Here is a 72,089-nt window from a genome sequence, read left to right as displayed (position 1 = left end):
GAGCTGAATACATTCCTGGCGAATGGAAAGTAAATGTTGGTGAAGTCTTTGCTTTTCTTTGGAAAGAGTGGAGAGCTGCCAAGCTTCACAGTGGTGTAGCGGGCGGCACGGTGGTGTAGCGGGCGGCACGGTGGTGTAGAGGGCGGCGCGGTGGTGTAGCGGGCGGCACGGTGGTGTAGCGGGCGGCGCGGTGGTGTAGCGGGCGGCACGGTGGTGTAGAGGGCGGCGCGGTGGTGTAGCGGGCGACACGGTGGTGAAGCGGGCGGCACGGTGGTGTAGCAGGTGGCACGGTGGTGTAGCAGGCGGCACGGTGGTGTAGGGGGCGGCACGGTGGTGTAGAGGGTGGCACGGTGGTGTAGCGAGCGGCACTGTGGTGTAGCGGGCAGCACGGTGGTGTAGCGGGCAGCACGGTGGTGTAGCGGGCGGCACGGTGGTGTAGCGGGCAGCACGGTGGTGTAGCGGGCGGCACGGTGGTGTAGCAGGCGGCACGGTGGAGTAGCGTGCGGGACGGTGGTGTAGAGGGCGGCACGGTGGTGTAGGGGGCGGCACGGTGGTGTAGCGGGCGGTGTAGAGGGCGGCACGGTCGTGTAGCGGGCGGCACGGTTGTATAGGGCGGCGCGGTGGTGTAGCGGGCGGCGCGGTGGTGTAGCGGGCGGCACGGTGGTGTAGAGGGCGGCGCGGTGGTGTAGCGGGCGACACGGTGGTGAAGCGGGCGGCACGGTGGTGTAGCAGGTGGCACGGTGGTGTAGCGGGCGGCACGGTGGTGTAGGGGGCGGCACGGTGGTGTAGAGGGTGGCACGGTGGTGTAGCGAGCGGCACTGTGGTGTAGCGGGCGGCACGGTGGTGTAGCGGGCAGCACGGTGGTGTAGCGGGCGGCACGGTGGTGTAGCGGGCGGCACGGTGGTGTAGCGGGCAGCACGGTGGTGTAGCGGGCGGCACGGTGGTGTAGCGGGCGGCACGGTGGTGTAGCGGGCAGCACGGTGGTGTAGCGGGCGGCACGGTGGTGTAGCGGGCAGCACGGTGGTGTAGCGGGCGGCACGGTGGTGTAGCAGGCGGCACGGTGGAGTAGCGTGCGGGACGGTGGTGTAGAGGGCGGCACGGTGGTGTAGGGGGCGGCACGGTGGTGTAGCGGGCGGTGTAGAGGGCGGCACGGTCGTGTAGCGGGCGGCACGGTTGTATAGGGCGGCGCGGTGGTGTAGCGGGCGGCGCGGTGGTGTAGCGGGCGGCACGGTGGTGTAGAGGGCGGCGCGGTGGTGTAGCGGGCGACACGGTGGTGAAGCGGGCGGCACGGTGGTGTAGCAGGTGGCACGGTGGTGTAGCGGGCGGCACGGTGGTGTAGGGGGCGGCACGGTGGTGTAGAGGGTGGCACGGTGGTGTAGCGAGCGGCACTGTGGTGTAGCGGGCGGCACGGTGGTGTAGCGGGCAGCACGGTGGTGTAGCGGGCGGCACGGTGGTGTAGCGGGCGGCACGGTGGTGTAGCGGGCAGCACGGTGGTGTAGCGGGCGGCACGGTGGTGTAGCGGGCGGCACGGTGGTGTAGCAGGCGGCACGGTGGAGTAGCGTGCGGGACGGTGGTGTAGAGGGCGGCACGGTGGTGTAGCGGGCGGTGTAGAGGGCGGCACGGTGGTGTAGAGGGCGGCGCGGTGGTGTAGCGGGCGGCGCGGTGGTGTAGCGGGCGGCACGGTGGTGTAGAGGGCGGCGCGGTGGTGTAGCGGGCGACACGGTGGTGAAGCGGGCGGCATGGTGGTGTAGCAGGTGGCACGGTGGTGTAGCGGGCGGCACGGTGGTGTAGGGGGCGGCACGGTGGTGTAGAGGGTGGCACGGTGGTGTAGCGAGCGGCACTGTGGTGTAGCGGGCAGCACGGTGGTGTAGCGGGCAGCACGGTGGTGTAGCGGGCGGCACGGTGGTGTAGCGGGCAGCACGGTGGTGTAGCGGGCAGCACGGTGGTGTAGCGGGCGGCACGGTGGTGTAGCAGGCGGCACGGTGGAGTAGCGTGCGGGACGGTGGTGTAGAGGGCGGCACGGTGGTGTAGGGGGCGGCACGGTGGTGTAGCGGGCGGTGTAGAGGGCGGCACGGTCGTGTAGCGGGCGGCACGGTTGTATAGGGCGCGGCACGGTGGTGTAGCGGGCAGCACGGTGGTGTAGCGGGCGGCACAGTGGTGTAGCGGGCGGCACAGTGGTGTAGTGGTTAGCACTCTCACCTAGCAGTAGAAAGCGTCGCTGGTTCAAATCCCAACCACGACACCCCCTGCCTGCAGTGTGCCTGCGTGGGTTTCCTCCGGGTACTCCGGTTTCCTCCCACACTCCAAAACACATGCAGGTGGGTTAATTGGGTCTTGTCTAAATTGTCCCTACTATGTGAGTTGGGGACCTTAGATTGTAAGCTCCTTGAGGGTAGGGACTGATGTGACTGTATAATATATATATGTAAAGTGCTGTGTAAATTGACAGCACTATACAAGTACCTATAATAAATGATTCTTCATTTATGTTGTTTTCCATTGAAAAGGTAAAATCCCCGTCCATTCCGAGCGTCCAAACCCCAACTACGTCTGTCCTGCAGCTCCCCCTCCTGGTCAGATATGGTCAGCGAGGATCTTTCCAGCCTTCTCATTCTTGCTCACAGCTCATTTTTTTCCCCACTTGATTCATCTATTTGCGAAGCGCATTCCCCTGTGTGAGAAAGCACAGCTGGAAGCTTCCATTTCCTGTATTGGATACTTTGTCCAGGGAAGTGACGCTATTGGATCGCACCAGGAATGAAAAGAGTCGTTTGTAGAGGTAATGGGCTCCGTTCAAAAAGCGTTCTATTACCGCATCCGAGTACAGGGGGGGGAGGGGGGGAGATACCGCACCGCGTTTTTTTGAAAATATTTTTTAGCATTCACCAATAAAAACGACTAAAGTCCCGCATGAGGGTTGTTTTATGAAGTCATGCGGGATTTACTGTCAGTGGTGGCCGGTGTCCTCACCGCAGGCTGTAAATAGCTGGTTGTTAAGGAGCTGACAGCACCCCCTGCAGGCAGCCGCCGCCTCCCTAACAACCGAAGAGTCATCCGCTGTCAGCGGGGTTCCCACATTTTTTTTTTTTTACATTCAGCTGTCAGTGGGGAACCTCGCTGACCACTCATTGGTTGTTAAAGCGGACCTTCAGTCATCCTTTCATCTTCCCATCTAATAAATCTTCTGCACTTGTTGTTGTTTTATCTTTGGATAGAAAAACATCTTTTTTTTTTTGTGGCAGTAAATCCCGTATACAGCCCACTTCCTGTTTCTTGTCTGGTCATTGGCCTAGGCTTATGACATCATGCGCATCTCTCTCTCTCTCTCTCTCTCTCTCTCTCACTCTCATGAGAGTTTGCCAGAAAGGGAGGGGGATGAGTCATAAGAGGGCCAGTGAGAGCTGCAGAGCTGGAGGTGTGCCTCTGTGTGTCTGTGTAAATCCAGGAAGTGCATAGTTGCCAACGGTCCCGATTTTCCAGGGACAATCCAGATTTTGGGACCCTTGTCCCGATCGGAGGCTGTCTCGATTCGGGATTTGGGCTTTTTTTTTGTCCAGCTTGCTCCAACAAAATGGCCACTGGCGCCACAGCTAGATTGTTCCCCCTGTGTTCAATGGAGAGGGGAGGGGGCTTGATCTGTGCAGCCAATGAATTGGCTTCTCTCTTCACAATTCTATTAACTATGTACATGGAGGTAACTATGTACAGGTGGGTAAATATGCACAGGGGGGTAACTATGCACGGGGGGTAACTATATACAGGAGGTAACTAGGGGGAGAGGGGTGACTATGTACAGGAGGAGGAGGGTAACTATGTACAGGGGGGTAACTATGGCTCTGCCTGGGACACTGATGTAAGGACTGAGGCCGGGGACACTGGTGCAAGCACTGACTCTGCTGGGGGCAAATGATGTATGGAGGGACCCTCCTGGGGGCACCTGATGCAGGGAGGAACTCTGCTGGGGGCACCTGATCCAAGGACAGACTCTGCTGTGGGCACCTGATGCAAGGACGGACTCTGCTGGGGGCACCTGATGCAAGGACAGACTCTGCTGGGGGCACCTGATGCAAGGACAGGCTCTGCTGGGGGCAACTAATGCAAGGACGGACTCTGCTGGGGACACCTAATGCAAGGATGGACTCTGCTGGGGACACCTGATGAAGGGACAGACTCTGCTAGAAACACCTGATGGAAGGATGGACTCTGCTAGGGACACCTGATGCAAGGACAGACTCTGCTAGGGACACCTGATGCAAGGACGGACTCTGATGGGGGCACCTGATGCAGGGACAGACTCTGCTGGGGACACCTGATGCAAGGACAGACTCTGCTAGGGACACCTGATGCAAGGACGGACTCTGATGAGGGCACCTGATGCAAGGACAAACTCTGCTGGGGACACCTGATGCAAGGACAGACTCTGCTAGGGACACCTGATGCAAGGACGGACTCTGATGGGGGCACCTGATGCAAGGATGGACTCTGCTGGGGACACCTGATGAAGGGACAGACTCTGCTAGAAACACCTGATGGAAGGATGGACTCTGCTAGGGACACCTGATGCAAGGACAGACTCTGCTAGGGACACCTGATGCAAGGACGGACTCTGATGGGGGCACCTGATGCAGGGACAGACTCTGCTGGGGACACCTGATGCAAGGACAGACTCTGCTAGGGACACCTGATGCAAGGACGGACTCTGATGGGGGCACCTGATGCAAGGACGCACTCTGCTAGGGACACCTGATGCAAGGACAGACTCTGCTGACTCTCCTGACACCATAACAACCATGGTGCCGGGATGATTGAAGCGCCAACACCAGGTATTTGGAGTATCTTTATCTGCTGATTGTTAAACTCTGGAATACATATTTCTATTGTGGTGTAGGATCTGGGGCTGCTGTCCCTCCATCCCTCTCCCCCCCTCCCCCCCTTTCCCCCTCCAGCCCTCATTCATCTCAGACTGTAACCACGTCCCCTTTGAGCCACGCCTGTTTAAGCCACACCCGCTATTTCACGTAAACCATGCCCATTTCTCAACGTGCTGCAGTTTTATTTTTCCCTATGTCACGCCCACAAATGCATGCCACGCCCCCTAATTATAATATGACCCCGCCTACAGCCAAAAAAATATATATATTTTCCAATGTTGGCAACTATGGAAGTGAACAGGCAGCAGCTTCAGCCGCCCACAGTTACAATGGCCGCAGCCAGACTCGGCGGAGGGAGATTTCTGCAGCAGATTTGGCAAGTACAGAATCCCAGCATATATACAAAAATTTTGCAAAGCGGTTGGAGGGAAGCTTCGGAATGGCAAAGATGTTTTTATTACATACGATGCCAGCCGACTGCAGTTCCTCTTTTAAGGAGCGGGCGGCCACAGCGTCCTTAACAACTGATGAGCCGCCAGCTATCAGCCGCTTTGAACTTCAGCAAGTCGTCTTCACCACGTCTAGATGTCTAAATGCATTGAGTTGCTGCCGTGTGATTGGCCGATTAGCGGTTTGTGTTACCAAGAAATTGCACATGTGTACCTAATAAAGGTGACCGGTGAGCGTAGAACAAACCCTCTGATGACAGGTCCTCCTCACATTGTCAGCAGAGTTCGGGGCGGTCGGAATGCGTCGCTGTGAGGTGACCTTCGTTTCCTGAATCTGATCTTCTGCTTCCTCCTCATTAGCCGCCCGCCCCCCCGGCTGGAGCGACGCCGTTCCTTCGTTATGTTCCAAAACGAACCCGCGGCTTGGAAAGCGAAGGGCGCTCCGTGGGCATAATTGACCCCCGACGCCAGTCCGCGATCGGTAATAATCTTTTATGGCACCCCTCCCCCCACCCCCTCTCGGCACATCATTACAAAAAAACTGCTTTCATATTCACCCGCCGACGTCCCTTGCGTCCGCCGAGACCGACCGCGTCCTGCAGATCCTTCGCATCGCCTCTCTCTCTCTCTCTCTCTCTAAAAAAAAAAATCAATCTTGTATTATTACATCTCGCCTCATTAAGTGACCCGGGGCTCCGGCGCGCCGCGCTTCCCTCCCGGTGCCGCGGCCCAATTACCCGGCACCAATAACTAATAAATGAGTTTAAGCCGCAGCAGTATTGCTAACGATTCGCTCCGCACTCCGGGTCACGCGGCGGAGCGCGGGGGGGGGGGACCCAGGCGAGAGGCCCGGCCCCTGACGGTATTCCCCCGTTCGTTCAGGAGACGGGTGGAGGGGATTGGACGTAAGCGATGTACTGTATCACTTCATACGTCTCCGGCGCGGCGCGGGAAAGCGTGGCGGCTGAGCAATGGCTGCTGTCAGTTGCGTGGGGAATATTCTCTGTAAGGTCAGTCGTGACGGATCTCCAGCTGCCGAGCCGCAGATAAATGCCTTGGTTGGCGCGGCCGTGGCTGGGAGACGGATTGGCAGGGTCAGTTCGCTCGCCGACCCGCGCGCTCTGAGCTTTCCGGGGAGGGGGGGAGGGGGAGGGGCTGATGCTCTAATGGTGCGCCATTTGTTTTTTTTTCCTTTTGGCTCAGCCATCATGTTCACACCGAGCTCCATCATTCTAAATCACTCCATGATGGCAATGACTCCGAAATAGAAACAAATTCAGCGCCGGTGCCGGGAGATGGAGGAGGCGACGCCGCGACGGATCCGCTCAATGAAAAGTGCAAATGCCAGGCTGGCGGTGACTTGGAATTTGTACCCTTCTGCGTTGGGGTGACGGGCAATAAAATGCACCACGGTAAGTGCTGGGCTGTTTAAATCCACCCCCCCCCCCCTCCTCCAGGTGTAGCGGCTCCTCTCCTGGACTGAAACGGCTTCCTCGGATTTTGCTGCACACTGTGAGCTTCTCGCATTGTGCATTAGAAGCTGAAGCAATTCAGATGCACTCTGCCTCATTTCTTGGCTGGAGGACATCCAGCATCATCTATTCCTTTCCTCTCTGGTGTCTTGACCTAATATAGCCATGTGTCCAAATTGGGTCAATGATGTCCCCAGCTTTCCTACTTCCTTTGTAGGCTTATTAGCCCAGCAATGATCGTTCATTTCCATGTTAAGACCAGCTTGTGTTCAGATTGAACCCCAGCTCATCATTGCACACCAATAGGTGGGCGGCAAAGCACCACAGCCCATTGGACCAACTAAATGGGGACTTAATGAGGAAAAAGTAACTTGGTATTAATTACTAGAGATGAGCTGGAGTTCTGTCCAAACCTGGAAGTTGGCTGTCATTGTCGGGGCAATTAGATATGGAAGGGAGATGCCCCACCCTGCAGATTCATTTACACCAAGTACCAGGGATGCTCATGACATCACTGACCTACTATAGTCACATGGCTATATTGGGTCAATGACATTGGCCATATTAGATGAATGCTGAATTTTTGACCTCCAATATAGCCATTGACCAACATGGCCATATGATCATATTGGGTCAATGATATCACAACCATCCCCACCCCATGTGGCGATATTAGGTCAATGATGTCACAAGCATCCCCACTCCTTGGTGTACATAAGCTACAGGCCGGTACATTTTCTGCCTGCAGCTCATTGGCCCAGCAATGACAGATAACTTTCAGGACTGACCCCCAAGATCATCACAGTGACATTGACCCAACAGGGTCACATGTCCATATTTGATCAATGCTAAATTTTAGGCCATGGACCTAATATGTCCATTGACCTAATATGGCCATTGACCTAACATGGCCATGTGACTATATAAGGCCAATGATGTCACAAGCATCCCCGCTCCTTTGTGTAAATAAGCTACAGGATGGTACATTTCCTGCCTGCAAGTCATTGGCCCAGTAATGACAGCCAACTTCCAGGTCGGAACCCAAGCCTGACCCCCAAGATCATCACAGTGACAATGACCCAACATGGTCACATGTCCATATTTGATCAATGCTGAATTTTAGACCATTGACCCAATATGGCCATTGACCCAATATGGCCATTGACCTAATATGGCCATTGACCTAATATGTCCATTGACCTAATATGTCAATTGACCCAATATGTCCATTGACCCAATATGTCCATTGACCTAATATGTCCATTAACCTAATATGGCCATTGACCTAATATGGCCATTGACCCAATATGGCCATTGACCTAATATGTCCATTGACCCAATATGTCCATTGACCCAATATGTCCATTGACCTAATATGGCCATTGACCCAATATAGCAGTTGACCTAATATGGCCATTGACCTAATATGGCCATTGACCATACAAGGTCAATGACGTCACAAGCATCCCCACCCCTTTGTGTACATAAGCCACAGTGTGGTAAATGTCTTGCCTGCAACTCATTGGCCCAGCAATGACAGCTAACTTTCAGGTCTGAACCCAACCCAAGCCCGACTCCAAGCCCATCACAGTGAGATTGACCCAACATGGCCACATGTCCATATTTGATCAATGCTGAATTATAGACCATTGACCTAACATGGCCATTGACCTAACATGGCCTTGTGACCATATTAGGTCAATGACATCACAAGCATCCCCGCCCCTTTGTGTACATAAGCTACAGGGTGGGGAATTTCCTGCCTGCAACTCATTGGCCCAGCAATAACAGCTAACATCCAGGTCTGAACCCAACCCAAACCTGACTCCAATCTCATCACAGTGACATTGGCCCAACATGGTCACATCTCCATATTTGATCAATGCTGAATTTTAGACCATTGTCCCAATATGTCCATTGACCTAACATGGCCATGTGACCATATTAGGCCAATGATGTCACAAGCATCCCCCACCCTGTTGTGTACATAGGGCTACAGGGTGGGGCATTTCCTGCCTGCAGCTCATTGACCCAGCAATGACAACTAACGTCTAGGTCTGAACCCGACCCAAGCCTGACCCCTATGCTCATCACAGTGACATTGACCCAACATGGTCACATACTAGTTCAATGCTGAATTATATGAGTTTGCATGTTCTCCCTGTCATGTGTGGGCCTCCTCCGGGTACTCCGGCTTCCTCCCACACTCCAAAGACAAGCTGGTAGGTAAATTGGCCCTTGCTTATATCTTAGATTATAAGCTTCTTGAGGGCAGGGACTGATGTGAATGTACAACATACTGTGTACGTACAGCACTGCATAAATTGTCAGCACCATATAAGTACCATAAATAACAATAATATACCAATAACCCAATATGGCCTTTGACCTAACATGGCCATGTGCCTAAATTAGGTCAATGATGTCACAATAATCGCTGCCCCTTTGTGTGCATAAGCTACAGGTTGGTAAATTTCCTGTCTGCAGCTCATTGGCCCAGCAATGAGAGCTAACTTTGAACCCAACCCAAGCCCGACCCCAAGCTCATCACAGTGACATTGACTCAGTAGGGCCATGTGGCCATATTAGGTCAAGGCTGAATTATAGACCATTGACCCAATATGACCATTGACCTAAAATGGCCATGTGACCATATTAGGTCAATGCTGAATTATAGACCATTGACCCAATATGGCCATTGACCTAAAATAGCCATGTGACCATATATGGTCAATGCTGAATTATAGACCATTGATCCAATATGGCCATTGACCTAAAATAGCCATGTGACCATATATGGTCAATGCTGAATTATAGACCATTGATCCAATATGGCCATTGACCTAAAATAGCCATGTGACCATATTAGGTCAATGATGTCACAATAATCCCCGCCCCTTTGTGTGCATAAGCTACAGGTTGGTAAATTTCCTGTCTGCAGCTCATTGGCCCAGCAATGAGAGCTAACTTTGAACCCAACCCAAGCCCTAACCCCAAGCTCATCACAGTGACATTGACTCAGTAAGGCCATGTGGCCATATTAGGTCAAGGCTGAATTATAGACCATTGACCCAATATGGCCATTGACCTAAAATGGCCATGTGACCATATTAGGTCAATGCTGAATTATAGACCATTGACCCAATATGACCATTGACCTAAAATGGCCATGTGACCATATTAGGTCAATGCTGAATTATAGACCATTGACCCAATATGGCCATTGACCTAAAATGGCCATGTGACCATATATTGTCAATGCTGAATTATAGACCATTGACCCAATATGGCCATTGACCTAAAATAGCCATGTGACCATATTAGGTCAATGATGTCACAATAATCCCCGCCCCTTTGTGTGCATAAGCTACAGGTTGGTAAATTTCCTGTCTGCAGCTCATTGGCCCAGCAATGAGAGCTAACTTTGAACCCAACCCAAGCCCGACCCCAAGCTCATCACAGTGACATTGACTCAGTAAGGCCATGTGGCCATATTAGGTCAAGGCTGAATTATAGACCATTGACCCAATATGACCATTGACCTAAAATGGCCATGTGACCATATTAGGTCAATGCTGAATTATAGACCATTGACCCAATATGACCATTGACCTAAAATGGCCATGTGACCATATTAGGTCAATGCTGAATTATAGACCATTGACCCAATATGGCCATTGACCTAAAATAGCCATGTGACCATATATGGTCAATGCTGAATTATAGACCATTGATCCAATATGGCCATTGACCTAAAATAGCCATGTGACCATATATGGTCAATGATGTCACAATAATCCCCGCCCCTTTGTGTGCATAAGCTACAGGTTGGTAAATTTCCTGTCTGCAGCTCATTGGCCCAGCAATGAGAGCTAACTTTGAACCCAACCCAAGCCCGACCCCAAGCTCATCACAGTGACATTGACTCAGTAAGGCCATGTGGCCATATTAGGTCAAGGCTGAATTATAGACCATTGACCCAATATGGCCATTGACCTAAAATGGCCATGTGACCATATTAGGTCAATGCTGAATTATAGACCATTGACCCAATATGACCATTGACCTAAAATGGCCATGTGACCATATTAGGTCAATGCTGAATTATAGACCATTGACCCAATATGGCCATTGACCTAAAATGGCCATGTGACCATATATGGTCAATGATGTCACAATAATCCCCGCCCCTTTGTGTGCATAAGCTACAGGTTGGGGAATTTCCTGAGTGCAGCTCATTGGCTCAGCAATGAGAGCTAACTTTCAGGTTTAAACCCAACCCAAGCCCGACCTCAAAGAGCTCATTGCTATGAACTACCATCAGACTTGCTTGTTTCCTGAAGGCCAGCAGATGACGGAATGATATTTCCCCACCACAAATGATCAGAAAAGATGGAGCGGACACAGGTAAATACGGGTTTCAATCTACATCCGTGTTCCTGAATTTTGCACCCCCCTCTGCAATCCGTCCTCGGAAGCGTCTCACTGAAATGCCTGCACTCTCAGGCTGGAATACGCAACCATCTGAGATGATCCGGACGGCGTTGTGTCTCTCCCACATCTGCATTCTGAAGGTTACGCGGGAAAGACTCCAAGTAACAATGCGGATAATATATGAGGGCGTTAAGCATCTACGGCGACAGCCAAAGCCGTGCGTCTGGCAGCTCGGCACTACATTTCATTAAAGCAGAGGTGAGCGTAAGGTGAGCGGGATGTAATATTTGCAGAATGAGAAGACAAACAGAAGAGAAGCGGCTTATCATAACACTGCGCCGTCCTGCCGCCGCCGATCGCTTTGTCCTAACACTTGTCCTCTGTCGGTCCATTTACAATACACAACGGAGGATTGAATAGGAACAATACCAAGTGGTTACACTCCTTCTGCGAATGCCAACATCCCCGTATCTTCAAGCCTGCAATTCCACGTTTAGGTGGCACTTTCCGGCCATTCTACATCTGCGCACATAGAAATCCAACAAATGGGTTTTATTAGAAGCATGTTGGACCACACCTTCTTCTGACATTGGTTGTTTACAAGTCAAAAAATCTGTATTCTTTGCTAGAAAATTACTTAGAACCCCCAAATATTTTATATATAGATATATATATATATATATATTTTAGCAGAGACCCTAGAGAATAAAATGGCGGTCGTTGCAATTTAAGTAATCTTGTGGCGAATCACCATGGGGACCACTTTTATCTGACAGTCCGGCACCTGAGGGAAATTAGCGGGGTTATGACATCTAGCTGTAGCCATAGCCCCGGTATTTAACGTCAAAGTTATGACAGATTTTCCCAGTTAGGAGGTCGGCAAGTGGTTAAAAATTACAGTTAGATACACGCATTGGACATTGTAAAATATTCACTTATTCAAATGTGAGCTTTTAAATATGACTAGAGCCGAAGATTATTATTTTTTGGGGGGAGGGGTGGCAGAGGGGTTGGATGGATTGGGAAGAGTTAGAATTCCTGTCAGGTTTTACTGCTATCTGGGGCTCCATTGGAGAGATTTTCCTTCCTTTCCTGTCCTGGGCACAACATTTTTACCACACAGGATGTGAGTGAAAAACTGCAACAGGAAAGTGGGCATAGATAATAAAAACTTGCAGGGGTTCTAGCATCCCCCGACTTAAAAAAAAGAGCATTTAGAGAGCACTAAAGTGAGGCTGGGAAGACGTTTTCATGTCTCGGGTCATACACCACGGCAAGACTGTGCTCAGTAACAGGACACAAAGTTATACGACATCAGCAAAGATTTCACAGCAGACTGGGGGTTCAAGATGTGCTCTTCAAGCTCTTTTGAAGAAGCATAAAGAAACGGGCAACACTGAGGAGCATAGACGCAGTGATTGGGTAACGTTAAAGTGCATAGATGCGGTGATCAAATAACGTTGAGGAGCGTAGATGCAGTGGTCGAGGAACATTGAGGAGCGTAGATCCAGTGGTCAGTCAAGGAAACTGAATTCAGCAGATGAAAAACACATCATGCTTGCTTCCCTTCCACATCAAAAGATGTGTAGCAGTGCCATCAGCATAGAACTGGCAGAAACCAATGGGACCCAGGTACCCCATCTACTGTCCAGAGAAGTCTGGAGGAAACCGGTAGGACCCAGGTACACCCATCTACTGTCTGGAAAAGTCTGGAGGAAACCAGTAGGACCCAGGTACACCCATCTACTGTTCGGAGAAGTCTGGAGGAAACCGGTAGGACCCAGGTACACCCATCTACTGTTCGGAGAAGTCTGGAGGAAACCAGTAGGACCCAGGTAGACCTATCTACTGTTCGGAGAAGTCTGGAGGAAATCAGTGGGACCCAGGTACCACATCTACTTTCTAGGGAAGTCTAGCAGAAACCAGTGGGACTTAGGTACACCCATCTACGGTCCGGAAAAGTTTGGTAGAACCAGTGGGAAATCACATAGATGCAGTGATCGAAGAGCGTAGATGCAGTGATCGGATAACACTCAGGAGCGTAGATGCAGTGGTCGAAGAACATTGAGGATCGTAGATGCAGTGGTTGGTCAAGGAACTGAATTCAGCAGATGAAAGACACATCATGCTTGCTTTCCTTCCATATCAGAAGAAGATGTGTAGCAGTGCCATCAGCATAGAATTGGCGGAAACCAATGGGACCCAGGTACAACATCTACTGTTCGGAGAAGTCTGGAGGAAACCAGTGGGACCCAGGTACAACCATCTACTGTCCAGAGAAGATTGGAGGAAACCAATGAGACCCAGGTACCCCATCTACTGTCTAGAGAAGTTTGGAGGAAACCGGTAGCACCCAGGTACACCATCTACTGTCTGGAGAAGTCTGGAGGAAACCAGTGGGACCCAGATACACCTGTCTACTGTCCGGAGAAATCTGAAGGAAATCAGTGGGACCCAGGTACAACCATCTACTGTCCAAAGAAGTTTGGAGGAAACCAATGGGACCCAGGTACATCCATCTACTTTCTAGAGAAGTCTGGCAAAAACCAGTGGGACACAGGTACCCCCATTCACTGTCTGGAGAAGTGTGAAGAAAACCAGTGGGACCCAGGAACACCCATCTACTGTCCAGAGAAGTCTGGCCAGAAGTGGTCTTCATGGAAGAATTGCCGGCAAAAAGCCTCAGACGTGGAAGCAAAGCGAATCAACTCAACTATGCAGGAAAACATAGGAACTGGGGGGTAGAAAAATAGCATTAGGTGCTTTGGACTGATGAGTGGCAGTAGGTTAGTTGGGGGAAGGGCTAGAGATAGCGGTACAATAATGAGTGTTTGTAGCCAACTGTGAAGCATGGTGGAGGTTCCTTGCAAGTCTGGGGCTGCATTTCTGCAAATGAATTTGGAGATTTGGTCAGGATCAATGGTGTCCTCAATGCTGAGAAATCCAGGCGGATACGACTCCATCATGCCATACCATCAGGGAGGCGTGTTGTTGGCCCCAAATTTATTCTGCAGCAGGTCAACCACCCCAAACATACAGCCAATGTCATTAAGAACTATCTTCAGTGTAAAGAAGAAGAAGGAGTCCTGAAAGTGATGGTTTTGCCCCCACAGAGCCCTGATCTCACCTTCATAGAGTCTGGAATGACATGAGGGGACAGACGGATTGGAGGCAGCCAACATCCACAGAAGGTCTGTGCTTAGTCCTCCAAGATGTACCTAGAACAACCTACCTGCCGTGTTCCTTCAACAACTGTGTGCAAGTCTAGAAAAAGGCAAAGAGAGGTCACCCCAAATATTGGTTGGATTTGGATTTCTCTTCTCCTCATTTACTTTCCATTTGGTTAATTGATAAAAATGTATTATTAGCACATTCGATTTCTGAAAGCATTCTTCATTTCCAGCATTAGCATCACACCGGCCTGAGACTTTTTCGCAGTACTGTATATAGTATAACAAGCTATAGGTACGGTATATACAGGTGTAATTACTCCGAGGTACTCCTATGCCGCGTACACGCGATCGGACTTTCCGACAACAAAACCGTGGAATTTTGTTCGAAGGTCGTTGGCTCCAACTTGTCTTCACACGGTCACACAAATGTTGGCCAACAATTACGAACGTAGTGACGTACAAGACGTACGTGATATCCCCATTACGAATGCTAGTTTTACAAGACCGACCGCTTCCGGCTCGTACTTGATTCCCGGCATGCGTGTTTGTACTTTGGACTTTTGTCCGACGGACTTGTGTACGCACGAGCGGAAAGTCCGACAACACACATTTGTTGGTGGAAAATTTGAGAAGATGCTAACTAACATTTGTTGGCGGAAAGTCCCACAGCAAATGTCCGATGGAGCGCACACACACAGCCGCGGGACTTTCCGCCAACAGCCTGGCATCCAACATTTCCCGTCGGAAAATCCGATCGAGTGTACGGGGCTTTATACTCTTATTGAATGTAATCAACTTCATCTGAACTATCAAAACCAGGGGTGCATGGGTGCCGCCTCCCCTATCCACCACCGTTGCCCTCCCTATCCATGCGCCAGGCCCCTTACAGGACGCCAGAGGCTCCAATAGGCCTCAAAATAGGGTGGGCTCAGGGCGCAGAGCATTGTGTCTGGAGCCCACCCAGTTGTGTTGCAACAGCGAATGAATATTCGCTGTTGCAAGACTGATCCTCCTCCTGGCCAATCGGTAAGTGGGTCTGATACCTGTCACCCGATTGGCTGAAAGGACAGGCAATCCTATTGGACACCTAGGAGGAGATGCAAGGCGGAAGTGAGAAGGAGAAGACACATTGCCCGCCGCAGCCTGATGTCCGCTGATGACCCGATCCCCGCCGCTGCCCGATGTGCCCGCCGCTTCCCGATGCCCAATGTGTCCACCGCCTAGATGGGGGTAAGTGCCGGTGGACTGGCAGACAGCGAGGAGGGGGAGTTGAGATGCCGTGGGGGGGTGGGCATTTGCTCCCCCCAAACAAAAAAACACCATTGATCAAAGCTTTTTTTAATTTGTAGGTTGCACCAGGGGCGGACTGACAACTCATGGGGCTCCCGGGCAATAGGAGATTATGGGGCCACACAGTATACACAAACACAGTATATAATCACACAGTATACACAGACATGTTTCTATTGGCTGAGAAGGTACTGGAGAGGTGGGGCAGCTATAATCTCAGGATTTTTAGACCAAAAGGATGTCGGTAAGGGACATTTCAGAGACAGATATAAAAAAAAAACACAGATTTTTACATGCTGTCCCTGGTTTTACTAAGGCTGGCCACCCTGATGGGGCCCCCTAGTGGCACGGGGCCCTCGGGCAGTGCCCGAGTAGCCAAATGGTCAGTCCGCCCCTGGGTTGCACTATTGTCTGCCTTCTCTCCTTATTACAATGTATGAAAAGCAACTGGGAATCCAGATTGATGGGCGTGTCCACCTCTCTAATAAGTCATAAAGTCAACCAATGAGTTATTAGCAGGGTTGCACCGATACCGGTATTGGTGACGATACTAACTATTTACATGAGTAGTGACGCCGGAAACTGATAATTTCAGACTCTGTTCTTTCAGCTGTCAGCGGGATTCCCCCACTGACAGCTGAAATATAAAAAAAAAAAAACAAAGCCAGCAATTATCGGTTGTTAAGGACCAGGGCTGCCGCGTCCTTAAAGCGGGAGTCCGCCGGGAGTCCGCCTTTTTTTTTTTTAAAAGCCAGCAGCTACAAATACTGCAGCTGCTGACTTTTAAAATAGTGACACTTACCCGCCCAGCGCGCCCGCGATGTCGTCACCCGAAGCCGATCTCTCGATCGTCTCTCGGGTGCTGCCACCACCATCTTGGGTATGGGAATCAGGAAGTGGAGCCTTTCGGCTTCATTTGCCGGTTCCCTACTGCGCATGCGCGAGTCGCGCTGCGCAATAAGGATGGACCCCGCTGTCTCTGGGATCTGTGTGTTTCCCAGCAGGCAGCGGGGGACTTTCGGAAAGGGGCGTAGATTCTGCGGAAAGGGGCGTACCTTCTGCAGAATCTACTCCGGAAGTGGGTGCAGATACCTGTACTGTACACGTACCTGCACCCCCTCCCCCCTGAATGGTGCCAATTGTGGGGATTCCAATGAGCAGAAGGTCCATTTTAGGGTGGACCTCCGCTTTAACAACCAATGACTCATTCAGCTGTCAGTCGGGTTCCCCTGATGACAGTTGAAGTGTAAACGAAGTCCCGGCAGCAGAAGCTTGCAATTTTGGGGCTGCAAAACAAAAGCAGCTGGGCAGTATTTATCAACAACATTGCTCAGCCTCTGAAATAAAAAGATGAAATGAAACATTGTTTATTTTTGTATCATTCTGTGTATTCATCTACAGATCAAAGGGATGGACTTCCTTCTGCAGATGAAGTCAGTTTAAAGCAACTTTTTTGTTTTTTTTATTAAATGTTCTTCTGTTTAACCCCTTATTAACCCTTCATGTACGCTAATCAGCCATAATTAACTCCTTATTCTCCTTCCCATTTAATTATTTTCCTGCTGATTTTTTTGTGTTCACTTCCATTAAAAAAAAAAAAAAAATTCATAATTAAAACTTTTTTTTTTGGTTTGTTTGCATTGTATTTTTACACCTTTTAATATATATTTACACGTTTCACATAAAAAAAAAAGCCCGACATTAAAAATTAAATTTTTTTTTTATCGTACTAAAAAAAAAAAACTAATTAAAAAATAATAATAATCTGTACTTGTACTAAAGAAAAAAGTAAAAAAAAAAAAAAAAAATCTGTACTTTTGGTGCTGAGTTATTAGCATTACCTTGTATGTCCAATACACACATTCCCTATGTTTTGTTCTGTACAGTATAGAGATACACCCAGTGATCCTGCCATAAATCCAGTAATCAGAAAATCCAAACAATGTGACCAGTCAAGTTCTTTTCTGTAATGCGAAGAACACCTCCCCTATGTTATAGAGACGAGGGGAAGGGAAGGTGTGCACTTCCTGTCCTAGGGTGACAACGCTGCTTCTGTATAGGAACAATGAGTGAGGGTTGTCACCCTTGGACAGGAAGTAAGTCACTGGCAGGATCACCAGGTGATAATAAAGAAATTAAATCCTGAGAAAACAAGAAAATTTACTCATTGCGTCTAAGCACAGGTGGGCTGCAATATAAAAATTTTTGGGGTTTAGATCAACTTTAATCCCTTGATGCTGACAGATACGCATGTATGCAGCCCAACTGGACGGGGCTTTTTTCAATGGGGCTGCATATGCATAGCTCCCAACTGTCCCGGATTTGGAGGGACTGTCCCTGATTTGGAGCAATGTCCCTCTGTCCCTCATTCCCATCTCAAAATGTTGGGAGGTATGTGCGAATCTTTGTGCTGGAATCGCACCACACAGCAGGTCTCACCCGGAGCCCCAGGTCCCATACTAGCGATCGGGACCCAGAACTCCCCATTCCGGGTCACCCGATCGCTGTGGTAGCCTCTGAGATCGCTGTGGTAGCCTCTGAGATCGCTGTGGTAGCCTCTGAGATCGCTGTGGTAGCCTCTGATTGGCTACCACAGAGGACAGTCACTGTGAAACCCGCCCCTGTGTTTCTCTCTCTCTCTGTGAATGGAGAGGAAAGATACATTGTATCTCTTGGTCTCTCTCCTGGCAGAGAGGGGAAAAAAAAGTTTGTGTAAAAAAAATAAAAATAAAATAAGTAAATAAAAATAATAATAATAAAAAATAAAGAAAAAATATCTATATCAAGGTTTCATCTAGGTCAGCGCCAGGGTTAGTGTTTGGATCAAAGATCAAGGTCAGGGTTAAAGGTCATAGTCAGTTAATTTTCAACAGCTTTTTTTTTATTTATTTTTTTAAGTTTTTTAAATTAGTATCAGCGTCTGTGTGTTTTTGGTTGGATTAAAAAAAAATATTAAAAAATAAAAGCAAAATGTGCACTATTGTTTCTGGGCTGTACTCCGGGTACAAACAACATCTAACATCCACATATGGGGTATAGCTGCCATCGTCAGGAGCAGAAGAATTTATTTTGGGTTGCTCTTTGGTGGTAGGTTATGGTAGTAACAAGAAATATCCTGCTAAATAAACAAAAAAAAAAAAATATATATATATATATTTATATATATATTTATATATATATATATATATTGGGCCAATTTTCCTATGATAATAATAAACAAAAAAAAATCCGGAGATATTCATTACCATTTACCCCCAAATGAAAGCCCAATTTGTACTGAAAAAAAAAAAAAAAGAAGAAAATGCGGTATAATCCACCTGGATGCACAAAGTAGCTGTGATAATATGAACAGTTTTACTAACACATGTCAAAGTTGCAAAATTGTGCTTAGGCATTAACATTTGTTTTACCCTTAGGCGGGAAGGACTTAAAAGGGGTTGTAAAGGTTAATTTTTTTTTTATATAAAAATAACAAAGTGTTTTGCACAGAGCAGCCCCAATCCTCTTCTTCTCGGGTCCCCCGCTGGCACTCCTGGCTCCTCCATTTCATTGGCTTCCCCCACGGAGAGCGGCTTTCCATGGGTGGCACCTGTGAGGGCTCGCTCCCGAGTCCCGCTGCTGCATCCATTGACACGGACGGCGGGACTCAGCCACAGAGAGCGGCTTTCCATGGGGGGCACCTGTGCAGGCTCGCTCCCGAGTCCCGCTGCTGCATCCATTCACACGGACAGCGGGACTCGGCCACGGAGAGCGGATTTCCATGGGGGGCACCTGTGAGGGCTTGCTCCTGAGTCCCGCTGCTGCATCCATTGACACGGACGGCGGGACTCGGCCACGGAGAGCGGCTTTCCATGGGTGGCACCTGTGAGGGCTTGCTCCTGAGTCCCGCTGCTGCATCCATTGACACGGACGGCGGGACTCGACCACGGAGAGCGGCTTTCCATGGGGGGCACCTGTGAGGGCTTGCTCCTGAGTCCCGCTGCTGCATCCATTGACACGGACGGCGGGACTCAGCCACGGAGAGCGGATTTCCATGGGGGGCACCTGTGCAGGCTCGCTCCCGAGTCCCGCTGCTGCATCCATTGACACGGACAGCGGGACTCGGCCACGGAGAGCAGATTTCCATGGGGGGCACCTGTGAGGGCTCGCTCCTGAGTCCCGCTGCTGCATCCATTGACACGGACAGCGGGACTTGGCCACGGAGGAGTGGCTTTCCATGGGGGGCACCTGTGGGGGCTCACTCCTGAGTCCCACTGCTGCATCCATTGACACAGACAGCGGGACTCGGCCACGGAGAGTGGCTTTCTATGGGGGGCACTTGTGAGGGTTCGCTCCTGAGTCCCGCTGCTGCATCCATTGACACGGACAGTGGGACTTGGCCACGGAGAGCGGCTTTCCATGGGGGGCACCTGTGAGGGCTCGTTTCCGAGTCCCGCTGCTGCATCCATTGACACGGACAGCGGGACTCGGCCACGGAGATCGGCTTTCCATGGGGGGAACCTGTGAGGGCTCGCTCCCGAGTCCTGCTGCTGCATCCATTGACACGGACAGCGGGACTCGGCCACGGAGATCGGCTTTCCATGGGGGGAACCTGTGAGGGCTCGCTCCTGAGTCCCGCTGCTGCATCCATTGACACGGACAGTGGGACTCGGCCACGGAGATCGGCTTTCCATGGGGGGCACTTGTGAGGGCTCGCTCCTGAGTCCCGCTGCTGCATCCATTGACACGGACGGCGGGACTCGGCCACGGAGAGCGGCTTTCCATGGGGGGCACCTGTGCGGGCTCGCTCCTGAGTCCCGCTGCTGCATCCATTGACACGGACGGCGGGACTCGGCCCCGCCCCCCGCTTCCATTTCACTGAATTTGATTGACAGCAGCGGGACTACCGCTAATTTATCCAATGAGGACAGAGAGGACAGCTGGGCTCATGTACATCACTGGAACGGATCGGCTCAGGTAAGAAAAAAGGGGGGGGGATAGTCTGGGGAGGGGGGGGGGTAGTCGGGGGGAGGGGCTGTAGCACAGAAGAATTTTTACCTTAATGCATAGAATGCAAACCATGAGACTTTACAATCACTTTAATGTTAATGTTTCAATTTCCTGAAAGTTTTTTTCTTTTCTTTTTTATACATTTTGTCAACCCCCCCCCTCCCCCCCTTTTTTTAGAGACGTCTCGGGGTCTTGTAAAGATTGCCAGTCATTGGCGCTAATAGCCGGCTCGGCTCACCTTTTAATAAAAAGTAATTTATTAGGCCGTTAACGCTCGCCTAATGTCTATTTGTCCAAAGCGTAAAAAAAGATCATTTAAGTCACCTATAAATAACGCTCCTTTTTATGTCTCGCCAGTAACGCCGCGCCGCCAAAAGTACACATTCTACAACCGGAGCAAACGTTATATGTAAATAAAGTTTTATGTACAGCTGCATCCCGCTCGCAGGCCGCATTCATCAGGGGGTTGTTACAGAATATAATTTGTATACCTTTTTTTTTTTTTTTCCCGGCAATTTGTCTAAAGGAATAAATGAAATTCAGCTTTAATAAGTGCGCCATAAAGCACGTAATTAAAGTTTGTGAATCTGAACACGCCGTAAAAGAAGAGAGAAAAAAAAAAAGAAAAGAAGTCGGGGAGATAAGAAGTCCAAAAGAAGTGATCGGCCTCTTATTACTGCAGAACCTTTTGATATATAACCTTCCGCTCAGTCACAGCGCCCTCTACTGACCCTACAGGGTGGTGCATGTCTACATACAGCTTGTTACATCGAAGAATTATAGACTTATAATGGTTGTTCAGTTTATTTCACACACTTTTTTTTTTTTTTTCAAAGTGACGGGTCAAAGGTGAGCCGGGCCAGTAACAGGAAATCTGATAATAACAGGAACAACCGGTGGTGGGGGAGGGGGGGAGGAGGGAGGCTGAAGATCATCCAGCGACTAGTGGATCACGCTGCTGGCTTTAAATAGGCCACCGGGCGCCATAATCTGTCACACATTGCATGCGCGCATCGATCTTCGCAACCGTTCGTGGCCTGCGCACGCGCACGAATGCCTAGATGCCCACAATCTGTGATTCCGTTGGGCATTAGCAGATGTGCCAGTTCTTCTGTTTTTTAATGACAAGAGGTGGGGTGATGATGTCACAATCTCTACCTCATCCAATCAGAGAATGCCTTATTATTGGGAAAAATACAAGACATTCTCTGAACGGTGCGAGTGGCTGCCGTGCTGCATGGGGAACATGGGGGGTCTTTGCATTTTTCTCAATGAATGAATTCTATGATTTGGCGAGGTGAAGATTGTGACCTCACCGCCCCACCTCCCCCCTTTACCCAGACAACACTTTGTATGCCCTGAATGGCGCCGGTGTTGAGTAATCGCCCCCCCTTTGTTTAAAGCACAACTGGGCAGCCACTCACCAACTGGTGCTACATTTATTTGGGGGGGGGGGGGGCGTCAAACGGTGCACCCACAGCCGCCCCCACCCCGCCAGTCATTCGGGTCATCCACACCCCCCATCCTCCAGTCATTCGGGTCATCCACACCCCCCACCCCGCCAGTCATTCGGGTGATCCACACCCCCCATCCTCCGGTCATTCGGGTCATCCACACCCTCCACCCCCTGTCAGTCGGGTCATCCACACACCCCATCCCCCAGGCAGTTGGGTCATCCACACCCCCACCCCCCCGGGCAGTCGGGTCATCCACACCTCCGATCCCCCAGGCAGTCGGGTCATCCACACCCTCCACCCCCGTCAGTCGGGTCCTCCACACCCTCCACCTCCCGTCAGTCGGGTCATCCACACCCCCCGTCAGTCGGGTCCTCCACACCCCCGATCCCCCAGGCAGTCGAGTCATCCACACCCCCCACCCCCCATCAGTCGGGTCATCAGAAAACCCCCCAGTCAGATGGTTAACAGCCCGGCACTTATCCCATCTATAACGCGGGCAGTTCTTCTCACCGGGCGGGGGCTTCCCCCGTGTCTCCTCCGCGGCATCACAGCAGCTTCCGCCGTGCGTCTCCTCCTAAGTCAATTGGAACGCTTCTCCTTTTGGCCAATCACGAAATGGGTCTCAAGACCCGCTTCCTGATTGGCTGGGAGCAGAATCAGATAGACAATATCGAATTTTCATTCGCTATTGTCACACAACTGGGTGGGCTCGGGGCGCAGTGCTCTGCACCCCAAGCCCATCCTTTTTTTTTAAGCCTATTAGAGCCTCAGGTTCCAATCATGTGCTTCAAATAAAAAAAGACATTGAAATCCATGTGTCTGGTGCCCTGGATGTAGATTAGGGGGACGGACACATAGATGGGGGGGGGGGCGTGGTGCCCTTGCGCCCTGCATTACGGACCACCACTGCCTCTCACCATGGGACCCAGAAGATAGTGGGGATCACTGTAGTAGCAGCAACTACTACAGATATTCTCCACTTCCACAGGTGTCAGACAGGTATGGAGTATCCATGTCACTATGCAAAAAGATTCATACCCGGAATGCAGTTTCGATCAAAGATGGCCGCCCTCGTGTTTTCTTCATACGTGACTACTAACAATATACTGTATAGAAACAAAGCCTCCCATTGGTGACATTATATACATCAGTAAGATCTTCATATGTACATAAAAAACAAGCAAAATGAAACTGATTTTTGTGTATCCGCCTCCTAGGTAGGTTGCTAGGACGAGAGATACGTTTAGTCCATTTGGCTCCTCTGTTGTCATTGGAGCAGTTGTTGATCTCACGGGGGCTGCAGGTTGGATTGCTCCCCCGCCTTCTAGAGGCTTCTAAACCATAGGGAGCCAGGAGAGTCAAATCAGCAGCTTGAATATTTATTGTGCGGCAGCCAATCTCTCAAGAGGTGTGCCCAGTAGGTGGCTGGGGAGAATATAAATTAGTCTGGGGTACAGAGGAGCCAGGTTCTTGTCCTGCTGGAGGAGTTCCCCAGCCTCAGGGGCTGTTGCCCCCCTAATGGCAGCTTGCTGGAGTTGCTGCAGTTCATTGAGGTCCCAGCTGCGGAAGAGCTGAGGGGGGGGGGGCATCACTAATGTAACTCTGGAGCTAAGTAAGCAGTGTAACCTAAGGATGTGGTCTGGAGAGCTCACTGAAGAGTGTCTGCTGGAAGCTTGGACCTGAGCAGCTGTCCCGGGACCAAAAGGCTTAACCCGTTCCCCCAAGCTAGGCTTAGTCTTTAACTAAAGAACAAATATCACAGCCTGCCTACGAAAGGATCACTTTGTATTTCTTGGTGAACTAAGTAACGAGGGATGAAACGGCCGCAATGTGTTCTTATTGAGTGAAGCGGCTGAATAATTGAGTCATTGTATCGATTTGTTCAGAATCCGATTATGAAGGAGTTGTATGTGTGTAGAATGTTCGGTTGTGGGCTCCAAGCTTCACCACACTCACCCGTTTCTCCGTCACCTTTTACTGAGCCCTGCCAGATTCTGCCTTTTATGGAAGGGGGATTCTCACTGGTGGCTGTGGAAACACGGACAGTCCATTTTTCTAATAATGGGTCATTCCAACAAGTTAAAAAAAAAGGAATACCATAATAAATAATAAAATAACAAAACCAGCCTTTTCTGCAATATTCACCTTCATTCTAGATTTTTCCCCCCCTCAGTACTTTTTTTCTGACACTAGAGGTCTTCAAACTGATTACCAACATCATTCAACCCGTTTCCTCTGAGCCGAGGTTATCCCGGACCAGCCCCCAACCCGTGACTGGGCAGTGAACGCAAACTCTTGAGTGCTCACCTTAAAGGGGGTGCAGCGGAGGTTTCTGGTCTTTGATTGGAGGATGAACAGGAGATCCAAAGAGAGATACCTCACCAAAACGGAGATAGATGAGTAGGAGACGGAGAGGAGAAGCGGGGGAGGAGCTGATCTAAGTGCGACTGACTACATCAAAGTACCAATTCTATGTCTATAAGAGAATGAATCTATAGGATGAGTGGAATTCTCCCTCCCCCCTCCCTGCTGTTTCGGCGCTGGTTCCTTCCACCCTGGGGACAGAAGCTTTAAGCTTTTAATACATTTTAACACTTTTTTTCAAAAGTGCTTTTTCAGCAATTAGGAGAGGTAAACCCTCTGACAGTCTCCTCCATATTGCAAAGGTTCTACTAGTAAGTTCCCGGGTCTGTATACCCGCTGTGCCCATTATGAGGGGTTCCCACCATCCCTGTGCTGAGTTCCCGGGTCTGTACACCCGCTGTGCCCATTATGAGGGTTCCCACCATCCCTGTGCTGAGTTCCCGGGTCTGTACACCCGCTGTGCCCATTATGAGGGGTTCTCACCATTCCTGTGCTGAGTTCCCGGGTTTGTACACCCGCTGTGCCCATTATGAGGGGTTCCCACCATCCCTGTGCTGAGTTCCCGGGTCTGTACACCCCCTGTGCCCATTATGAGGGGTTCCCACCATCCCTGTGGTGAGTTCCCGGGTCTGTACACCCGCTGTGCCCATTATGAGGGGCTCCCACCATCCCTGTGGTGAGTTCCCGGGTCTATACACCCGCTGTGCCCATTATGAGGGGCTCCCACCATCCCTGTGCTGAGTTCCCGGGTCTGTACACCCGCTGTGCCCATTATGAAGGGTTCCCACCACCCCTGTGCTGAGTTCCTGGGTCTGTACACCCGCTGTGCCCATTATGAGGGGTTCCCACCATCCCTGTGCTGAGTTCCCGGGTCTGTACACCCGCTGTGCCCATTATGAGGGTTCCCACCATCCCTGTGCTGAGTTCCCGGGTCTGTACACCCGCTGTGCCCATTATGAGGGGTTCCCACCATCCCTGTGCTGAGTTCCCGGGTCTGTACACCCGCTGTGCCCATTATGAGGGTTCCCACCATCCCTGTGCTGAGTTTCCGGGTCTGTACACCCGCTGTGCCCATTATAAGGGGTTCCCACCATCCCTGTGCCGAGTTCCCGGGTCTGTACACCCGCTGTGCCCATTATGAGGGGTTTCCACCATCCCTGTGCTGAGTTCCCGGGTCTGTACACCCCCTGTGCCCATTATGAGGGGTTCCCACCATCCCTGTGCTGAGTTCCCGGGTCTGTACACCCGCTGTGCCCATTATGAGGGGTTCCCACCATCCCTGTGCCGAGTTCCCGGGTCTGTACACCCGCTGTGCCCATTATGAGGAGTTCCCACCATTTATAGCAGGCAGATCTCACTGCTGCAATATTATAGAAGCTGAGGCTGGCTCCACCCACTTGAGTTCCCCTTTGGGGGGATGGGCCCTTTAATTCCTTCATTCTTCATTTAAAACATCAAAACGTTCTGAAGAGTCACCGAAAGCGATGAATAAACAAACAATTATTCCTCCGCACAATCCGTCCATCACTAAAACAAACAGCATTGTGTGAGAGACAATCACATTCCCGGCACATGGAGCCCAACAGCCGGAGAACGTCGCTAATCACCGATCGCTCTTCTCTGCTCCTCCCGGAATATTCGCCTTTCATCGCCCTCTTAATTATTTCATTTACAATCAGCGGATTTCCATCATTATTAATTAAAAAATAAAATATCTCGCCCTAATTAGTCCTTGAAATGTTTATTATTTGGCTCTTCCCGGAGAAATCTGGAAATTGGCTGTCAGTTTGAACGATCGCGCTCCACATCGCCGCCCCATTAATATGTTATCACGCCATTTCCACCGCCATCAATATGCCAGGAATTCATCAGCCAGCCAATGGAGAGATCCCGCTAGGGTACAGTCACATGGTGCAGCCAACCAACCGGACATCGGATCTTCTGATCGTCGCCCTCCAATCCCAACCTGACATTTCACTCTGAGAACTCCGCCTCCTAGTAATTTGCATAAAGAGATAACTAACAATATACAACAAAAGTCTCATTGTTCAGAAAAGCTCCGCCTTTTATCCTTAAATAGACTCGCTTGGGCTCCACTCCGTGACTGTGCCTAGGCTGAGATGATGTCATCAGTCTGCTGCAGGCAGGAGGAGGCATTACCTCCGTCTCCCCCTCCCCCAGTGATCACACTGTACATTGTAACTTTGTAGAAGGAGGAGGAGTCATTTCCTCAGTCTCCCCTGCCCCCCAGTGATCAGACTGTACATTATAACTTTGTAGAAAAAATAAAAAAACAGAGGTAAACCAATTGCCTGTGAATAAGAAAAGGAAAAGTGATCCATAACCTTTTCTTATTCACAGGCAATTGGTTTGCCTCTGTTTTTTTTTTTTTTTTTTTCCGTAAAATACACCTGCACTCAGGGTCACTTTAGTCCAGCTTCCACTTTCCTACCATCACTATCAACCCCCCCCCCCCCCGCTCACTTTTCCGTTCTGCCTATTTCTTGGCGATCTCCCTCACTAGTCACTCTCGCTTTCCACACAGGTTTGTCTCGTGGGTATTTACCTGCCTTGGATGGCGCCCTGTGGGATGCCCCCGTTGACCTGTCCACCTCAGCTCCCGGGGGGGGGGGGTGCCTTGGGCATGGCTGGTGGAGCCCGACGGTCGGCAACCATCAAGGGAACCCTAATATGTAAGCATGTACCTTATGTGGGTTTTTTTTTTTTCATTACCCCACCTCTATTTCATGCTTGCAATGAATATTATATTATAATGATACCCTTTTTATTTCAGTTATCGTACACGCTTTCTCCTGATGAGTGGCGGTTTAGTCACGAAACGCGTAGAGCTACTAAAGTCGTGTTTCTACTGTTGTTATATTAAACCACACTGCACAGAATATTGAGGCTACCGGTCATGCAGGCATTACTTTATTTTATGTTTTACGGTTTTACACCAACCTTAATTTGGTGTACTGTGGAAATGTTAGAATGTTCATCGTACATCTGTTGTTATCATGTATTGTCAGCACCTCCTATCAATTGTAACTCTTATAATCATGTGTATGTTATACTTTCTGTGAACTTATCAAAATCATGTATTGTCAATATCTTTTATTAATTGTAACCGACATAATCATGTGTATGTTATACTTTTTATGAACCTATTACATTTCCCAATTGTTCACCAATTTACTTTATTGCAATTCCGCATTTCATTTAAAGTCCCGCCCCCGTTGCTCTTCCCCTTTGACTATTATAGGGATGGAAATAGGTGACTTTACCAGGCCACATTTCACTTAAAGTCCCTTAACCCTCCTCTTATTTACTCCTCGCCTTCCCTGGGGGAGTGATCTTCCTCCGCTCCCCACCCAGTAGTAGCCGGCGGCCCGGAGAGTAAGACTTGACAGGATGTGAGGTGGGCCGCGGGGACGGGCAGAGAGTCGTTAATTGCCTCCATTACTAGTAAAAAAAAAAATATGTCCCCGGATTTAATTAAAAAAATCTGGTCACCTTATATTAAAGCCCGGGGTGGGACAGACTGATTGGCCGTCACAGTGGTCACATGATCTGGAGCTGGTGCCACTTTCTCACAATCATTAGGACGCAGTCTATGACAGCTCGGTAATGCCGGGAGTGAGCAGTCAGCGCACCCTCAACACAAACTTTGGGTGTCCATGGGTACATATGTGTGGCATGTGGGTATTAAAGCCTGGGGGCAGGATGAACTGATTGGCTGTCACAGTGGTCACATGATCTGGAGCTAGTCCTGCTTTCTCCCAATCATTAGGGTGTGGTCTATGACAGCTCGGTCATGCTAGGAACACACAGTCAGCACACTCTCAACACAGAAACCATGGACACATACGTGTGGCATGTGGACAATAAACCCAAGAAACAGAACGGACTGATTGGTTGTCACAGTGGTCACATGATCGGGAGCTGGTCCTGTTGGCTCACGATCATTAGGACGCAGTCTATGAAAGCTCGGTAATGTCGAGAGTGAGCAGTCAGCGCACCCTCAACACAAACTTTGGGTGTCCATGGGTACATATGTGTGGCATGTGGGTTTTAAAGCCCGGGGCAGAGTGGACTGAATGGCTGACACAGTGGTCACATGATCTGTAGCTGGTCCCGCTGACTCCCAATCATTAGGGCGCAGTCTATGACAGCTCGGTCATGCCGGGAGGGCACACTCAGCACACTCTCAGCACAGAAACCATGGGCCCATATGTGTGGCATGTGGACATTAAACCCCAGAGGCAGAATGGATTGATTGGCTGTGTCACAGTGGTCATATGATCTGGTTCTTCTGACTCCCAATCGCAGTCTATGACAGCTCGGTCATGCCGGGAGCGCACAGTCAGCACGCTCTCAGCACAGAAACTTTGGGTGTCCATGGGTACATATGTGTGGCATGTGGGTTTTAAAGCCCCGGGGCAAAGTGGACTGACTGGCTGTCACAGTGGTCACATGATCTGTAGCTGGTCCCGCTGACTCCCAATCATTAGGGCGCAGTCTATGACAGCTCGGTCATGCCGGGAGGGCACACTCAGCACACTCTCAGCACAGAAACCATGGGCACATATGTGTGGCATGTGGACATTAAACCCCAGGGGCAGAATGGATCGATTGGCTGTGTCACAGTGGTCATATGATCTGGAGCTGGTTCCATTGGCTCTGGATCATTAGGACGCAGTCTATGTCAGCTCGGTCATGCCGGGAGCGCACAGTCAGCACGCCCTCAGCACAGAAACTTTGGCCATCCATGGGAACATACAATTGTGGCATGTGGAGATTAAAGACTGAAGGCAGAGTGGACTGATTGGCTGTCACACTGGTCACATGATCTGGTTCTTCTGACCCCCAATCATTAGTGTGCAGTCTATGACAGCTCGGTCATGCCGGGAGCGCACAGTCAGCATGCCCTCAGCACAGAAACGTTGGCTGTCCATGGGCATATATGTGTTGCACGTGGGTATTAAAGCCCGGGGCAGAGTGGACTGATTGGCCATCACAGTGGTCACATGATCTGGAGCTGGTCCCGCTGACTCCCAATCATTAGGGCGCAGTCTATGACAGCTCGGTCATGCCGGGAGCGCACAGTCAGCATGCCCTCAGCACAGAAACGTTGGCTGTCCATGGGCATATATGTGTTGCACGTGGGTATTAAAGCCCAGGGAAGAGCGGACCGATTGGCCGTCACAGTGGTCACATGATCTGGAGCTGGTCCATGGTGTGGCATGGGCAACAAGAGGTGAAAATCAATTTCCTGTTTTCCTTTTTCCCGTCAGAGCGGAGTTTTTTCTGATTCCTCGTCTCCGGTTGTCATCGCTCTCCCGTCTCTCTTTTTCCGCTTACAAAGCGCGGGAGATAAATTGCGGCATTGTCTGTCTGTCGTATTTAAGATCGGATCTGTTTATTACTCTCCGTGTCAAGCTATCAGTTACCATCCCACTAAACGTCCTCCCTGGTGGCGTGACAATTTTGTCACGTGTTTTACATAAGATGCAAAGCGCTACGAGGTGAAAGTCATTGAAATTCCGGAAGGATCCGACGCCGGCGAATAGAAGAAGGAAATTATTAGTGTTAGTCGGCTCTGTGAAAGGGAGCAGCGGGGGTGATGACAGTTAAGGTGTCTTCTTTGTTTCATTCCTCGTCTTCCCCGCTGCGTACAAATATGTTTCGCTCTCACCAAAAGCGTTTTTTTTTCTCTTCTCTACGCAGGTGCAGCCGATCGTAATCTACTTATTAAAATATTAGATAAGAGATGTTCGCACCTGAACCACGCTGACGGGGGGCCCCGCTGAGCGGAACAAAATGGAACTTTGTGTATTAACCAAAAACTCGCCCAATCCTGCGCAAATTCCTCCCTGTCCCTCAAGTGCCCTTTAAGGGGCGGGGCTTATTGGAGGGTGGGTGGATGGTTAGCCATTTATAACCTTTTATAAATATTTAAAGGGGCAATAAAAGGAAAGGTTTGTAGCCGCGATCTCAGCGCTTCCGGATTTCAGAGCAGGACGGAATGTTCTGGTGCCTGACAGGTGAGGATACAGAATTAAGTGTTAGGCTTGGGGGTTAAATTTAGGGTGTGGGGGAGGGTTAAGTGTAAAGATTAAATTAAATCCTCCCCGGCCCCCTTTTCGGTCTTGCACAGGTGTACCGGCTCCTCCCCTTCAGTCTCACACAGGTGTACCGTCCCCTCCCATTCAGTCTTGCACAGGTGTACCGGCTCCTCCCCTTCAGTCTCACACAGGTGTACCGTCCCCTCCCATTCAGTCTAGCAGAGGTGTACCGGCTCCTCCCCTTCAGTCTCACACAGGTGTACCGTCCCCTCCCATTCAGTCTTGCACAGGTGTACCGGCTCCTCCCCTTCAGTCTTGTTCAGGTGTACCGACTCCTCCCCTTCAGTCTAGTACAGGTGTACTGACTCCTCCCCTTCAGTCTTGCACAGGTGTACCGGCTCCTCCCCTTCAGTCTAGTACAGGTGTACTGACTCCTCCCCTTCAGTCTTGCACAGGTGTACCGGCTCCTCCCCTTCAGTCTAGTACAGGTGTACCGACTCCTCCCCTTCAGTCTTGCACAGGTGTACCGGCTCCTCCCCTTCAGTCTAGTACAGCTGTACTGACTCCTCCCCTTCAGTCTTGCACAGGTGTACCGACTCCTCCCCTTCAGTCTTGCACAGGTGTACCGACTCCTCCCCTTCAGTCTTGCACAGGTGTACCGACTCCTCCCCTTCAGTCTTGCACAGGTGTACCGGCTCCTCCCCTTCAGTCTAGTACAGGTGTACCGACTCCTCCCCTTCAGTCTTGCACAGGTGTAATCAGGAACACTAAATAAAGTAAATGTTTTGGCAAGAGACAAAGGGTTTTAGGCAAAGTTACAATATGTCCAATACAAAACATAATAATAATAATAATAACAATAATAATAATAATAAATTATAAGAAAGTGTTGTTATTATTCATATAATTATTCATATAATTTTATTATTATTATTATTATTATTATTATTATTATTATTATTATTATTATTATTATTATTATTATTTTCATTATTATTAGTAGTAGTATTTTTATTATTTTAATTTGTTTAATTAATAAACTATGATTCTTAAAAAAATAATAATAATATGAATATTGATGATGATGATGATGATAACAATAATACATTATAGGGAATAATTATTATTATTGGTATTATTATTAGTAGTAATTTATTTATATTAATCATTTTATAGTCCATATAGTCCAACTTAACAATAATACAAATAATAATTCCTTTTAATGTTCTGTTACTCATGTTATAGTCTGTTATTAAACACAAAACAACATTATTATTATTAGTAGTACATTATAGAATATTATTATTATAAGTATCATCATCAATCATTATAATCCTTTTACAGTCTATCAATAAACACAAACATTGTTACTGTATAATATATATTTCTTCTTCTTCTTCTTCTTCTTCTTATTTTCTTCTTCAAAATGATCAATATAAATGAATAATAATAGTAATAATAATGTATTATCATTAGTAGTTGTATTTATTTTTCAGAATAATTTTATAGTCAGTTAATTAAACAAAACAACCCTTATTATGTAACATTATTATTATTTTCTTCTATTAATAATGTTATAGTCCATTATTCATTAGAAAACAATATAACAACAATATTCATGTTATTTTATTATTATTAATAATAATAATAATAAGAAGAAGAAGAAGAACATAACAATAATAACAAGAACAATAATGCCTTATAATGTAACATTATTATTATTTCCTTCGATTAAGCATTTTATAGTATATTAATAAACACAAAACGTCACACTCATAATGAAATAATAATTGTTTGTCGCGCTCGGACTGACCGCTGTGTTTTTGTGTAATTTATTCATTGCTTTTTGGAACCACAAAATTGTTTTGTTTATTTTTTTCCTGTAAAGACGGCAGAAATGAGCGGCGGCCCGTGGAGCCCGTGGAGCCCGTGGAGCCCATACCGTCCGTCCCGCCGTTCTCCGCCACTAATGAGAGAATCCCCGGTATTTAAGATGCGTTTGGCACTGGTGCGTTTCAGTCCTCGGTCGGCGTCGGTAATGCGCGGCGTTCCACTTGGCGCTCTCGGCGCTCTCTGGTGTTCTGAATATTTTCAGGCTCCGCTGTTCTGTAAACGTGTCGAATGCCGAGCCCGGCACGCCGCCCCGCCATTCATTTCACGCCTCTTTTCTAGCCGATTCCATGGAGGAACGCCAGCGCCCCCTGCCGTCCGCTCTGCAGAATTACCAATGAAGTAGATTGTACGTACGGCGGGGGCTGATTTACTAAAGGAGTAGTGCATATTCACCCAGCATAGAGACTTCCCAGCTTAGTGAATGAGCTGAAGCTTTACTGACTTCACCACATCACATGCAAGAAAATCAAATCCTGCTTGTTTTAGATTTTCCTTGCCAGCCATCGGTACTCAATGGTAAGTTTCACGGAAACGATAACTCCGCTTCCATGGAATAAACATTTGCCACTGACAGGGGTGCTGACAATGATCAGCTTTTATTTATTTAAGTGAAACCTTTATCCAAAAAGAAAAAAAAAAGAAAATAACTGTTACTGTACCTGATAATAAAATGTGAGTTTGGCTACAATTTCTTAGTTCACACTTCAACACATGGAGAAATGGAGGGGGGGGGGGGTTGATTTGTTCTGGGTTTGGGGGGATGTTGCAAGGAGAGAGGATTTGAGCTGAGAGGGGGGATGAGGGGGCAATGATTTGTGCTGGAAGGGGGGTTTCAGCAGGGAGATGGGCTTGACCTGGGAGGGGGTGGGGGGGGGGGATTTATGATTAGGGGTAAGCATGCAGATTAGTGCTTAACTTTTTTTTTTGGGGGGGGGGGGGGTTACTGACATATAGTGCTCATACATCCTGGGGGGGATTTTTGCTGACATATAGTGCTCATACATCTTGGGGGAGGGGGGGGGGAGTTGCTGACATATAGTGCTCATACATCTTGGGGGGGGTTGCTGACAGTGTTCCCATAATTAGAAGTCCCCCCATCAGTGTCCCCATCATTACAGGTCTCTCCATCAGTGTCCCCAACATTAGAGGTCCCCCACCAGTGTCCCCATCATTAGAGGTCCCCCACCAGTGTCCCCATCATTAGAGGTCCCCCCCATCAGGGTCCCCATCATTAGAGGTCCCTCCATCAGTGTCCCCAACATTAGAGGTCCCCCACCAGTGTTCCCATAATTAGAAGTCCCTCCATCAGTGTCCCCATCATTAGAGGTCCCTCCATCAGTGTCCCCAACATTAGAGGTCCCCCACCAGTGTCCCCATCATTAGAGGTCCCCCCCATCAGTGTCCCATCATTAGAGGTCCCTCCATCAGTGTCCCCAATATTAGAGGTCCCCCACCAGTGTCCCCATCATTAGAGGTCCCCCCCATCAGTGTCCCCATCATTAGAGGTCTCTCCATAAGTGTCCCCAACATTAGAGGTCCCCCACCAGTGTCCCCATCATTAGAGGTCCCCCCATCAGTGTCCCCATCATTAGAGGTCCCTCCATCAGTGTCCCCAACATTAGAGGTCCCCCACCAGTGTTCCCATAATTAGAAGTCCCTCCATCAGTGTCCCCATCATTAGAGGTCCCTCCATCAGTGTCCCCAACATTAGAGGTCCCCCACCAGTGTCCCCATCATTAGAGGTCCCCCCATCAGTGTCCCCATCATTAGAGGTCCCTCCATTAGTGTCCCCAACATTAGAGGTCCCCCACCAGTGTTCCCATAATTAGAAGTCCCTCCATCAGTGTCCCCATCATTAGAGGTCCCTCCATCAGTGTCCCCAACATTAGAGGTCCCCCCATCAGTGTCCCCATCATTAGAGGTCCCTCCATCAGTGTCCCCAACATTAGAGGTCCCCCACCAGTGTGCCCATCATTAGAGGTCCCCCCATCAGTGTCCCCATCATTAGAGGTCCCTCCATCAGTGTCCCCAACATTAGAGGTCCCCCACCAGTGTTCCTATAATTAGAAGTCCCTCCATCAGTGTCCCCATCATTAGAGGTCCCTCCATCAGTGTCCCCAACATTAGAGGTCCCCCCATCAGTGTCCCCATCATTAGAGGTCCCTCCATCAGTGTTCCCAACATTAGAGGTCCCCCACCAGTGTGCCCATCATTAGAGGTTCCCCCATCAGTGTCCCCATCATTAGAGGTCCCCCACCAGTGTCCCCAACATTAGAGGTCCCTCCATCAGTGTCCCAGTTATTAGAGGTCCCTCCATCAGTAACCCCCTCATTAGAGGTCCCTCCATCAGTAACCCCCTCATTAGAGGTCCCCCACTAGTGTCCCCATCATTAGGGGTCCCTCCATCGGTGTCCCCCTCATTAGGCTATTAGTAAACGTAACGAATACAAATTATCCGAATGCCGATAAATGAATGAAACTTAATAAATGAATAATAATAAATAACAATAATAATAAAAACTTTTTATTAGTATTTTTATTATTATTTATTATTCATTTGTTGCATTCCATTTGTTTAGATGCGGCATTCGTTATTTCGGATCATTTGTACCTTCGGATCAATTCATATTTGTTAAGTTTACTAACAGACAAATTTAAAAGGAAATTCCAATACCTATAATTTCATAGTTAGTTATGATTAGTTAGTTAGTCATTATTTTAAATGTTCAGATTTTCGTATTAGTGAATTTTTTAATTAACGAATTTCTGGATTTACACATTTTTGACAGATTTTCAAATTTACGAATTTTCAAATTTTTTTAATGTACGAATTTTCAAATTTCTGGATTTTCGAACGTATGAATTTTTGGATTTTTCGAATTAACGTATTTTTGAATTTACAAATTTTCGAGTTTATGAATTTTCAAATTTACAGCATTCCAGATTTACGGAATTTCAAATTTACGAATTTTCCAGTTTATGAATTGACAAATTTTCGAATTTACGAATGTGCAAATTTATGAATTTCGATCATAACGAATGACCCGAAAAAAAAAAAAGAAAAGAAAAACAAATGAAACGAGAACAAACAAATTTTTTCGGCAGTGCGCGCGTCTAATGCCCGCCATAGATGGGGTAAGTGCTCCAACCCGACCAAGCGACCGGCGCCTGTGGGTGCAATGTTTGCCACCCCCCCCCCCCCCAAAAAAACAAATTACCACCATCTCCCGCTGGTTGGCGTGTTAATACATTCTAATGGCCAGAATAAATGAACATTCTAATGGCCATAAATGCCCCAGCGAATGCGCATCCAAAAAATGCGTCTTTTTTACCGCGTTTTCCTGCTGCTAAACTTCTGTATGAAAAAAAAAAAAGGCATCGTAGAGAATACAGCGTGCATGGGGCCTAATCCGAGGATGCCGCTGTTGCGGGAAATCGCTAAACGCACCGGCAGCCAGCTCCAGATATTATACGTCATTAATCGCATTCAGACTTGAATGTAATTTGTACAAACGGCGCCGAATATTAGCGGTAAGAATGTTATTAGTCCGTACGGCGCGACTGTTAAAGAAAAAAAAGATTTATTTCTGTCGAGGAGGCAAAACGCGGAATACCGCCGGTGATAAAAATGGAAATGAAATTGTTCGGAAAGTCGCGTAGCTGTTGACTTTTAAATATTTTAAAGAGAGTTCTTTAAGAACACAGCGGGGGGGGGGGGAGGGGGAGGAAGGGGGGGGGGGACGCCGGCGTTCCGGAAAGAGGGCCGCCAATGGTCGGGGAGGAAGGAGAAGGTATCTCCAACTACAAACAAATAATGTAAAGGAAATAAGCTTCCCGGGGAGCGTACGCACTGGGGGGGGTCAGGGGGGTTCTCGTCATCTTCACTAAACATTTGAGGCTTTGTTGAAGGATGTCAAATTAAATGCTACTCCAAAGAAAAACGCTTTTCGTGTTTTTGAAAGTCAGCAGCGCGCCGAAGGAAATGAATAATTCATAAGAGACTTTGAGATGAGTGAGCGCCCAGCAGGCAGCTGTGCAAAAAAAAGCAAGATTGCTGCATTCAAAGAGCGCCGCCGCCGAAAGCTTCCTTGACACGCGAAGAAGAAGAAAAAAAAAAGGGGGGATGACCTTCAAAGCGAAAGAAGAAAAAAGGTCGTTGGACCTTCAAAGGCGCTCGGAATTCTTATCGCTTCTCCGCGGTGCTTTCGCCAAGCGATTAGTATGAAGTGCTGGAAAGCGAACCTTGTGGGGGGGGGGGGAGGGGGGTGGGGGGAGGAGATAACCGAACCGGCAGAGAAGAAGTTAAACGTATTATGTCGGCCTAAGCCGGCTCCGGCAACCTTAGTCGGCAGCGCTCAGAAACAAGCAGCCTCGTGACTAATGACCATAAAATTGGGAGGAGAGCGGCACGCGCGGCGCCGCCTGTGTCTACTCATCACTTCGCCCACTAAAAACCGAAAGCAATTACGGCGAGTCACCGGAATTATCTCTCCGCGCTTCTGGAAAAGGGATGGCGATTACCGCGCCGCCTCAGGCGGACCATGTAATGGCCCACGTTGCCGATCACGAAGAGTCTTCCTATTTAATTTTATCTTCTTCTATCGGCAGACCTGGAGGTTATTGGTTACGCTTACATACGCAACGCCGGCTTCATATCGCGGCTATGCCGCACTAGGAACCGCTTTGTAGGGAGGGGAGGCAATAAAAATAAAACAGCTGGAGGTGTTTTCTCTGTGAAATCAATCCGTCAGCGGCAAATGCGGTCCACAATTATTGTAAAAAGATTTTAGAATTCTTCTACCATGGATCCAATGAGAGGGGGCGGGGCCAGAACCTGAGAACACTCGGGCCACTTCAGATTTGGGGTCATTCAAAAAGGGGTGTACCCGGGGCCGGGGCTAGGGGGGGCAGCTGCCTGGGCTTTCGTATGGGTGGGGGGCACCACATGACATCACATTCAGGAGAAAATGTCCCGGCTGTAAGCAGTTGTTTTGTAGCCCACAGAGCCGATCACCGTCTTCTTCCAGCAGTCTCTAACCCTCGCTGCACTCTACACTCTGTGCGTTACACACTCCTGACCCCTTCACCGTGTACATCACACACATCACACACTCCTGACTCCTTCACCGTGTACATCACACATTCCTGACCCCTTCACCGTGTACATCACACACTCCTGACCCCTTCACCGTGTACATCACACATTCCTGACCCCTTCACGGTGTACATCACACACTCCTGACCCCTTCACCGTGTAGATCACACACTCCTGACCCCTTCACCGCGTACATCACACACTCCTGACCCCTTCGCCGTGTACATTACACACGCCTGCCCCCTTCACCGTGTACATCACACACTCCTGACCCCTTCACCGTGTACATCACACACTCCTGACCCCTTCACCGTGTACATCACACACTCCTGATCCCTTCACCGTGTACATCACACACTCCTGACCCCTTCACCGTATACATCACACACTCCTGACCCCTTCACCATGTACATAACACACTCCTGACCCCTTCACTACGTACATCACACACGCCTGACCCCTTCACCGTGTACAGCACACTCTCCTGACCCTTTCACCGTGTAAATCACACACTCCTGACCCCTTCACCATGTACATCACACACTCCTGACCCCTTCACCATATACATCACACACTCCTGACCCCTTCGCTATGTACAACACACACTTCTAACCCCTTCACCATGTTTATTACATACTCCTGACTTTACACTCTGATCGCTGTGCTTTCTGTTACTTTTCCTCCTGGCCCCTTACTCTGTACATAACATACTCCTGACCATGACAGTTACACCTGATCTCTTGACCCCTTTTTACACATGTATGATACACACTCCTGACCCCTACACTCTGTACATTACACACTCCCGACTTTTACACTCTGATAGCTTGGCTGTGTGTTACTTTTCCTTCTGACCCCTGTACTCTGTCTATAATACACTCCTGACCCCTGCGCTCTCTACGTTACACACTCCTGACTATGACATTTACACCTGATCTCTTGATCAGGTGACCTGACCCCTTCACTATGTACATTACATACTCTTGACTTCTACGCTCTGATCACTGCTCTGTGTGTTACTTTTCCTCCTGAAGCCCTGTACTCTGTATATAATATATGGTGATATACACTCACCAGACATTTTATTAGGTCCCCCTTGCTAGTAGCGGGTTGGACCCCCTTTGGCCTCCATTCTTGGTGGCACAGATACAACAAGGTATTGGAAACGTTCCTCAGAGATTTTGCTCCATAGTGACATGATAACATCACACAGTTGCTGCAGATTTGTTGGCTGCACATCCACAAGGCCAGTCTCCCGTTCCACCACATCCCAAAGGTGCTCTATTGGATGATATGTGGTGAGTGTGGAGGCCATTGGAGGACAGTGACCTTTATTGTCCAATGGTGAGATGATTGGAGCTTTGTGACATGGGGCATTATCCTGCTGGGAGGAGCCATCAGACGATGGGGACACCCCATCCCCCACATCATTACACCCCCACCACCAGCCTGAACCGGTAATATTCCATCCCCCACACCATTACACCCCGCCACAAGCCTGAACCGGTGATATCCCCTCCCCTGCACCATTACACCCCCCACCACCAGCCTGAACCGATGATATCCCCTCCCCCACACCATTACACCCCCACCACCACCAGCCTGAACCGGTGATATCCCATCCCCCACCCCCACCACCAGCCTGAACCAGTGATATCCCATCCCCCAAGCCATTACACCTCCACGTGTTATGTGTGATCACCTTTCGGAGAAGGATGGTGTTGGGTGGGATCACCTTTCGGATAAGGAAGGTGTTGGGTGGGATCACCTTTTGGAGAAGGAAGGTGTTGGGTGGGATCACCTCTCAGGGAAGGAAAGTGTTGGGTGGGATCACCTTTCAGGGAAGGAAGATGTTGGGTGGGATCACCTTTCGGAGAAGGAAGGCGTTGGGTGGGATCACCTTTCAGGGAAGGAAGGTGTTGGGTGGGATCACCTTTCAGAGAAGGAAGGCGTTGGGTGGGATCACCTTTCGGAGAATGAAGGTGTTGGGTAGGATCGCCTTTCGATGTAGGAAGGTGTTGGGTGGGATCACCTTTCGGAGAAAAAAGGTGGTGGATGAGATCACCTTTCGGAGAAGGAAGGTGTTGGGTGGGATCACATTTCACAGAAGGAAGGTGTTGGGTGGGATCACCTTTCGGAGAAGGAAGGTGTTGGGTGGGATCACCTTTTGGAGAAGGAAGGTGGTGGATGGGATCACCTTTTGGAGAAGGAAGGTGTTGGGTGGGATCACATTTCACAGAAGGAAGGTGTTGGGTGGGATCACCTTTCATAGAAGGAAGGTGTTGGGTGGGATCACCTTTCGGAGAAGGAAGGTGTTGGGTGGGATCACCTTTCAGAGAAGGAAGGCGTTGGGTGGGATCACCTTTCGGAGAAGGAAGGTGTTGTGTGAGATCACCTTTCGGAGAAGGAAGGTGTTGGGTGGGATCACCTTTCGAAGTAGGAAGGTGTTGGGTGGGTTCACTTTTCGGAGAAGGAAGGTGTTGGGTGGGATCACCTTTCGGAGAAGGAAGGTGTTGGGTGGGATCACCTTTCGGAGAAGGAAGGTGTTGGGTGGGATCACCTTTCGGAGAAGGAAGGTGTTGGGTGGGATCACCTTTCAGAGAAGGAAGGCGTTGGGTGGGATCACCTTTCGGAGAAGGAAGGTGTTGTGTGAGATCACCTTTCGGAGAAGGAAGGTGTTGGGTGGGATCACCTTTCGAAGTAGGAAGGTGTTGGGTGGGATCACCTTTCGAAGTAGGAAGGTGTTGGGTGGGATCACTTTTCGGAGAAGGAAGGTGTTGGGTGGGATCACCTTTCAGAGAAGGAAGGTGTTGGGTGGGATCACTTTTCGGAGAAGGAAGGCGTTGGGTGGGATCACCTTTCGGAGAAGGAAGGTGTTGGGTGGGATCACTTTTCGGAGAAGGAAGGCGTTGGGTGGGATCACTTTTCGGAGAAGGAAGGCGTTGGGTGGGATCACTTTTCGGAGAAGGAAGGTGTTGGGTGGGATCACTTTTCGGAGAAGGAAGGCGTTGGGTGGGATCACTTTTCGGAGAAGGAAGGCGTTGGGTGGGATCACTTTTCGGAGAAGGAAGGCGTTGGGTGGGATCACTTTTCGGAGAAGGAAGGTGTTGGGTGGGATCACTTTTCGGAGAAGGAAGGTGTTGGGTGGGATCACTTTTCGGAGAAGGAAGGCGTTGGGTGGGATCACTTTTCGGAGAAGGAAGGTGTTGGGTGGGATCACTTTTCGGAGAAGGAAGGCGTTGGGTGGGATCACTTTTCGGAGAAGGAAGGTGTTGGGTGGGATCACTTTTCGGAGAAGGAAGGTGTTGGGTGGGATCACCTTTCAGAGAAGGAAGGTGTTGGGTGGGATCACTTTTCGGAGAAGGAAGGCGTTGGGTGGGATCACCTTTCGGAGAAGGAAGGTGTTGGGTGGGATCACTTTTCGGAGAAGGAAGGCGTTGGGTGGGATCACTTTTCGGAGAAGGAAGGCGTTGGGTGGGATCACTTTTCGGAGAAGGAAGGTGTTGGGTGGGATCACTTTTCGGAGAAGGAAGGCGTTGGGTGGGATCACTTTTCGGAGAAGGAAGGCGTTGGGTGGGATCACTTTTCGGAGAAGGAAGGTGTTGGGTGGGATCACTTTTCGGAGAAGGAAGGCGTTGGGTGGGATCACTTTTCGGAGAAGGAAGGTGTTGGGTGGGATCACCTTTCAGAGAAGAGAAGATGTTCATTAAAAGTTAGAGTGGGAATGAAATAAACATGATGTCACTTTAATAATTAAGTAGAACGCGCCGCAGATGATCCGGGAACGCACATCTGTCCGATCGGCGATGGAGGGAAAACTCGGCTCCCCAGATATTAATTTTAGTGTCTTGTTACCGCGGGACGGATTGTCAGAGGATTAAAGATAATAGGAAAACAAATGATAAATCAGGTTCTGGGCATTAATTCAAAGTGCTTTCCACGGCCCCAAATTTATGTGCAATTTTTCTGAGCGGAGTGCAGCCGATACACGCGGAGGAGACGCCCATCCGCCTCAGCCAAAGAAAAAAAGAAGAAAAGTCTGATTAGATAATAAAACTGTCTTTATTTTCCACCATTAGATACCAAGTTTATGAGGGTCTATGGAGGCAACTCAACTAAGAACGTCCAGGATTTCAGATAAGGGCACAGAGAGCAGAGCAGCCCTCAGCGGCGCCCTCATCAGGTCAGACCTATAAATCATGGATCGCTATGGATGATGAGCCTTCAGTCTCGGGTGGGTTTGACCTCCTTCACTGAAGTGCTGAATTAGAACAATTAGGGCACTGTACCAAAGCAAAAAAAAAAAAAACATAAAAAAAAATGTCATATACAGTATCTCACAAAAGTAAGTACACCCCTCAGTGACATTTCTTCTCTCTTTTCATGTGACAACACTGAAGAAATGACACTTGTCTACAATGTAAAGTAGTGAGTGTACAGCTTGTATAACAGTGTAAATTTCCTGTCCCCTCAAAATAACTCAACACACAGCCATTAATGTCTAAACCGCTGGCAACAAAAGTCAGTACACCCCTAAGTGGAAATGTCCGAATTGGGCCCAAAGTGTCAATATTTTGTGTGGCCGCCATTATTTTCCAGCACTGCCTTCACCCTCTTGGGCATGGAGGTCACCAAAGCTTCACAGGTCACCACTGGAGTCCTCTTCCCCTCCCCCATGATGACATCACGGAGCTGGTGGATGTTGGAGACCTTCCCCTCCTCCACCTTCCGTCTGAGCATGCCCCACAGATGATCAATAGGGTTTAGGTCTGGAGACATGCTTGGCCAGTCCATCACCTTTACCCTCAGCTTCTTTAGCAAGGCAGTGGTGGTGTTGGAGGTGTGTTTGGGGTGGTTATCATGTTGGAATACTGCCCTGCGGTCCAGTCTCTGAAGGGAGGGGATCATGCTCTGCTTCAGTATGTCACAGTACATGTTGGCATTCATGGTCCCCTCAATGATCTGTAGCCCCCCAGTGCCGGCAGCACTCATGCAGCCCCCGACCATGACACCCCCACCACCATGCCTGACTGTAGACAAGACACACTTGTCTTTGTCCTCCTCACCTGGTTGCCCCCACACACGCTTGTCACCATCTGACACCAAATACCTTTATCTTGGTCTCATCAGACCACAGGACATGGTTCCAGTAATCCATCTCCTTAGTCTGCTTGTCTTCAGCAAACTGTTTGTGGTCTTTCTTGTGCATCATCTTTAGAAGAGGCTTCCTTCTGGGATGACAGCCATACAGACCAATTTGATGCAGTGTGCGGCGTATGGTCTGAGCACTGACAGGCCGACCCCCCACCCCCCCCACCCCTACAACCTCTGCAGCAATGCTGGCAGCACTCATACGTCTATTTCCCAAAGACAACCTCTGGATATGACGCTGAGCACGTGACCTCATCTTCTTTGGTGGATCATGGCGAGGCCTGTTCTGAGGGGAACCTGTCCTGTTATACTGCTGTATGGTCTTGGCCACCGTGCTACACCTCAGTTTCAGGGTCTTGGCAATCTTCTTATAGCCTAGGCCATCTTTATGTAGAGCAACAATTCTTTATTTCAGATCCTCAGAGAGTTCTTTGCCATGAGGTGCCATGTTGTACTTCCAGTGACCAGTATGAGAGAGTGAGAGCGATAACACCAAATTGAACACACCTGCTCCCCATTCACTCCTGAGACCTTGTAACACTAACGAGTCACATGACACCGGGGGGAGGGAAAATGGCTAATTGGGCCCAATGTGGAGATTTTCACTTAGGGGTGTACTGACTTTTGTTGCCAGCGGTTTAGACATTAATGGCTGTGTGTTGAGTTATTTTGAGGGGACAGGAAATTTACACTGTTATACAAGCTGTACACTCACTACTTTACATTGTAGACAAGTGTCATTTCTTCAGTGTTGTCACATGAAAAGAGAGAAGAAAAGATTTACACAAATGTAAGGGGTGTACTTACTTTTGTGAGATATTGCATATGCCCATTTCCGGTGACCAGTGGCGGTGCGTTCATTAAGGGCGCACAGGCGCCACCCCCTCTGTCACGCCACCCCTCTCTATGTAAAATTGATAGATTCGTGCATAGCATGAAGGAGGGTGTTTGACACCCTGCACTCTTAGTGGACTGAATCATGATAGGTGCAACTTGAAAGAAGACTACGCTGGATCACATGATGGGACAGCGCTGCAAACGAGGTGGGTATTGCAGCAAGAGTTCTTTTTTTTTTTGTGTAATTTCTACAAATACAAACTATAAAAAAAATGAATTATGTAGACTGGTCCCGAGCTTTAGTTGGTGGAGTAAAAACAAACGCGTCAGCCTAGGACTAATGATGGCGAAATGCGTATTTTTCAGGATGGAAAAGCTCCATTTGAAAATGTATGATAATATTGACATAAAACACAACCATAAAACACAACCATAAAATGCATTCCGGGCCATTTCCAGAAAAGGGGCATTTTTGATTCGCGTCATGGAGCGCGGGAACGCAGGCGCCGATTTACTTTTTTTCGTCCTCGCAGGAGATATTTTTATTAAGCGCTGTAATGCAAATTGGATTTTCTATGCATCAGAACTCAGGAAATGAAATGAATTGAGCAGCAATGGCTTGACAGACCTGCAAAGGCGCCTGACCCCTGTTGCGGCTCGGTGTTTGCGCGCTGGCGGGGCGAACGCATCGTAATTAGGAAATGGAGGCGTAGAGCGACAGAAGGTCAGAAACACAAAGACAGTCGGTGCGACATCAATTGTTTTATCGCGGAAGAAGGTATGAGAGGCAATTAGGAGACAAACGCCGCATTTTCCATTTAATTACTTTGTTTATTACCAGCGCAGGTTCAGCGATGATAGCGGAGGAGGAGGTGGATTTTAATTTACTCAAATTAACATGTATATTTGATAACAGCCCGCTACATACTTTAGCTTGCATTGCTTTGCTTGTTAATTTTTCTAATCAGCATCTTGGGTGCAATGAAGGAAATATAAGTTGGACTTTGGCTCCCCCAAGTGGCGGGAAAACAAACTGCAAGCTTGAAGAATCCCATTTAGGGTCAATGCTACATATATATATATGTGTGTGTGTGTGTGTACGTGTGTATGTATATATATATCCTTTTTTCTTAGTAGGAAACTTAAAGGGCCACTGAACATAAGTAACAGGTTGGGCTATAAAAATACTTTTAATAACAATGATGAATAAACATCTAACATTGGTCCTTGGTTCTCGAGGCTTCCTGCGTCCTAGTAACCGAGGAAGTCGTTTATGGCATGGGGTGCTCAACCTGCGGCGCTCCAGCTGATGTGGAACTACAAGTCCCATCACGCCTCTGCCTTTGGGAGTCATGCTTGTAACTGTCAGCCTTGCAATGCCACATAGGACTTGTAGTTCTACAACAGCTGGAGGGCCACAGGTTGAGCACCCCATGGTTTATGGTTTATGGGATGCCGATCACACAGACATTCGTTGTTATGGTGCGCCTTAACAACCATCGACACACCAAAAAAAAAAAAAAAAAATCTTTATTCTACATGGCGGTCCGGTATTGATTGTAACCATTGGAGGACCCGACCTTTTCTGCAACTTTGTGTTTTAAAAGTTTAAATCAGCATTTGCTAGAAAATTACTTTAAACCCCCCCCCCCCCCCCCAAACATTATATAATTTTTTTAGCAGAGACCCTAGGAAATAAAATGACGATTGTTCCAACGTTTTATGTCACACTGTATTTTGGCAGCAGTTTTTCAAACACATTTTTTATTTTTTTGGGGGGAAAAATAAATAATATATGTATATATATATATATATATATATATATATATATTTATATGTATATATATATATATATATATATATATATGTATATATATATATATATATATATATATATATATATATATATATATATATATATATATATATATATATATATATATATATTTATTTATTTATATGTATATATATATATATATATAGAAAAAGAGCTGAAATACTGAAACTATTAATAGCGCCACATCCCTTGGTAAATAGAAGAAAGAAAGAATGTTGATGGGACTTTTAAAGTGCAAAGACAAATCAAAATATGAAAAAAATACAAATTTTAATAAAGATAAAATATAAAAATGAATACATAGAATAAATATTTCAAAGAATAATTCACAGAGTACACAAAGATAATTGCAAAGCTGATTAGTCTCGACATGTTTCGCCATACAAAGTTGGGCTTCTTCAGGAGAGCTACTAATATCAGACGTTATTTTATCTTTATTAAAGTTTATATTTTTTCAGATTTTGATTTGTCTTTGCACTTTAAAAGTCCCATCAAAATTCTTTAGATATTATATAAAAAAATAATAAATAAATAAATAAATAATAAAAAATATATATATATATACAGGGCTTTTTTTCTCAGACAATAGGTGCTGGAACTCAACCACGACCCCCCAAAACCACTCCCCTTCACATACCTTCCAAATCAAATCATGGGTGTGGTCAGTCAAATATCACGAACAGTAGGAGGGTCTTAAAGGTCATTAAATACCAGGATTGCATTACACAGAGTGCAGAGCTGTCACTTGTAAATACATAAACCAGACATTTTTTTGGGCTTCTTCAGGAGAGCTACTAATATCAGACATTATGCATGTAATCACTGTGTATTCAATGAAGTGATGATATTCAAAGAATGAGTGGATAAAATGGATCGATTTGACTATATCATAGAGAGAGATAAGTTATATTAGGAGACAATAGCAGAGGTCCATCTCCAGTTACCATATGAAGAGAAGGCAAGAAACTTCCAGATGGAATAACTTCAAGAAAAAACTCTTTAAGGATTATCAGGGTTCCCTGAATAAGACCAAATCCAGAAATTTGGAATAGTTTAAGGAGAGGGAGCCCCAATGTATAAATAATACCAGGGTTCTCTTCTGCTAGCAAAGAATATCCTCTCTCTGATGGTCCATCAAATCGATCCATTTTATCCACTCATTCTTTGAATATCATCTCTTCATTGAATACACAGTAATTACATGCATAACGTCTGATATTAGTAGCTCTCCTGAAGAAGTCCAACTTTGTTTGGTGAAACATGTCGAGACTAATCAGCTTTACAATTATCTTTGTGTACTCTGTGATTTATTCTTTGAAATATTTATTCTATGTATTCATCTTTCTACTTTATCTTTATTAACATTTATATTTTTCATATTTTGATTTTTCTTTGCGCTTTAAAAGTCCCATCAAAATTCTTTAGATATTATATAAAAAAAAAACTGTGGTCAGTCAAATTTCACGAACAGTAGGAGGGTCTTAAAGGTCATTAAATACCAGGATTGTATTACACACAGAGTGCAGAGCTGTCACTTGTAAACACAGAAACCGGACTTTAGTATTTACTTTTGTGTTTACAAGTGATTGTGGTGAGCGGGGAGCAGAGGGTCTGAGCCAGAGGTGGTGGAACTAATTCCACCAAGTCCCCCCCCTGAAAAAAAGCCCTGTATATATATATATGTATATATATATATATATATATATATATAAATATATATATAGATGAATTCATGTATTTGTTACAATCTAAAATTCATTCAAACTCATAAAAATACATTGTATCAAATAATTTAGTAGTCACATGAATTTACACTTAAATTATACTGCTCATAGCATAAGATGCAATCAATGAGTTGACGTGTTGGACATAAACAGTAAAATGGATACATGTAAAATATACGCATATACACATAATAAAACCAGATGTGTCTTGGTATTAAGTAGCATTCAACGTGTTTCATGCCGTTACAGCCTCTCATCAGGAGTGTAATAGGATAGTATACTGTGAAGAAATGTCAGTTATTAATAGTGCCCTCTGAAAAAATAGCGACAATTTTGAAAAAAAATTTTTTTTAATACATATCCCTAAAAAAATATTGATTGATTGGGATGTCATGTATACCTCTGATGTCATGTAGACCTGAGATGTCATGTAGATCTGGGATGTCATGTAGACCTGAGATGTCATGTAGACCTGAGATGTCATGTAGATCTGGGATGTCATGTATACCTCTGATCAGGGCTGGACTGGGACAGAAATTTGGCCCTGGACTTCATCCAGACCGGCCCACTTACATTTTGAGTGTCCCATCAGCACTCCCTTACATCAGAGTGTCCCATTACCAGCCCCCTTACATCAGAGTGTCCCATCACCAGCCCCCTTACATCAGAGTGTCCCATCACCAGCCCCCTTACATCAGAATGTCCCATCACCAGCCCCCTTACATCAGTGTCTCATTAGCAGCCCCCTTACATCAGAGTGTCCCATCACCAGCCCCCTTACATCAGAGTGTCCCATCACCAGCCCCCTTACATCAGAGTGTCCCATCAGCAGCCCCCTTACATCAGTGTCCCATTACCAGCCCCCTTACATCAGAGTGTCCCATCAGCAGCCCCCTTACATCAGTGTCTCATTAGCAGCCCCCTTACATCAGAGTGTCTCATTAGCAGCCCCCTTACATCAGAGTGTCCCATCAGCACCCCCTTACATCAGAGTGTCCCATTACCAGCCTCCTTACATCAGAGTGTCCCATCAGCACCCCCTTACATCAGAGTGTCCCATTACCAGCCCCCTTACATCAGAGTGTCCCATCAGCACCCCCTTACATCAGAGTGTCCCATTACCAGCCCCCTTACATCAGAGTGTCTCATTAGCACCCTCTTACATCAGAGTGTCCCATCACCAGCCCCCTTACATCAGAGTGTCCCATCAGCACCCCCTTACATCAGAGTGTCCCATTACCAGCCCCCTTACATCAGAGTGTCCCATCAGCACCCCCTTACATCAGAGTGTCCCATTACCAGCCCCCTTACATCAGAGTGTCTCATTAGCACCCTCTTACATCAGAGTGTCCCATCACCAGTCCCCTTACATCAGAGTGGCCCACTAAGCCATCGGCCCACCGGGAAACTCCCTGTACTCCCAATGGCCAGTACATGCCTGCCTCTGATGTCATGTAGACCTGAGATGTCATGTAGATCTGGGATGTCATGTAGACCTGAGATGTCATGTAGATCTGGGATGTCATGTAGGCCTGTGATTTCATGTATACCTGTGATGTTATGTAGATCTGGGATGTCATGTAGACCTGTGATGTCATGTAGATCTGGGATGTCATGTAGACCTGGGATGTCATGTAGACCTGTGATGTCATGTAGATCTGGGATGTCATGTAGACCTGTGATGTCATGTAGACCTGTGATGTCATGTAGATCTGGGATGTCATGTATACCTGTGATGTCATGTAGATCTGGGATGTCATGTAGACCTGGGATGTCATGTAGACCTGGGATTTCATGTAGATCTGGGATGTCATGTAGACCTGGGATGTCATGTAGACCTGTGATGTCATGTAGATCTGGGATGTCATGTATACCTGTGATGTCATGTAGATCTGGGATGTCATGTAGACCTGTGATGTCATGTAGATCTGGGATGTCATGTAGACCTGGGATGTCATGTATACCTGTGATGTCATGTAGATCTGGGATGTCATGTAGACCTGGGATGTCATGTAGACCTGGGATTTCATGTAGACCTGTGATGTCATGTATACCTGTGATGTCATGTAGATCTGGGATGTCATGTAGACCTGGGATGTCATGTAGATCTGGGATGTCATGTAGACCTGGGATGTCATGTATACCTGGGATGTCATGTAGATCTGGGATGTCATGTAGACCTGGGATGTCATGTAGACCTGTGATGTCATGTATACCTGTGATGTCATGTAGATCTGGGATGTCATGTAGATCTGGGATGTCATGTAGACCTGGGATTTCATGTAGACCTGTGATGTCATGTACACCTGTGATGTCATGTAGATCTGGGATGTCATGTAGACCTGGGATGTCATGTAGATCTGGGATGTCATGTAGACCTGGGATGTCATGTACCCTGTTTCCCCTAAAATAAGACCTAGTGTGATTGTCGGTGATGGCTGCAATAAAAGCCCTACCCCCCAAATAAGCCCTAGTTAAAGTCCTTGTAGGTCTTCTTTTCAGGGTAGGGCTTATTTTTGAGGAAACAGAGTAGGGCTCATTTGGGTGGTAGGGCTTATATTGCAGCCAACACCGACAATCACGCTAGGTCTTATTTTAGGGGAAACAGGGTAGATCTGGGATGTCATGTAGACCTGGGATGTCATGTAGACCTGTGATGTCATGTAGATCTGGGATGTCATGTAGATCTGGGATGTCATGTAGATCTGGGATGTCATGTAGACCTGTGATGTCATGTAGACCTGGGATGTCATGTAGATCTGGGATGTCATGTAGACCTGGGATGTCATGTAGATCTGGGATGTCATGTATAGTGATGGACGAACTTCCGACGGGACGTTTCGCGAACGCGAAACGCGAACGGGCACAAACGTTCGCGAAAACGACCGTTCGCCGCGGGCTCCATTGACTTCAATGGGAGGCGAATTTCGCAAACCTTTAGGTCGAATTTGCGGCCACGGGGTAATTATTAGGGGGTAGCACGTAGTCCCACCACCTGGACAATAGCATAATACATGTATGAGGTGAATTTGGGATCGATAACTACAAGCATTTTTTTTTTATTTGGGAAATTGTTCTGACAATTCAGGACTATGGAGCTAATGAAGGCAATGGAGGAGAGGGAAGGTCAGGGACCAGGGTAGGCAAACAAGAGGGTGCAGGAGATACAGAGCACTGACAGCAGCACCGTAATACAGAGCACTGACATCAGCACCGTGACATACAGCGCTGACAGCAGCTCCGTGACATACAGCGCTGACAGCAGCTCCGTGACATACAGCGCTGACAGCAGCTCCGTGACATACAGCGCTGACAGCAGCTCCGTGACATACAGCGCTGACAGCAGCTCCGTGACATACAGCGCTGACAGCAGCACCGTGACATACAGCGCTGACAGCAGCTCCGTGACATACAGCGCTGACAGCAGCTCCGTGACATACAGCGCTGACAGCAGCTCCGTGACATACAGCGCTGACAGCAGCTCCGTGACATACAGCGCTGACAGCAGCTCCGTGACATACAGCGCTGACAGCAGCACCGTGACATACAGCGCTGACAGCAGCTCCGTGACATACAGCGCTGACAGCAGCTCCGTGACATACAGCGCTGACAGCAGCTCCGTGACATACAGCGCTGACAGCAGCTCCGTGACATACAGCGCTGACAGCAGCTCCGTGACATACAGCGCTGACAGCAGCTCCGTGACATACAGCGCTGACAGCAGCTCCGTGACATACAGCGCTGACAGCAGCTCCGTGACATACAGCGCTGACAGCAGCTCCGTGACATACAGCGCTGACAGCAGCTCCGTGACATACAGCGCTGACAGCAGCTCCGTGACATACAGCGCTGACAGCAGCACCGTAAGCAGCCCCAGGAGGAAGTCAGCACAGCACAGGGATGGTGTGATCCCCTCATAATAAGAACCCCCAGGAGGAAGTCAGCACAGCACAGGGATGGTGGGAGCCCCTCATAATAAGAACACCCAGGAGGAAGTCAGCACAGCACAGGGATGGTGGGAACCCCTCATAATAAGCAGCCCCAGTAGAAATATGACACCGCTCAACCTCTTCAAAGAGGAGGGTAGGGGCATATAGTACGGTGTGCTTTTTTGGGTCAGGGAAGTGAGCCAAATGAATTAAGAAGGTCTGTGTGCTTGATTCCAAAAATTGTTTATAGACATATACATGGTCTACTGATCACATGTGTTGAATTCCTCCGAGATCCATGCCTCATTCATTTTTAGAAATGTGAGGTAGTTAACACTGTGGTGAGCTAGGCGAGTACGCTTATCGGTCACAATCCCCCCTGCTGCGCTGAACGTCCTTTCGGACAGGACACTGGATGAGGGGCAAGCCAACAGTTCGATTGCAAATTGGGCAAGCTCTGGCCAGAGGTCAAGCCTGCCCACCCAGTAGTCTAGGGGTTCATCACTCCTCAGAGCGTCCACATCGGCCGTTAACCCAATGTAGTCGGACACCTGACGGTCTAGGCGTTCCCTGATGCTGGATCCGGATGACACCTGTCGATGGGTCGGCTGAAAGAATGACCTCATATCCGAAGTCACCAACACATCTTCAAACCGGCCTCTTCTTGCAGGCGCTGTTGGATTGGTACCCGCAAATCCTTCTCTGGGAGTGGGAATTGCTCCTCTGCCAGCGCACGCAAAAGCAGAATGCAGCATTTCTCGAAGCAAGGCCTGGAAGTGCTGCATTCTGACAGCCCTCTGCGACGGCGGTAACATTTCCGCCATTTTGTGTTTGTACCGGGGGTCTAAGTACGTTGCCACCCAGTACTGGTCCTTGACCCTCATGCTTTTTATACGGGGGTCCCTATTAAAACACTGGAGCATGAAGGCCCCCATTTGCACTAAAGTGGAAGCGGTGTGGTGGCCTGGCTCCTGCTCATCATCCAGGATAATGTCGTCCTCTTCATTCTCCTCTCCCCATCCTCGCACAACAGGGATCCCAGAAAGGTTTAAAGCATGCTCTTCTTGCTCCTGCTCATCCGCCCCGGCACCATCCTCCTCTGACTCCTCATCAGACTCCTGTTGTTGACTTGTCTCAGATAGAGTAGCCCCCCCTGGGAATTCATCCAGCATTGCGACTTCCTCATCTTCCCGCTCCTGCTCCTCCACAGCCTGATCAATGACACGACGCAATGCACGCTCCAGAAAGAAGGCATAAGGTACCATGTCACTGATGGCGCCATGGCTGCGACTGACCAGTTTGGTGATCTCCTCAAATGGCCGCAGAAGTCTGCATGTGTCGCGCATGAGCAGCCACTGGCGCGGTGAAAAAAAACCCAGCTCCCCAGAACCGTTTCTTTCGCAGAGTTCATACAGGTAGACGTTAACTGCACGTTTCTGCTGGAGCAGCCTATCAAGCATATAGAAGGTTGAGTTCCATCGCGTCGGGCAATCGCAAATAAGACGTCTGACCGGCAGATGGTGTCGCCGCTGAATGTCAGCAAGGCGAGCCATGGCCGTGTAAGATCTTCTGAAATGGGCCGAGATTTTCCTTGCCTGCCGCAAGATGTCCTGGACCCCAGGGTATTTGACAAGGAATCGCTGCACGACCAAGTTTAAGACGTGTGCCATGCACGGCACGTGCGTGATTTTGCCCTGTTTCAATGCGCTAAGCAGATTGGCACCGTTGTCACACACCACTTTACCAACTGTCAAATTGAGCGGTGTTAGCCACTCATCTGCCTGTGAACGCAAAGCTGAAAGGAGTGCCGGGCCAGTGTGGCTCTTTGCTTCCAGGCACAACAGACGCAGCACGGCATGGCAACGTCTCACCTGGCATGTGGAATAGGTTCTGGGGAGCTTGGGCGGTGCAGTGGAAGAGACGCTAGCAGCGGAAAAGGAGGAGGCAGCTGAGGAGGAGAGGGAGGAGGATGGAGTAGGAGGAGGAGAAGAAGAGTCAGGCCTGCATGCAATCCGTGGCGGTAAAACCAAATCTACACGGGTGCCACGGGTTACATGCTTGACGGCCGTCAGAAGGTTCACCCAGTGGGCAGTAAAACTGATATACCTTCCCTGCCCGTGTTTGCTAGACCACGTGTCTGTGGTCAGATGTATCTTGGCACCGACACTGTGTGCCAGAGATACATTCACTTGCCGCTGAACATGGCCATATAGCTCTGGGATGCCCTTCTCTGAGAAATACTTCCTTCCTGGGACCTTCCATTGTGGTGTTCCAATGGCCACAAATTTGCGAAAGGCCTCCGAGTCCACCAGTTTATATGGCAGTAGTTGGCGGGCTATGAGTTCTGACAAGCCAGCCGCCAACCGTTGGGCAAGAGGGTTATCCGGCGTCATCATTTTTTTACGCTCAAACATTAGGCCCACGGAAGCCTGCCTTTTTGCAGAAAAATGTGAGCTTGGCGTGATGGAAGGTGGAGTGGAGGACAATTGTGAGGAGAGAGGAGAAGGAGAAGTAGAAGACGAGGCTGGACGGTGAGAGCCTGCAGTGTGGCTTTGTGTGTTCCGTTGCTCCCACTGGGCTCGGTGATGGCTGCTCATGTGCCTTCTTAAGGCGGTCGTCCCTAGGTGAGTATTGGGCTTACCGCGACTAACGCGTTGACTGCAAAGATTGCAGATGGCAACGCTATTGTCAGCAGCGGACACGTTAAAAAAAGCCCACACTGCGGAGCCATGTGCCGGTGTCCTGGGAGCGCCAGATGTGACCGTACATGGTCGATGACTCGCTCCTGATACATTTGCAGTCTGCTTTGTCCCTGCTGTGCAATGTAAGTCATTGCTGCTTCTCCTCCCTATCTGCTGGTCCATATCTCCCTCTGAACTCCCCTCCTCTTCCTCTCTTGTGGGCACCCACGTGACATCACTAGACACGTCATCATCAACGTCACCTTCCCCACCGCTATAAGTAGAGTAGGCAGCAACACCGGGGACCAACCTCCTCCTTGGGCTGATCTGGGTACTGGCGTCAGACTGCTGAGTAGCGCTTGTTGCTACCTCCTCTTCCTGATCCAATACCAAGAGTGGCTGCGCATCAGAAATGTCCTCTTGATATGGATCGGAAAATAATTCCAGTGACTCAAGCGGAAGGTATGTGGTGGTGGTGGTGGTGGTCGTGTTGTTGGTGGTAGTGTCTTTGGGGGTGCACATAGCAGAGAGTGAAGAAGAGGGTGCAGATCGAGAGGATGAGGAGGGTGCAGAAGAGTAAGGCTGAGCGAGCCACTCAACCAAGTCTGGTGCATCCTTTAAAGTAATTGAACGCACCTTCTGCAACTTCCCACTTTGGCTCAAGCCTGTTGCTCCTGCCCTACCCCTACCACCCCTGCGGAAGGGCCTGCCTCTTCCTCTGCATGTCATTTTTTAAATGACCCTGTGACAAAACTCTTAGTCCCTATACCGCTGAAGGACTGCTGCAGTATAGGTGAGCGGTCAGCAGTGGTGCACGTCAACCCTATCTATTGTGGACCTATAGCGGTCCTTACAGAACAGCAGACTGTACCGCACTCAAGCCTATGTACCGTAGCACCCTATACCAAGTTACCAGTCCTTATAAGAACTTTTGTGGACCAAGCAGGTTGTGTATTAGTGTTTAGCAGACTGTACGTCAGTCCCTATACCGCTGAAGGACTGCTGCAGTATAGGGCAGCGGTCAGCAGTGGTGCACGTCAACCCTATCTATTGTGGACCTATAGCGGTCCTTACAGAACAGCAGACTGTACCGCACTCAAGCCTATGTACCGTAGCACCCTATACCAAGTTACCAGTCCTTATAAGAACTTTTGTGGACCAAGCAGGTTGTGTATTAGTGTTTAGCAGACTGTACGTCAGTCCCTATACCGCTGAAGGACTGCTGCAGTATAGGGCAGCGGTCAGCAGTGGTGCACGTCAACCCTATCTATTGTGGACCGATAGCGGTCCTTACAGAACAGCAGACTGTACCGCACTCAAGCCTATGTACCGTAGCACCCTATACCAAGTTACCAGTCCTTATAAGAACTTTTGTGGAACAAGCAGGTTGTGTGTTAGTGATTAGCAGACTGTACGTCAGTCCCTATACCAATGAAGGACTGCTGCAGTATAGGGCAGCGGTCAGCAGTAGTGCACGGCAACCCTATGTATTGTGGACCGATAGCGGTCCTTACAGAACAGCAGACTGTAACGCACTCAGGCCTATGTACCGTAGCACCCTATACCAAGTTACCAGTCCTTATAAGAACTTTTGTGGACCAAGCAGGTTGTGTGTTAGTGATTAGCAGACTGTACGTCAGTCCCTATACCAATGAAGGACTGCTGCAGTATAGGGCAGCGGTCAGCAGTAGTGCACGGCAACCCTATGTATTGTGGACCGATAGCGGTCCTTACAGAACAGCAGACTGTAACGCACTCAGGCCTATGTACCGTAGCACCCTATACCAAGTTACCAGTCCTTATAAAAACTTTTGTGGACCAAGCAGGTTGTGTGTTAGTGTTTAGCAGACTGTGCGTCAGTCCCTATACCGCTGAAGGACTGCTGCAGTATAGGGCAGCGGTCAGCAGTAGTGCACGGCAACCCTATGTATTGTGGACCGATAGCGGTCCTTACAGAACAGCAGACTGTAACGCACTCAGGCCTATGTACCGTAGCACCCTATACCAAGTTACCAGTCCTTATAAGAACTTTTGTGGACCAAGCAGGTTGTGTGTTAGTGATTAGCAGACTGTACGTCAGTCCCTATACCAATGAAGGACTGCTGCAGTATAGGGCAGCGGTCAGCAGTAGTGCACGGCAACCCTATGTATTGTGGACCGATAGCGGTCCTTACAGAACAGCAGACTGTAACGCACTCAGGCCTATGTACCGTAGCACCCTATACCAAGTTACCAGTCCTTATAAGAACTTTTGTGGACCAAGCAGGTTGTGTGTTAGTGATTAGCAGACTGTACGTCAGTCCCTATACCAATGAAGGACTGCTGCAGTATAGGGCAGCGGTCAGCAGTAGTGCACGGCAACCCTATGTATTGTGGACCGATAGCGGTCCTTACAGAACAGCAGACTGTAACGCACTCAGGCCTATGTACCGTAGCACCCTATACCAAGTTACCAGTCCTTATAAAAACTTTTGTGGACCAAGCAGGTTGTGTGTTAGTGTTTAGCAGACTGTGCGTCAGTCCCTATACCGCTGAAGGACTGCTGCAGTATAGGGCAGCGGTCAGCAGTAGTGCACGGCAACCCTATGTATTGTGGACCGATAGCGGTCCTTACAGAACAGCAGACTGTAACGCACTCAGGCCTATGTACCGTAGCACCCTATACCAAGTTACCAGTCCTTATAAGAACTTTTGTGGAACAAGCAGGTTGTGTGTTAGTGATTAGCAGACTGTACGTCAGTCCCTATACCAATGAAGGACTGCTGCAGTATAGGGCAGCGGTCAGCAGTAGTGCACGGCAACCCTATGTATTGTGGACCGATAGCGGTCCTTACAGAACAGCAGACTGTAACGCACTCAGGCCTATGTACCGTAGCACCCTATACCAAGTTACCAGTCCTTATAAGAACTTTTGTGGAACAAGCAGGTTGTGTGTTAGTGATTAGCAGACTGTACGTCAGTCCCTATACCAATGAAGGACTGCTGCAGTATAGGGCAGCGGTCAGCAGTAGTGCACGGCAACCCTATGTATTGTGGACCGATAGCGGTCCTTACAGAACAGCAGACTGTAACGCACTCAGGCCTATGTACCGTAGCACCCTATACCAAGTTACCAGTCCTTATAAGAACTTTTGTGGACCAAGCAGGTTGTGTGTTAGTGATTAGCAGACTGTACGTCAGTCCCTATACCAATGAAGGACTGCTGCAGTATAGGGCAGCGGTCAGCAGTAGTGCACGGCAACCCTATGTATTGTGGACCGATAGCGGTCCTTACAGAACAGCAGACTGTAACGCACTCAGGCCTATGTACCGTAGCACCCTATACCAAGTTACCAGTCCTTATAAGAACTTTTGTGGACCAAGCAGGTTGTGTGTTAGTGATTAGCAGACTGTACGTCAGTCCCTATACCAATGAAGGACTGCTGCAGTATAGGGCAGCGGTCAGCAGTAGTGCACGGCAACCCTATGTATTGTGGACCGATAGCGGTCCTTACAGAACAGCAGACTGTACTGCACTCAGGCCTATGTACCGTAGCACCCTATACCAAGTTACCAGTCCTTATAAAAACTTTTGTGGACCAAGCAGGTTGTGTGTTAGTGTTTAGCAGACTGTGCGTCAGTCCCTATACCGCTGAAGGACTGCTGCAGTATAGGGCAGCGGTCAGCAGTAGTGCACGGCAACCCTATGTATTGTGGACCGATAGCGGTCCTTACAGAACAGCAGACTGTAACGCACTCAGGCCTATGTACCGTAGCACCCTATACCAAGTTACCAGTCCTTATAAGAACTTTTGTGGACCAAGCAGGTTGTGTGTTAGTGATTAGCAGACTGTACGTCAGTCCCTATACCAATGAAGGACTGCTGCAGTATAGGGCAGCGGTCAGCAGTAGTGCACGGCAACCCTATGTATTGTGGACCGATAGCGGTCCTTACAGAACAGCAGACTGTAACGCACTCAGGCCTATGTACCGTAGCACCCTATACCAAGTTACCAGTCCTTATAAGAACTTTTGTGGACCAAGCAGGTTGTGTGTTAGTGATTAGCAGACTGTACGTCAGTCCCTATACCAATGAAGGACTGCTGCAGTATAGGGCAGCGGTCAGCAGTAGTGCACGGCAACCCTATGTATTGTGGACCGATAGCGGTCCTTACAGAACAGCAGACTGTAACGCACTCAGGCCTATGTACCGTAGCACCCTATACCAAGTTACCAGTCCTTATAAAAACTTTTGTGGACCAAGCAGGTTGTGTGTTAGTGTTTAGCAGACTGTGCGTCAGTCCCTATACCGCTGAAGGACTGCTGCAGTATAGGGCAGCGGTCAGCAGTAGTGCACGGCAACCCTATGTATTGTGGACCGATAGCGGTCCTTACAGAACAGCAGACTGTAACGCACTCAGGCCTATGTACCGTAGCACCCTATACCAAGTTACCAGTCCTTATAAGAACTTTTGTGGACCAAGCAGGTTGTGTGTTAGTGATTAGCAGACTGTACGTCAGTCCCTATACCAATGAAGGACTGCTGCAGTATAGGGCAGCGGTCAGCAGTAGTGCACGGCAACCCTATGTATTGTGGACCGATAGCGGTCCTTACAGAACAGCAGACTGTAACGCACTCAGGCCTATGTACCGTAGCACCCTATACCAAGTTACCAGTCCTTATAAGAACTTTTGTGGACCAAGCAGGTTGTGTGTTAGTGATTAGCAGACTGTACGTCAGTCCCTATACCAATGAAGGACTGCTGCAGTATAGGGCAGCGGTCAGCAGTAGTGCACGGCAACCCTATGTATTGTGGACCGATAGCGGTCCTTACAGAACAGCAGACTGTAACGCACTCAGGCCTATGTACCGTAGCACCCTATACCAAGTTACCAGTCCTTATAAGAACTTTTGTGGACCAAGCAGGTTGTGTGTTAGTGATTAGCAGACTGTACGTCAGTCCCTATACCAATGAAGGACTGCTGCAGTATAGGGCAGCGGTCAGCAGTAGTGCACGGCAACCCTATGTATTGTGGACCGATAGCGGTCCTTACAGAACAGCAGACTGTACTGCACTCAGGCCTATGTACCGTAGCACCCTATACCAAGTTACCAGTCCTTATAAAAACTTTTGTGGACCAAGCAGGTTGTGTGTTAGTGTTTAGCAGACTGTGCGTCAGTCCCTATACCGCTGAAGGACTGCTGCAGTATAGGGCAGCGGTCAGCAGTAGTGCACGGCAACCCTATGTATTGTGGACCGATAGCGGTCCTTACAGAACAGCAGACTGTAACGCACTCAGGCCTATGTACCGTAGCACCCTATACCAAGTTACCAGTCCTTATAAGAACTTTTGTGGACCAAGCAGGTTGTGTGTTAGTGATTAGCAGACTGTACGTCAGTCCCTATACCAATGAAGGACTGCTGCAGTATAGGGCAGCGGTCAGCAGTAGTGCACGGCAACCCTATGTATTGTGGACCGATAGCGGTCCTTACAGAACAGCAGACTGTAACGCACTCAGGCCTATGTACCGTAGCACCCTATACCAAGTTACCAGTCCTTATAAGAACTTTTGTGGACCAAGCAGGTTGTGTGTTAGTGATTAGCAGACTGTACGTCAGTCCCTATACCAATGAAGGACTGCTGCAGTATAGGGCAGCGGTCAGCAGTAGTGCACGGCAACCCTATGTATTGTGGACCGATAGCGGTCCTTACAGAACAGCAGACTGTAACGCACTCAGGCCTATGTACCGTAGCACCCTATACCAAGTTACCAGTCCTTATAAGAACTTTTGTGGACCAAGCAGGTTGTGTGTTAGTGATTAGCAGACTGTACGTCAGTCCCTATACCAATGAAGGACTGCTGCAGTATAGGGCAGCGGTCAGCAGTAGTGCACGGCAACCCTATGTATTGTGGACCGATAGCGGTCCTTACAGAACAGCAGACTGTACCGCACCCAAGCCTATGTACCGTAGCACCCTAGACAGACCAAGTTACCAGTCCTGATAAAGAGCTTTGTGGAACAAGTGAGTTGTGAATGATTAGCAGACTGCAGCAGAAGGGCAGCAGTCAAGTATAATATTCTTTCTATATTTGGAAGAAAGAATATTATACGTGTACAAGCCTATTACCGTACCACTGATACCAGTCCTGAAAAGAACCTTTGTGGAACTAATAGTAACAGCAAGTCTTTAAAATTATCCTCACTGCCTGACACACTGCTTCCTGCCTGTCCCTATACAAATTGGCAAAAAAGAGTAGGCTGGAACGATTAGCTGGAACAGCTCTTTTGTGGACCTGATAGTAACAGCTAATGATGATGATGATGATGATGATGAAGAAAGACTAATCTGGCTGAGCTGTCCCTAAAATAGCAGCATACAGCGCTCTGTCCCTTTATCTAAACTGACAAAAGAAACTCAGGCTGCTGACCTAACACCTATACCAGTCCTGAAAAGAACTTTTGTGTACCAAATAGCTAGCGTTTTCTCTGTCCCTACTCCACACAGGATCCTTTCCCTACAGTGACAGAAGAAAGAATGTAAAATGGCCACCGGATCGGGTGTATTTATAGGTTAGGGGGAATGTCCAAGTGTCCATGAGCTGTCATGTCTCAATTGGTTGTCCTGTAACACATGATAAACGTGTCACGAAAGGTTAAAGTTCTTGTATACATTAAACACGTAAGTCCGCCGGGGCGAACGACGGAAAAAGGCGTTCGAACCCGCGGACGGCGAAAGTCGGAAATTCGCCGCGAAACGACCGCCGGGCGAACCGTTCGGCCATCACTAGTCATGTAGATCTGGGATGTCATGTAGACCTGGGATGCCAGTGACAGGTACACTTTATGGAAGATTTGTTGGTTAGATTCTTCAGTCGGAAAAACATCTTATTTCCAAAGCCGGAATTCAGCTGACATAAAATGTGACTTAGTGTTGAACAATAACAGGTAATCGGGGATGTTTGATGATTTATTCATATTCTAGCAGTGGCTGGAAGTACATCTTCTTTTTGTAGTTACATTCTAAGTTATGTTCCTCATTATACTTTAACAAGAATAGGTGTCATGTCTGGAATTATAAAGAATGTCACGAGCCGCTTCTTATGCCTCCTGTTAGCCAACAAGTAACAAATCATCAACGTGTGCAACCAAAGCCCAATAATACACCGGGAGGGATCGGCAACCAAAGCCCAATAATACACCGGGAGGGATCGGCAACCAAATAGGAATTTCCTCGTGACATTTAAGGGAAATCTTTGAGGAATGGTTTGAGGTCAATTCTATATATTTTTTTTCTTTTACAAGTTTTTAAAGTCTTGTTTTACTGTTTATTTCATTTTCTTTTTGTATTTTTGTGTTAAGTGGAACTAAACCCATAGATTTACCGGTTTCAAAAAACAGTTCCATTACCGAAACATGCCAGTAATAATGTAACTGTTTACATTACAGGCCAACTTTTCCAATTTGAGGGGCGACAGTTGCTGGGGCCATGTATTGTAAAATCTTGGATGAGAACCTTCTTCCCTCAGCCAGAACATTGACGATGGGTCGTGGATGGGTCTTCCAGCATGACAATGACTGAAAACATACCACCAAGGCAACCAAGGAGAAGCACATTAAGGTCATGGAGTGGCCTAGCCAGTTACAGGCCAACTTTTCCAATTTGAGGGGCGACAGTTGATGGGGCCCATGTATTGTAAAATCTTGGAGGAGAACCTTCTTCCCTCAGACAGAACATTGAAGATGGGTCATGGATGGGTCTTCCAGCATGACAATGACTCAAAACATACCGCCAAGGCAACCAAGGAGAAGCACATTAAGGTCATGGAGTGGCCTAGCCAGTCTCCAAACCTTCATCCTATAGAAAATGTATGGAGGGAGCTGAAACTTCGAGTTGCCAAGAAACCTTAAGGATTTAGAGAAGATCTGTAAAGAAGAGTGAACCAAAATCCCTCTTGAGATGTGTGCAAACCTCATCACCACCTACAAGAAACGTCTCAGTGAACCTTGATTCGTTAAACACGTTAATCTTGCAATGCCTGCACAGAGGTCTCATGATGTCTTCTGACGTATCTTGATGGATTTTTCTCTTCAATAAAGTAACACCGTAACAATGAAACACTTGATCTTAATTTGACCCTGGCAGCAGCCAAGGAGCGAGGCCACCAGAAGCGATCAGAGAAAAAGGCACCCACCATGGACTGGAACAAACGGAAAGAATCCTTTAGCAGTCTGTGAGAAGACCAAGGGATTGACGTGGACCCCATGGCTATACCTTGAAATTTATCCTGTGGTATTAATCAATGACCATACCCTGCAATCCCGCATTTCCTGTTCTTGTGTCACCAGCAAATGTTCTACCAGTTCTGTGGGGTAATTGCCAGCCAGTTGGTGCAGTTATTTATTCTTGTTAATCTGTGAATCTGTCCATTGCTATCCAGGATTTCATATGGCGTTGGTGCCCATGTGGGACCGTACAGCAATAATGCTCCAAGCCATCTTACATGGAGCAGGTGTCTTTGAAAACCAGGGGATGGAGCAAGAGGCTTTGCCTGTGTACAGGGGCGGCACAGTGGTGTAGTGGTTAGCACTCTCGCCTAGCAGTAAGAAGGGTCACTGGTTCAAATTCCAACCACGACACTACCTGCCTGGAGTTTGCATGTTCTCCCTGTGCCTGCGTGGGTTTCCTCCGGGTACTCTGGTTTCCTCCCACACTCCAAAGACATGTAGGTAGGTTAATTGGCTTCTGTCCAAAACTGGCCCTAGTATATGAATGGGGACCTTGGATTGTGGGCTCCTTGAGGGTAGGGACCGATGTGAGTGTGCAATGTACAGGGATAGGGACAATTGTAGACACTCACTCAGGTTGAACTGGATGGACTGGTGTCTTTATTCAACCTTACTATGTAACTGTGTAATCATCAGTGCTTCATACCTGGGAGTGTGGTCAACCTTTCTTGAACCATTTACTCTTATTCAGGCTTCGGACTGGACCTGCACCACAAGGTTGAAGGGAGCAATCAATCCCACCTGGAGCAGCACAGCTCTGTCTTTGTATCAGTTTTGGAAGGGGGTTCACATACTTTTAGCGCATCATGTACCCATGACACTTGCATCACAAAACATTAGAGGGGTTGATCTACTAAAAGTGGAGAGTACAACATCTGGTTGACCTTCTAACTTCAGCATGTTCAATTAAGCTTTGAAAAAAAAAACCTGTAAGCTGGTTGGTTTCTATGCAGAGCTGCACCAGATTTCGCACTCTCCAGTTTTAGTCCCTATGAGTTCTCTAAAGGGAGAGCACAGCAGGAAGGGGGTTTGCTGTCATACAGAGCTGTACAATGCACAGGTTAGAGGGAGGATAAGACACTCCTCTAACTCATTCGGATGTTTGTTTGAATGTATGCTTGAGCTATTGAGATCTGTCAACAGTAGATTTTTTCTAAAGATAAAATAAAGAACATAGGCCCAGAATTTAGGGGAAGTTTATCTTGAAAAATTTGCACAAAACTTAAAGCCAAACTCCAGCAAAATATACATTTTTTTAGTTTTAGATAGGACAAGGGAGGCTTAGAACTTCTCTGAGACTTTTCTTGTCATCTATATTATTAGGAAGATTTTCTCACAATTCCTGTCAGGATCTCATTCCTTAGAATATCTCATATATAGGTATAGTATACAGCTATGAGGCTACATAACAGGGTGGGGGGGTGCCTAGGCACAGGAAGTGTGCTGATGTCAGGAGTAGTGATGGACGAACTTCCGACGGGACGTTTCGCGAAAGCGAAATGCGAACGGACCCAAACGTTCGCGAAACCGAACGTTCGCCGCGGGCCCCATTGACTTCAATGGGAGGCGAACTTTGCAAACCTTCATGTCGAATTTGCGGCCACGTGGTAATTATTAGGGGGTAAAACGTAGTCCCACCATCTGGACAATGACATAATACATGTATGAGGTGAATTTGGGATCGATAACTACAAGCATTTTTATTTTATTTGGGAAATTGTTCTAACAATTCAGGACTATGGAGCTAATGAAGGCAATGGAGGAGAGGGAAGGTCAGGGACCAGGGTAGGCAAAGAAGAGGGTGCAGGAGATGATCACCAGCAGCGTGACATACCGGAATGACACATGCACCGTGATAGAGGCATCTGACAGCAGCACCGTAATACAGAGCACTGACAGCAGCACCGTGACATACAGCGCTGACAGCAGCACCGTGACATACAGCGCTGACAGCAGCACCGTGACATACAGCGCTGACAGCAGCACCGTGACATACAGCGCTGACAGCAGCACCGTGACATACAGCGCTGACAGCAGCACCGTGACATACAGCGCTGACAGCAGCACCGTGACATACAGCGCTGACAGCAGCACCGTGACATACAGCACTGACAGCAGCACCGTAAGCAGCCCCAGGAGGAAGTCAGCACAGCACAGGGATGGTGTGATCCCCTCATAATAAGAACCCCCAGGAGGAAGTCAGCACAGCACAGGGATAGTGTGATCCCTTCATAATAAGAACCCCCAGGAGGAAGTCAGCACAGCACAGGGATATCATAAGCAGCCCCAGTAGAAATATGACACCGCTCAACCTCTTCAAAGAGGAGGGTAGGGGCATATAGTACGGTGTGCTTTTTTGGGTCAAGGAAGTGAGCCAAATGAATTAAGAAGGTCTGTGTGCTTGATTAAAAAAATAGTTTATAGACATATACATGGTCTACTGGTCACATGTGTTGAATTCCTCCGAGATCCATGCCTCATTCATTTTTAGAAATGTGAGGTAGTTAACACTGTGGTGAGCTAGGCGAGTACGCTTATCGGTCACAATCCCCCCTGCTGCGCTGAACGTCCTTTCGGACAGGACACTGGATGAGGGGCAAGCCAACAGTTCGATTGCAAATTGGGCAAGCTCTGGCCAGAGGTCAAGCCTGCCCACCCAGTAGTCTAGGGGTTCATCACTCCTCAGAGCGTCCACATCGGCCGTTAACCCAATGTAGTCGGACACCTGACGGTCTAGGCGTTCCCTGATGCTGGATCCGGATGACACCTGTCGATGGGTCGGCTGAAAGAATGACCTCATATCCGAAGTCACCAACACATCTTCAAACCGGCCTCTTCTTGCAGGCGCTGTTGGATTGGTACCCGCAAATCCTTCTCTGGGAGTGGGAATTGCTCCTCTGCCAGCGCACGCAAAAGCAGAATGCAGCATTTCTCGAAGCAAGGCCTGGAAGTGCTGCATTCTGACAGCCCTCTGCGACGGCGGTAACATTTCCGCCATTTTGTGTTTGTACCGGGGGTCTAAGTACGTTGCCACCCAGTACTGGTCCTTGACCCTCATGCTTTTTATACGGGGGTCCCTATTAAAACACTGGAGCATGAAGGCCCCCATTTGCACTAAAGTGGAAGCGGTGTGGTGGCCTGGCTCCTGCTCATCATCCAGGATAATGTCGTCCTCTTCATTCTCCTCTCCCCATCCTCGCACAACAGGGATCCCAGAAAGGTTTAAAGCATGCTCTTCTTGCTCCTGCTCATCCGCCCCGGCACCATCCTCCTCTGACTCCTCATCAGACTCCTGTTGTTGACTTGTCTCAGATAGAGTAGCCCCCCCTGGGAATTCATCCAGCATTGCGACTTCCTCATCTTCCCGCTCCTGCTCCTCCACAGCCTGATCAATGACACGACGCAATGCACGCTCCAGAAAGAAGGCATAAGGTACCATGTCACTGATGGCGCCATGGCTGCGACTGACCAGTTTGGTGATCTCCTCAAATGGCTGCAGAAGTCTGCATGTGTCGCGCATGAGCAGCCACTGGCGCGGTGAAAAAAAACCCAGCTCCCCAGAACCGTTTCTTTCGCAGAGTTCATACAGGTAGACGTTAACTGCACGTTTCTGCTGGAGCAGCCTATCAAGCATATAGAAGGTTGAGTTCCATCGCGTCGGGCAATCGCAAATAAGACGTCTGACCGGCAGATGGTGTCGCCGCTGAATGTCAGCAAGGCGAGCCATGGCCGTGTAAGATCTTCTGAAATGGGCCGAGATTTTCCTTGCCTGCCGCAAGATGTCCTGGACCCCAGGGTATTTGACAAGGAATCGCTGCACGACCAAGTTTAAGACGTGTGCCATGCACGGCACGTGCGTGATTTTGCCCTGTTTCAATGCGCTAAGCAGATTGGCACCGTTGTCACACACCACTTTACCAACTGTCAAATTGAGCGGTGTTAGCCACTCATCTGCCTGTGAACGCAAAGCTGAAAGGAGTGCCGGGCCAGTGTGGCTCTTTGCTTCCAGGCACAACAGACGCAGCACGGCATGGCAACGTCTCACCTGGCATGTGGAATAGGTTCTGGGGAGCTTGGGCGGTGCAGCGGAAGAGACGCTAGCAGCGGAAAAGGAGGAGGCAGCTGAGGAGGAGAGGGAGGAGGATGGAGTAGGAGGAGGAGAAGAAGAGTCAGGCCTGCATGCAATCCGTGGCGGTAAAACCAAATCTACACGGGTGCCACGGGTTACATGCTTGACGGCCGTCAGAAGGTTCACCCAGTGGGCAGTAAAACTGATATACCTTCCCTGCCCGTGTTTGCTAGACCACGTGTCTGTGGTCAGATGTATCTTGGCACCGACACTGTGTGCCAGAGATACATTCACTTGCCGCTGAACATGGCCATATAGCTCTGGGATGCCCTTCTCTGAGAAATACTTCCTTCCTGGGACCTTCCATTGTGGTGTTCCAATGGCCACAAATTTGCGAAAGGCCTCCGAGTCCACCAGTTTATATGGCAGTAGTTGGCGGGCTATGAGTTCTGACAAGCCAGCCGCCAACCGTTGGGCAAGAGGGTTATCCGGCGTCATCATTTTTTTACGCTCAAACATTAGGCCCACGGAAGCCTGCCTTTTTGCAGAAAAATGTGAGCTTGGCGTGATGGAAGGTGGAGTGGAGGACAATTGTGAGGAGAGAGGAGAAGGAGAAGTAGAAGACGAGGCTGGACGGTGAGAGCCTGCAGTGTGGCTTTGTGTGTTCCGTTGCTCCCACTGGGCTCGGTGATGGCTGCTCATGTGCCTTCTTAAGGCGGTCGTCCCTAGGTGAGTATTGGGCTTACCGCGACTAACGCGTTGACTGCAAAGATTGCAGATGGCAACGCTATTGTCAGCAGCGGACACGTTAAAAAAAGCCCACACTGCGGAGCCATGTGCCGGTGTCCTGGGAGCGCCAGATGTGACCGTACATGGTCGATGACTCGCTCCTGATACATTTGCAGTCTGCTTTGTCCCTGCTGTGCAATGTAAGTCATTGCTGCTTCTCCTCCCTATCTGCTGGTCCATATCTCCCTCTGAACTCCCCTCCTCTTCCTCTCTTGTGGGCACCCACGTGACATCACTAGACACGTCATCATCAACGTCACCTTCCCCACCGCTATAAGTAGAGATCTCGGAGTAGGCAGCAACACCGGGGACCAACCTCCTCCTTGGGCTGATCTGGGTACTGTCGTCAGACTGCTGAGTAGCGCTTGTTGCTACCTCCTCTTCCTGATCCAATACCAAGAGTGGCTGCGCATCAGAAATGTCCTCTTGATATGGATCGGAAAATAATTCCAGTGACTCAAGCGGAAGGTATGTGGTGGTGGTGGTGGTGGTCGTGTTGTTGGTGGTAGTGTCTTTGGGGGTGCACATAGCAGAGAGTGAAGAAGAGGGTGCAGATCGAGAGGATGAGGAGGGTGCAGAAGAGTAAGGCTGAGCGAGCCACTCAACCAAGTCTGGTGCATCCTTTAAAGTAATTGAACGCACCTTCTGCAACTTCCCACTTTGGCTCAAGCCTGTTGCTCCTGCCCTACCCCTACCACCCCTGCGGAAGGGCCTGCCTCTTCCTCTGCCTGTCATTTTTTAAATGACCCTGTGACAAAACTCTTAGTCCCTATACCGATGAAGGACTGCTGCAGTATAGGGCAGCAGTCAGCAGTGGTGCACGTCAACCCTATCTATTGTGGACCGATAGCGGTCCTTACAGAACAGCAGACTGTACCGCACTCAAGCCTATGTACCGTAGCACCCTATACCAAGTTACCAGTCCTTATAAGAACTTTTGTGGACCAAGCAGGTTGTGTATTAGTGTTTAGCAGACTGTACGTCAGTCCCTATACCGCCGAAGGACTGCTGCAGTATAGGGCAGCGGTCAGCAGTGGTGCACGTCAACCCTATCTATTGTGGACCGATAGCGGTCCTTACAGAACAGCAGACTGTACCGCACTCAAGCCTATGTACCGTAGCACCCTATACCAAGTTACCAGTCCTTATAAGAACTTTTGTGGAACAAGCAGGTTGTGTGTTAGTGATTAGCAGACTGTACGTCAGTCCCTATACCGCTGAAGGACTGCTGCAGTATAGGTGAGCGGTCAGCAGTGGTGCACGTCAACCCTATCTATTGTGGACCTATAGCGGTCCTTACAGAACAGCAGACTGTACCGCACTCAAGCCTATGTACCGTAGCACCCTATACCAAGTTACCAGTCCTTATAAGAACTTTTGTGGACCAAGCAGGTTGTGTATTAGTGTTTAGCAGACTGTACGTCAGTCCCTATACCGCTGAAGGACTGCTGCAGTATAGGGCAGCGGTCAGCAGTGGTGCACGTCAACCCTATCTATTGTGGACCTATAGCGGTCCTTACAGAACAGCAGACTGTACCGCACTCAAGCCTATGTACCGTAGCACCCTATACCAAGTTACCAGTCCTTATAAGAACTTTTGTGGACCAAGCAGGTTGTGTATTAGTGTTTAGCAGACTGTACGTCAGTCCCTATACCGCTGAAGGACTGCTGCAGTATAGGGCAGCGGTCAGCAGTGGTGCACGTCAACCCTATCTATTGTGGACCGATAGCGGTCCTTACAGAACAGCAGACTGTACCGCACTCAAGCCTATGTACCGTAGCACCCTATACCAAGTTACCAGTCCTTATAAGAACTTTTGTGGAACAAGCAGGTTGTGTGTTAGTGATTAGCAGACTGTACGTCAGTCCCTATACCGCTGAAGGACTGCTGCAGTATAGGGCAGCGGTCAGCAGTGGTGCACGTCAACCCTATCTATTGTGGACCGATAGCGGTCCTTACAGAACAGCAGACTGTACCGCACTCAAGCCTATGTACCGTAGCACCCTATACCAAGTTACCAGTCCTTATAAGAACTTTTGTGGAACAAGCAGGTTGTGTGTTAGTGATTAGCAGACTGTACGTCAGTCCCTATACCGCTGAAGGACTGCTGCAGTATAGGGCAGCGGTCAGCAGTGGTGCACGTCAACCCTATCTATTGTGGACCGATAGCGGTCCTTACAGAACAGCAGACTGTACCGCACTCAAGCCTATGTACCGTAGCACCCTATACCAAGTTACCAGTCCTTATAAGAACTTTTGTGGAACAAGTGAGTTGTGAATGTTTAGCAGACTGCAGCAGAAGGGCAGCAGTCAAGTATAATATCCTTTCTATATTTGGAAGAAAGAATATTATACATGTACAAGCCTATTACTGTACCACTGATACCAGTCCTGAAAAGAACCTTTGTGGAACTAATAATAACAGCAAGTCTTTAAAATTACCCTCACTGCCTGACAACACTGCTTCCTTCCTGTCCCTATACAAATTGGCAAAAAAAGAGAACGATTAGTGGTTACTGGAACAGCTCTTTTGTGGACCTTGATAGTAACAGCTAATGATGATGATGATGATGATGATGATGAAAGACTAATCTGGCTGTCCCTGTAGCATACACCGTCCTTTCCCTTTCTCTAAACTAACAAAAGACACTCAGGCTGCTGCAAGAATCAGCAGCACAGCAAACCTATCAACACCTAACACCTATACCAGTCCTGAAAAGAACTTTTGTGTACCAAATAGCTAGTGGTTTATCTCTCCCTACTCCACACAGGAACCTGTCCCTATCGTAACAGAAGAAAGAATGTAAAATGGCCACCGGATCGGGTGTATTTATAGGTTAGGGGGAATGTCCAAGTGTCCATGTGCTGTCATGTCTCAATTGGCTGTCCTGTATCACATGATAAACGTGTCACCAAAGGTTAAAGTTCTTGTATACATTAAACACGTAAGTCCGCCGCGGCGAACGACGGAAAAAGGCGTTCGAACGTGCGGACCGCGAATGTCGGAAATTCGCCGCGAAACGACCGCCGGGCGAAACGTTCGTCCATCACTAGTCAGGAGTGCCTTGGCACAGGAAGTGCACTGCTATTTTTTGAAGAGGAATTTAAGACAAAAGTTAGATTTTTATGGGTTGGGCACACTTTATATTTCTAGATGTTTCCTATTAGACAGGAAACATTTTTTTAATTTCAGACCCACTTTAAAGAGATATTAAAGTCATCCCTCAAAATTTCCACTCCCCTGACCGCATTTGGCGAGTGGAAATAAGCTGTGGGCGAGTGTAGAGCCGCATCGGAGGGGGAGGGCACTGCTGACAGGCAGGGCTGAACGGGAGCCAATTCTCCTCCCAGCTAATGGCCAGGAAACTGTGGGGAAGGGAGAGGAGAGAAAGAGGAGAGCCGGCCGGATACCACAGAGAGGGGAACTCCTTCTGTGACACAGCTTGGTCTGAAACGCCGGCCGCTGTCCAATGCTGGGAAATTGAAGTAGTGTGACATCTATCATAGGAGCTGGTCCAGGAGGCGGGACTTTGTTTGACAGCGGCCTGCATTTCAGATCCAACCTCTGTGTGATCTGGTTCGGCTCTCCTCCCGATTCCTCCTTGGATCCCTGTGCAGTGATAGGCTGCTTTGATGAGCACTGATAGGCTGCGCTGATGAGACTACATTGATGGTAACTGATAGGCTGCGCTGATGGGCACTGATGAGGCTGCATTGATGGGTACTGATAGGCTGCATTGTTGGACACTGATAGGCTGCACTGAAGGGCACTGATGAGGCTGCATTGATGGGCATTGATTGTCTGCACTGATGGTCACTGATAGGCACTGATAGGCTGCATTGATGGGCACTAATAAGGCTGTATTGATGGGCACTGATAGGCTGCATTGTTGGGCACTGATAGGCTGCATTGATGGGCACTGATAAGGCAGCATTGATGGGCACTGATAAGGCTGTATTGATGGGCACTGATAGGCTAAACTGATGGACACTACTTATAGGCTGTATTATTGGGCACTGATAGGCTGCATGGATGGGCACTGATAAGGCTGCATTGATGGGCACTGATAGACTGTGCTGATGGGCACTTATAGGCTAAGCTGATGGGCACTAATCAGGCTACACTGATGGGCACTGATAGGCTGCATTGATTGGTTATGATGAGGCTGCACTGATGGGCAGTGATGGGGGCGGCACTGATGGGCAGTGATGGGGGCGGCACTGATGGGCACTGGTAAGCTGCACTGATGAGGCTGGACTGATATGCTGCACTGATGGGCACTAATAGGCTGCATTGATGGGCACTGATAAGGCTGCACGGATGGGCATAAAGTTCTGATAAAGTTCTTGTTGTTAATATTTTTTTAACTTAATTTTGCATAAAACATTTAACAGTACTATTTCATGAGATAATTTATCTTTGCCATTCTGAAGCTTCCCTCCAACCACTTTGCATATTATTATATATATATACTGGGATTCTGCACTTGCCAAATATGCTGCAGAAATCTCCCTCCACGAGTCTGGCTGCAGCCATTTTAACTGTGGGCAGCTGAAGCTGCTGCCTGTTCACTTCCTGGATTTACACAGAGGCACGCCTCCGGCTATGCAGCTCTCATTGGCCCCCTTATGACTCATCCCCCTTCCCTTCTGGTCAAACTCTCACGAGAGTGAAAGAGAGAACTGTACATGATGTCATAATCCTAGGCTAATGACCAGACAAGAAACAGGAAGTGGGCTGTATATGGGATTTACTGGCAGAAAAAAAAAATCCCTATCCAAAGTTATAACAACAACTAAAAGGGCAGAAGATTTAATAGATGGAAAGATGAAAAAATGACTGAAGGTTCTGCTTTAAAACTAAAAAAGCCTGCCTAGCAAAATTAAAACCAGAAAACTGTTCTTTGCAGCAAACAAAGCCCAAGGCTTCCGGTAGTGCAGTGATATGCAATTAGCGGACCTCCAGCTGTTACAGAACTACAAGTCCCATGAGGCATAGCAAGACTCTGACAGCCACAAGCATGAGACCCAGAGGCAGAGGCATGATGGGACTTGTAGTTTTGCAACAGCTGGAGGTCCACTAATTGCATATCCCTGCTGTAGAGGATGCCCATGTGTACTGCCCCTGTGTACTGCCCCTGTGTACTGCCCCTGTGTACTGCCCCTGTGTACTGCCCCTGTGTACTGCCCCTGTCGTTCTACAAGAATTCAGACGGTAGACACCTTCATTCGTTTGTTATATCTTTTCA

The sequence above is a fragment of the Lithobates pipiens genome, unplaced genomic scaffold (genome assembly GCF_037356315.1).
Source record: "Lithobates pipiens isolate NorthernLeopardFrog02 unplaced genomic scaffold, aLitPip1_a1.2 Scaffold_56, whole genome shotgun sequence".
In the NCBI taxonomy this organism is placed as follows: domain Eukaryota; kingdom Metazoa; phylum Chordata; class Amphibia; order Anura; family Ranidae; genus Lithobates; species Lithobates pipiens.
This window is presented reverse-complemented; position numbering follows the sequence as displayed.